The sequence below is a fragment of the Zingiber officinale genome, chromosome 5A, assembly GCF_018446385.1.
Source record: "Zingiber officinale cultivar Zhangliang chromosome 5A, Zo_v1.1, whole genome shotgun sequence".
NCBI classification, from domain to species: domain Eukaryota; kingdom Viridiplantae; phylum Streptophyta; class Magnoliopsida; order Zingiberales; family Zingiberaceae; genus Zingiber; species Zingiber officinale.
Window position 1 is genome coordinate 92904704 of NC_055994.1, and position 72089 is coordinate 92976792.

The window sequence follows — 72089 nt, forward strand, 5'->3', positions numbered from 1 at the left end:
TCCCCTCCAGTGACTTACCTTTCTTACCTGCTAGACGTCCGGTCAGCTCTTCGACCCGTCTGGACTTCGTGCCAACTATCTGGTCAACCCGTCGACCTAGCTGGGCTTTGTGCCGGCAATCCGGTCGGCCCGTCGACCTAGCTGAACTTCATGCCAGATATCTGGTCAGCTCGTCGACCTGTCTGGACTTCTTCTGCGCACTCGATCAAAGTGTTAGACAACAACAAAACTAACTTAACCTATTTTATCATTCATTAAAACCTGAGTTAGACCATTAGTGCTAACCGCACCAACAATCTCCTCCTTTTTGATGGAATGACAACCTGGTTAAGTTAGTGAAAAATATGCAAGTAAAAACAAGCATTATTTTTAAGTTAGTTTGTCATTATTTTTAAGTTAGTTTGTATTTTCAATTTGGTTTAGCTAACTTAACCACCTAACCCTCCCCCTTTGGCATTCATCAAATGCAAGTATGGATCAAGTAATACAAAAGAAATATTGAAAATGTACAAGCATGAGTCAGATTAACTTGGGGGAGTTTAAATATCAAAATATAGACAATTTATCTTTTAACTTTTGTGAAAACAGTGAAGTGAAACATACTTTTCAAAACTAATTTTTGTAAAATTTAACATTCAAAGTAGATTTGTCAAAAGTAAAACCAAATTTTTAGAATTATATTTTGAAAACTAAGTTAAGTCTAATTTTCAAACTCAAAAGTAAAACCAAATTTGTTTTTAATAAAGGGAAAACATATTTTTAATTAATTCCTTCCCCTTAACTTGACATAAAAAATAAACGATTGTCTAACCAATTTGCTACTTACTAATTATCAGAAGATAACAGCTTTCACTTAGTTAGTCAAGTTAAATTCAATTGTTTAGTGTTTGACTAAAATGAATAACTTAATCTGATCAATGTCTGTTTAGTATTTAACACCCAGACTTATTTTGATGTACTGAAATAAGCATCTTAAGTCCAGGCAATTGACCTATGCATCTCACCCCTTTCTATGTTTGTCAATCACAATCAAGGTAGGTCTAGGGTTTTGGCGAGATGCTCAATCACTAGTCCTATGGGTACATGCTTTCTAAGGTATTGAGCTAGGCTAAGGCTAAAGCTGTTTTTGAAATTCTAAAAATAGGAAGGTTTTGAAAAAATGAAAACTCTTTTAACCTAGAATTTAAAACACCCATTTTTTAAAGCAATTTTGAAAATCCTAGTCTATTAAGCACATCCCTAATTTTCTACGTAAATTACTAAATTCACTTTCAGGGAGAGGTTTAGTGAATATGTCAGCTAAATTTGACTTGGACTTAATGTACTTGAGTTCAATGTCACCTTTAGTAACATGATCCCTGATAAAGTGGTGCCTAATTTCAATGTGTTTGGTTCTGGAATGATGCACAGGATTTTTTGTTAAATTGATTGAACTAATATTGTCAATTAATACTTTTACGTTTGTAATGTTTAAGTTAAAATCTTTTAAGGTGTGCATCATCCATAATAATTGTGCAACACATTCTCCTATTGCTATGTATTCTGACTCAGCTGTAGATAGAACAACACAATATTGCTTTCTACTGAACCAACTTACAAGTGATGAACCTAGTAGTTGACATTAGGGATGACAATTTCACCCGAATCCGATGGAGAATCTGACATCTGACCCGAATGGAGGAGGGTATGGAGGGACTATCAATACCCGATACCCGACCCGAATACCCGATTAAATAATATATATACATATATTAAAGAATTTTTGTTTCTAAATTCAACTTACTAATTTTTGTTGATATTAGTAGGAGAGTATATAGATGTTTAATCTATTTTTTAAATTATATATATATATATATATATATATATATATATATATATATATATATATATATATATATATATATTAATAGGATGTTAATTTTAATATATTTTTGTTGAATGATAATAGTTCGATAGAAAAAAGAAAAATTACACGTATAGAATACATCCGATCTTTTAATGGGTATGGGTATACCCATCGGATATCCTATACCCGATGGGTATGGGTACGGAGGATATAGAATATGACCCGAACCCGACCCATTTCCATCCCTAGTTGACATCCACCACTTGTGCTTTTATGGTCTAATTTGTATCCAGCATAATCTGAGTCAGAATACCCTATTAATTCAAAGTTATTGGTTCTAGGATACCAAATTCCTACATTTGTTGTTCCTTTAAGGTATCTAAAGATTCTTTTGACTTGAGTCAAATGAGATTCTTTAGCACAGGTTTGGTATCTAGCACACATACTAACCGCAAATAAAATATCGGGTCGACTTACGGTTAAGTATAGTAGGCTACCTATGACACTCCTATATTATTTTAAATCTACTGGTTTACCATTAGGGTCATCATCTAGGATTATGTTTACTGCCATGGGTGTTATTATCTCTTTAGTATTTTCTATTCCGAATTTTCTAAGTAATTCTTTGGTGTATTTTTGTTGGTAAATATAGTTTCCTTCATTTGTTTGTTTAATTTGTAATCCTAAAAGGTAAGTCAATTTGCCTACTAAACTCATTTCAAACTCATGTTCCATTAAACTTGTAAATTCATCTAAGAATTCTGAATTTGTTGACCCAAAGATTGTATCATCTACATATATTTAAGCTAAAAAAATATCATCTTTTATTAACTTAACGAATAAGGTTGGGTCAATTTGACCTTGGTTGAACCCCTTAGAGATTAGGTAAGAAGTTAGTCTTTTATACCATGCCCTAGGTGCTTGCTTAAGTCCATATAAAGCTTTCTTTAATTTAAATACATGGTCAGGGTGTTCCATATTTTCAAACCCAGGTGGTTGTCCTACGTAGATTTCTTCTTTTATCAATCCATTTCAGAAGGCAGACTTAACATCCATTTGATACAATTTGAATCCTTTGTGGGCTGCATAACTATGTAACATCCTAATGGACTATAATCTGGCTACTGGGGCATAAGTTTCATCATAGTCAAGTCCTTCTACTTGACTAAATCCCTTGGCAACTAGCCTGGCTTTATTTCTAGTAATTTTCCCAGTTTCACTTAATTTGTTTCTAAATACCCATTTTGTTTCTATTATTTTCTTATTTTTAGGTGGTGGTACTAAGTCCCAAACTTCATTACGCTCAAATTGAGCTAGTACTTCTTGCATAACTATGACTCAGTCTGGGTCAAGTAGGGATTCAGCTACGGTTTTGGGTTCAAGTTTTGAGATTAAAGATATTTGACTTAGGTTTCTAAAAGATGACCTAATTTGAACTATTAGGTCTGGGTCACCAATTATTTGATCAGTTGGATGGTTGGGTTGACTCTTATAGTTCTAGAAGGTTGACTCTCTTGAGGTTGTTCTTCTTCTTCGTGACTTTGGGGTTGATTGGTTCCTTCAGAATTATTATTTTCTTGAACAAATTCAATTGGTTGAAGTTGAGTTTGTTCTAGGTTTTGTTTGGATTCTTCAAATTTCACATTAGTAGTTTCTTCAATTCTTAAGGTAACCTTATTATAAACTCTGTATCCTCTACTATTTAATGAGTACCCTATAAAAATTCCATTTTCTATTTTAGAGGTGAATTTTCCTAAGTATTCTCTTGTGTTTAAGATGAAGGCTGGACATCCAAATACTTTAAAATATTTTATATTGGGTTGTTTATTATAATAAAGTTCAAATAAGGTTTTATTATGTATTTTATTTAGTGTTGTTCTATTTTGCACATAACAAGCTGTACTGACAGCTTCTGCCCAAAAATACTTAGGTAAATTGTACTCATTTAGTATTGTTCTAGATGCTTCAAGTAGGGTTCTATTCTTTCTTTCTACAATTCCATTTTGTTGGGGCGTTTTAGGACACGAAAATTCGTGATGATAGCTATTTTCAAGACAAAATTTATTGAAGTTATGATTCTTAAATTCTCCTCCATTATCACTTCTATTTTTTTTTGATTTTGAGGTCTTTTTCATTTTCAGTTTGTTTACAAAAGTTTGTAAATGTTTCAAAGGTTTTATTTTTATTTTTTAAGAATTTTACCCAGGTGAACCTAGAATAGTCATCTATTATTACTAGACAATATAAACTACCATTTATTGATTTGACTCCATGGGAGTCAAATAGGTCTAAGTGTAGGAGTTCTAATATTGAGCTAGTTTGTGATTGATTATTTGGTTTGTGAGTGGATTTTGTTTGTTTACCTTGTTGACAAGCATTACATATGGTTGAGTCTAAGTTAGGTAATTTTGGTAGACCTCTAACTAATCCATTTAATTTACTTATATTTCTGAAATTTGTGTGGGACATTCTTCTATGCCATAATCAAGTTTCTTTTTGTGTTAAATAACACTTAATTGAAGAAGTGGTTAAGTTAATTGCATAGATGTTGTCTTTTCTAAAATCTTTTAGACTTATCGTAGGATTATCTAAGTGTCTGATTAAACATTCAATGGATAAAAATTTAACCTTATACCTAGTGTCACACAATTGACTTATACTTAGAAGATAATATTTGAACTTTTCTACAAGTAAAACATTTGTAATAACGAAATCAATTTTTAGTTCAATATTACCTATACCAATTACCTTGAGTTTTCCATTGTTTCCAAAGGCAACTATTCCTAGATTCTTGTAAGTGAGTTGGGTGAACTTGGTGTGATCTCCAGTCATATATTTGGAGCAACCACTGTCCAAAATCCACTTAGTTTCCTACAACATGTAAGAATTAAAGTTAGTCTTATTTTAGTCTTTTAAGATCATTTTGATTATTTTATGTAAGAATTTAAGTTAATTTTCAAGCAAACAAGATTTAGGTTAAGTTTAAAAATAACTTTGGGTTAATAACTTTTAAGTAAATTTCAAAATAATTTAATAATTTTATAATTTTAAGAAAAAAACTTTAGGTTGAAAATTTTAAGTTTAATTTTTAAAGTTTTTAAAATGATTTTTAAAAGAATTTTTGAAATAATTTTTAAAGTTTTTTTAAAATGATTTTTAAAAGAATTTTTTAAATAATTTTTAAAGTTTTAAAAATGATTTTTAAAAGAATTTTTGAAATAATTTTTAAAGTTTTTAAAATGATTTTAAAAATAATTTTTAAAGTTTTTAAAATGATTTTTAAAAGAATTTTTAAAATAATTTTTAAAGTCTTTAAAATGTTTTCTAAAAGTATTTTTAAAATAATTTTTAAAGTTTTTAAAATGATATTTAAAAGAATTTTTAAAATAAATTTTAAAGTTTTTAAAATGATTTTTAAAAGAATTTTTGAAATAATTTTTAACGTTTTTTTAAAATGATTTTTAAAGTAATTTTTAAAGTCTTTAAAATGATTTTTAAAATAATTTTTAAAATTTTTTAAAGTTTTTAAAATGATTTTTAAAAGAATTTTTTAAATAATTTTTCTAGTTTTTTAAAATGATTTTTAAAAGAATTTTTAAAATATTTTTTTAAAGTTTTTAAAAGAATTTTTAAAGTTTTTAAAATGATTTTTAAAAGAATTTAAAAAAAAAATTTTCAAGTTTTTAAAATGTTTTTTAAAAGAATTTTTAAAATAATTTTTAAAGTTTTTAAAATGATTTTAAAAAGAATTTTTTTAAATTTTTAAAATGATTTTTAAAATAATTTTTAAAGTTTTTTTAATTCAAAATTTAATTTTAATCTTAATTTTAAATTTAATTTTAATTTAACTCGAAATTTTAATTTAACCTTAATCATCTTACCCGATCTAAGTTATCAATCAGAGAATCCTATAATTTTGTGAGATGAATTAGATTCAATTTTAGGGTTTGGTTTAAATTTGTGTTAGATTCAAGTTTAGCTTTGGGTTCAACAAATAAGCATTCTCTAGATAAACTTCTGGGCTATGGTGAGTCACTTGGACATCATTAAAGTAACCATGCCTTCGAGGTTTTTCAAATAGTCCTCTATACTGAACTTAATACAAAACCTTGGTCTAACTAGTTAGGATTCGTAAGGGGTAGCTTCGGCTAGTTCCACTTAGTCAAATGCACCAGGTCGAAGTCATATCTTCCTAGACATGCATAGACTAAGCTTCCCTAATGTACTATCATCCAAAACTTCACCAATACCATAGGTCAAGTTAAACTTTTGTCCCTTTTAACTAGTCCTAATTACCCTGTCTGGTAGGTTGGTTAGGGTTACCCTGTCGGGTAGGTTGGTTAGGGTTATCCTGTCGGGTAGGTTAATTTTGGAGGTGTCAGCTATTCTGGAGTCTCCCCCTGAATTATTGGTCGTTAATTTAATTTTTAGTTCTAGGTTTATGTCTATTTCTTTTATAGTTATAATTTTCTTGGTGATAGTCTGAGTTTTGGTGAGTTTTAAAATATTTTGATTTTGAATTTTTTTTGTTTAGGTTTGTATTTTGGTTTTTGATTTGGTTTATTCGAATTTATATAATATATTTTTTCTTTAGGTATATAGTATTGGTTAAGTCCTACTTGCGTGATCAAACACGCTTTCGGAACCCAGACTTTACTCGTTGGTTTGTGTTGGGTTATTAATGATTTAAAAGTTTTATTTGAATTTGACTTATATCCAAGTCCGGTTTTGTTATAACATGCTTTTTGATTATTTAAAATTATATCTAAGTTTTTTGATCTTGCTGTAAATTTTTCTAACATTTCTTTTAAATTATTAATTTCTGATTTTAGTGATAGATTCTCCTCCTCAAGTGTTAGATCTTGAGTTGGATTATTATTTACAATTTGTTCCTTGAGGTTTTGATTCTCCTCAAGGAGTAACTTGTTTTCACTTTCTAATTTAACTAATTTACTATTAAAGAAAGAAATAATTTTAAAGAACTTTCGATTTAAAGTTAGGTATACCTCTTCGGAACCTTCGGAAACGAGTATGGACTCGTGGCTCGATTCGAGTTCGGACCCGTCTTCCGATTCATCCTCCGATTCTTCTTCGTGTGCCATTAGCGCGAGGTAGCTCTGGTTCTTCTGATCTTCGGCCTCTGATTCATCCGAGGAAGAGTCGTCCCAAGTCGCTTTGAGGGCTTTCTTTCCGGTCGTCTTCAGTTTGTCGTTCTTCAATCTCGGACACTCGTTCTTGTAGTGCCCCCCTTCTTGTTGCATCCGAAGCACGTCACGTTCCTTGGTTCAGTTGGAGAACTGATTTTTTGTAGATCCTTCTTGCTGAAGCTCCTCTTCCTCCTGGTGAACATCTTCCTTACCAGGTACACCAGGTGCTCTTCATCTTCAGAATCCTGGTCAGAATCTTCTTTAGGTTCAGGCTTGTTCTTCTTTTCTTTGGAGGAACTTGCAAACAAAGCAACACCTTTCTCGGTCCTGACGTTAGTTTGCTCGTGTAATTCCAATTTGCAAAACAGCTTGTCTAATTTTAATTTTGATAAATTTTTAGAAATTTTGTAGGCATCTACGATAGATGCCCGCAAAGAATTACGCGAAAAGGCGTTTAAGGCGTACCTATTAGATCCCTATTTTCCATCCGATGGCCTATCGCGTAGAGCCCGTTGAGGATGTCCTTGATCCTCGCATGAAGCTGACTGGCTGTCTCTCCTTCCTTCATTTTTATATTAAATATTTTATTTAATAGAAAATCTCATTTCGTCACCTTAGCATTGTTGGTTCCTTCGTGCAGTTCGATCAACTTGTCCCACAATTCTTTTACATTTTGGTACGGTCCTAGCCAGTTTAGTTCTTCCCTTGTCAGTCTGCATTGTAATGTGTTGATCGCTTTGTTCTCCGTCGACGTTTTCTTCTTCAAGTCCGAAGTCCACTGTTCCGGATCTAACAGAACTCCGGAGCTGTCAACGGGTGTTTTGTAGGCTTTCGTGACGCTAAGCCACTGGTTGAAATCCGTCTTCAAGTAAACCTCCATCCTTTTCTTCCAGTACGGAAAGTCGTCCCCGTTGAATAGGGGAGGACGCACCACACTGAAACCTTCGATCTGAGACATGATGACCCTGCACACAATAAAGCAACAACAAACATAATCCCAAGACTTTGTATTGGATTAGTAGTGCGGGAAGAATAAAGAAAAAAGAACCAAATTGGTGTTGCACCAATTTAGATTTAATTGCAACGAAAAAACTTTCCAAAAAGGTAATAATACCAATTTGGAATTATGCGAAAAAACTGAAAATCCAGAAGAGAAGAAAAGAATTGGAAAGAAATGTCACCCCCTTGTCTGAATGGTGGTTGCACCAAGTTAGAGCGGTACCTGCTCTGATACCACTTGTTGGATCAAATTGAAGCTAGAGGGGGGGGGGGTGAATAGCGTTTTAAAATTTTCGTAAGAGTACGTAGTGGAAATTAAAGCAAGGAAGACACAAAGAAGACAGAGACACCAAGATTTTTACTTGATTCGGAGCCTAGGTCGACTCCTACTCCAAGGCCCACGGTCGTTGACCGCTTTCGGTGGGCAATCACTATCAATCCGTAAAATGATTACAATTTGAGAGTACAAGTATTAAATTAAGAGCACATATACCGATAGTACAAAGGTAAGGAAATTAGACGTCAAATGTCGGAGTAACAGAGCGCAGTTGAAGACTTTGGAGCAGCGTACATGAGCACTGGATGTTCTTTTCGAATTGTTACTTAGGCTGCTCCCCGAAGGTCCCTTTTATAGGCTCTGTGATAGTGATCAAGATCCTCGAAGCTTGGGATCAGCTTTGACCCGAAGCGGATCGGTCGATCGATCCCCGTTCAATCGACCGATTAGATGACTTCCACCTCATCCGATTCGTTCACTCCGCTTCGATCTGGTCAACTTCTATCCAAGGTTTAGTAGACCGATAACCCTTTTCGGTTGACCAATCAATTACTCTGACCCGATCAACTCGGCGTGATCCAGTCGACGATTCTCCTTGGTTCGGTCGACCAATCCTAGGGTTCGGTTGACCGATCCTAGGGTTCGGTTGACCGATCCTTGGCCGAACATGATCTAGTTGCTCTGGAGTTCTGATCTTCTTCTGGTTGGAGGTTTGGTCGACTGATCCAGACGTTCGGTCGACCGATCCTGGTCAGTTCTAACCCTGCACAAAAATGTTAGTCACCTGCAAAACAAAGTTAGAACAGAAAACAGAATGAATATGAAATAGTAATTAGATTCCGTCTCACCGAGACCGAAATCTAGTTAAGACCTCGACTTAGAGTTCCAAAATATCTCTAAGTCGGATCGACACCTAAGTTCCCTTCCCGGGAATGTGTCCTCACAGTCACTCCCCTCCAATGACTTACCTTTCTTACCTGCCAGACGTCCGGTCAGCCCTTCGACCCGTCTGGACTTCGTGCCAGCTATCCGGTCAGCCCGTCAACCTAGCTGGGCTTCATGCCGGCTATCCAGTCGGCCCGTCGACCTAGCTGGGCTTCGTGACAGACATCTGGTCAGCCCGTCGACCTGTCTGGACTTCTCCTACACACTAGATCAAAGTGTTAGACAATAACAAAACTAACTTAACCTATTTTGTCATTCATCAAAACCTGAGTTAGACCGTTAGTGCTAACCGCACCAACAGTCATTAGATTGCATGGTGTTCCTTTGAGCATTATATTGATAGAGACCCAATGATCACATCCCAGTTCTGGCAGAGTCTGCAGCAGGCCTTAGGCACACAACTCCGTTGCAGTACAACATTCCATCTGCAGACAGATGGACAGTCAAAATGGACCATCCAAACTCTAGAGGACTTGCTGAAGTCTTGCGTTAAGGATTTCAGAGGTAGTTGGGAGGATCAGCAGCCATTGTGGTGTTCCTCTACAACAACAGCTATCAATTGGCCATCCGGATGACACTATTTGAAGCGTTGTATGTAGGCCTTATCGGACCCTCACCCTCTGGGAGGAAGTTGGGGAGGCCCAGCTACTAGGACCTCATAGAGCTCAGCAGGAGAGAGAATTGGTCCACACTATTAGACGAAGGATGCCAGAGGCGTAAAACTACCAGAAGAGTTATGCTGATCGAAGACGTAGACCCCTGGAGTTCTCCATTGACGACCATGTATTTTTGAGAGTCTCACCCACGAAAGGGATAAAAAGATTTGGCCTTCGTGGTAAGCTAGCTCCATGATACTTTGGACCTTTCCAGATCTTGGAGAGGATAGAAGCGGTAGCTTACCGTCTGGCGCTACCACCGTCTTTAGCAAGCGTTCATGAAGTATTTCATGTGTCCATGCTAGGGAGATACGTATCTTACCTTGCACATGTTCTGTTAGATACATCAGTTTTCGTTCAGCCTGACGCTATATAGAGGAAGTTTCAGTACAGATTCTGGACCACAAAGAGCGTCAGCTGCGGAACAAGACTATCCGGCTGGTTAAAGTTGGATGACAGTATCACTCTGACAAGGAGGCTACTTGGGAGCTCGAGGATATAATCCGAGCTCGATACCCCCATCTAATTACTTGAGGTTTGTGGTTAGGTTTCCATCCAGCATTTATATTAGTTGTTTATTGTCACTTTTGCATATGGTAAATAACGAAATTTGAGGACCAAATTTTTATTAGTGGGGGAGAATGTAAAATATCAAATAAAATAATAATTAAATAATAGGGTTATTTGAGGAATAGTCGTAATGGAATTTTTAGAAATTTCCTGAGGATTTTTCGAAATTCGAATGAGGTAGTTTCCGGGTATCAATTAATAGGCATAGGAAAAGCTTGTTTAGAAATACCCAAATATGGGAGTTGATTAAGAAAGTAATCTAATAAAGGAAAATCTAAGTCTTTAATTTATTTCCTTTTCTTATTTTTTTTCTTTTCCTATTTCTTTTCCCCGAGCCTGATTTCTTCTCCCCGCCGAACAACGACCTACTCTCCCTTCCCAACCCGACGTCGTTCTCTTCTCCTTCTTCCCACCTCACCGCCCTAGCGCCGCCATCTCCTCTCTTGTCTTCTTCCCTTTCCCTGCACCCCCTCTCTCCCGATCGATTGCTTATTTGCTTGTGCCCTAGCCACCTTTTGCCCTGGTTGGATTCGCCCTCCTCGAAATCGATCCTCCACCGTCGCCGAGTGCAACCGTCACTGAGAGGAAGGATCGGCACCAGCAACGCGTCTCTACCCTAGTGTCGGCAGCCGATCTTCCTTTCCTTCCCTAGCCTACACTCCCTTTCTCTTCTCCCGCGACATCTTTTCCACCCCTGTCATCGTCTCCTTGTCGCGGAGGTTCTCGCCGTGCCGATCACCACTAGAGCACCGCCGGCGACAATCCTTCTCTTCCTTGCGTCGCCCACAGCCGTCGCCGCCCCACGGAGTAGTGCTGACGACGGGGTCTTTCCTCTTTCCCCTGCCCTAGCGCCGGCTGCCGACCCTTTCCTTGTGCCCTAGAGCCGGCCTTCTGTTGTCCCTCTGCCCTACCGCCGGCAACCCTAGCTCGATCCATCGCGGCTTTCCTGTGAGCGAGCTTGGATTGGTGAAGCTACAACCACAGGTCAGGTAAGAGTTCCGGTTACCCCTCGATTTCACTGCACTATGATCTCCCTCTTTCGATTGTCGTTTGGACTAGATCGAAGCAGTGCCGCCTACTCACCGGCTAGGCATGGTCATCTTCACAAACCATCATCACTAGTCAGCAGCTACTTCTGATCGAGAGTTGGTAAGGTTGTTGAATTAAGCTTGATTGATCTAAAGTAACGGTCTAGGTACAATGCTGATTTGGGGAATCTGTTTGGGTGGCTAGCAGCATCATCCAACTCCGGTGGCTAGCAGCGTCATCCAACTACGGTCACCAATTTCCAGCATCAAACTTCTCCGATCGCGGGCCAACATTAGCACGATCGAAGTTGGGTGAGTTTGTTTGGATTGGTTTGATTCATTATGTAAAAGATCGATCATTTAGGGATGGATTTGTTATTGGGTAATTGATCGATGGATTAGGGTTTCTTGGTTTAATAGGACTTTGGATTTTGTTAATTGGTGTACTTCGAATTAGCTAAAATTATATGTATGTCGTTATAGGACGTTGATTTGAGACGGGTGTCTCGACGTAGGATTTCTGGTCACGATCTTTAATTGAGGTGGGTACTTCTGACCTATCTTCTTGATATAGTCATTTTATATATGCATAATAATTTATTTCTAGTAGTAATGATTATGTTTGCATCTGCTTTGGTATATCACTATTTGGTTCTTGTAGTTTACCTATATTCTTGTCTGTTGTGCACTCATGGTTATATGCTCTTGTTTGTTGCCATGTTTACTCTTGTTCATAGGAATAGTGGCGTACATTGTCCTACTGTGTAGTAGTCTAGTTATTTGATATATCTGATTTATGTACCTAGATTTAGGTTACCTGGATCATTATATGATTTATTTCTTGTATGGTGCATGTTATATGGAGGTGTATACTGTTTATATCTACATGTTTAGTGTCATGCACCATCTTGCACGATTGTATGCTGAGCGATTGTTGACTACATTGCCAGTTACATGATCTGCATATACAACCACTCATGGGTTAGTGGTATATCAGACAATGTGTGCGCAGTTTACTCTGTCAGTGCTCCGCTAGTCCACTCATGGGTAGCGTGTCGCAGCATGGTAGCACGTTAGGGAGGCTCTGGATTGTCTCAGGGAGATGAGAGCATTGCGCTCCCTCACTCTGTTTGGGGTAGGAGGATATGTGTACTCCGACAGTATCCTGCCCACTCGGTCACTCAAGAGCAGTGATGGCAGAGTGCACAGTTATCATAGCCCTACCCACTCGGTCTCACCATCGCGTGTGAAATGGTTGACTGGTGACAGGGGTGACACATGTCATTTTGCATGATTGCATTTATTGCTTGTGATTGCTGCATATTGTTTGCTGCATTTTGGTGGTTGCATATGCTTGACATGCATACAAGTGACATTTTGTATTTGGTCTGATGACCCTTATATTCCGGATAGGAGGTTTTGGTGAATATAGTTTCTTTAGTCCTTTTCAATCTTCATTCCTTACTTTTGCTCAGGAAACTGTACCGCATAGTTATTACTGTTAGTTATAACTTATTATGTCTGTCTATATGGTATCCACTGAGTTCTTGGACTCACCCCGTTGATATATATATATATATATATATTTTTCAGATACCAGGTAGATACTTGTGGAGTCGCTTGGAGTATCCTGTCTGTCGGTCCTACGTCACATCCGAAGATCGCTTCGAGTGTCGTTTACGTTTTTCGTGTATTTGCTATTTGATGTATTTAGCGTTGTTATTGTATTTGTGTTGTGGTTATTGTGTAAAGACTAGCCGACTAGCAAGTGTTGTTTTCAGTTTGTATGGTTTTCTTTATCGTTTTTCCGTTGTGTGGGTTTTTAGTACAGCCGAGTGGGCTGTTAAATATATATATATATATATAATTGCGTGATTGTGTTTACTTTGTTCCAGCCGAGTGGGCTGATGATATAAACTACATGGTTGTGTATATATTCCAGCCGTGTGTGTCTGATGTATATTTTGTATGTAGTAATGTTTCAGATTGTCACTCATATAGGAGAGATGCTACTAAAATTTCTTCTGGTAGGGACTACCTAGGGCGTGACACGAGTAACTGGAAAAAATATCTTTGCCGACAGCCTGCCGCCGTGAGCTGCCGTCGGAGCAAAGCCTGCAAGCGGTTGTCGTTCTGACAGTCTCGATCCGTTCTTTTGCCGTTATAACGTCGGAGAACACGCTTCAAAGCAAGCCATGTTATTTACCGGAACTTTGGAATGACATGAGGCGTTCTCGTGCTGGAACACCCGTTATAGTCATTCCACTTCCGTTCCGACGAACCATGGCGAGAGTACTTGACAACATGCTTCAGAGGACTTTCAGCTTCGAATGAAATGTATGCTGAGAGGTTGATACAGGCCGCCGAGAGGTTGAAAAGGAGCGAGAATTCATAAAAAAAATTAAGATTTGAAGTCTATAAAAATATCAACGATGAGGAGAAATTTTTTTATTTTATTTAAAGTTGTACTAAGTATTTTGGAGATCTCTTATTCGTTAAAATTTATATTCAAGAAATTCTAAAATAATCTATGAAAATCTATTGAAATTTTGTATACCAAAAGATTTTTATAGAATTTTAAAAAGTAAGTTTGAATACCATATGACTTTTTAAAACTCTATAAATATCTAATTTAGATACTACTAGATTTCTATAAAATTTATAAGAGCATCCACATCAGCTACCCTATCTAAAAATTTTATCCTAAATTTTAGATAAAGTAACTAAAAAATCTTTGCATCACCTACCCTATCTATTCTTTAAATTTAGATTTGATGAATAGTGATTCTCTAAATTTAGGTAATAAAATATCTACCATAAAAGTAAAATAATATTTCTTTTCAATCTTTCTCCTTCCACTCATTATTTTCAATCTCTCTCCTTCCATTCATTCTATAAATATAATAATAAAAAAATAGAAGAAAGAGAATAACTAATAAAAAATTGAAGATAATAAAAATTTTAAGGTAGTTGATATAGTGTGTAGTGAAAAGTGATTATCTAAATTTAATAAAGTCAGTTATTTATTTTAAATTTTAGATATTCAATTCAACATTTTGTTCATTCGGATTTGATTCTGTCATAGCTCTATAATTCGAATTAGGTTTATCGTTGGATGAACTGCATTGCTGATATTGATCCCAAAAAAGAAACAGTAGGTACAGCTAGTCCGTGAATAGCCAACCATCGATAGAAAAACTAATACGAATGCTCTAAAAATTTAGATGGAATACATCTAAACTTTTAAAATATATAAAATCCATTCAATTAAAAAGGATAGATCCGCTACCTTAGCTGCCTCCCTAATGTCGACCCCACGGATATAGAGGGAGGTACATGTAGGTATATAGGCCATAAGCACATGGTGGGGTAAACTTCAGATCGTCAGTTTTTGAAAATTGACCCCTGACTATTACACCAGAGTTGTCATGCGTCCATTATCTGTGCTACACCCCGGGGACTAAAGCTATTCAATTAAAAGTCCCACCATTGAATACATCATGGGCGGATGCAAGGGGTGGCTGGCCTGAGCTGTAACCTAAGCCTGATTTGGCCCATTATATATTAAATAGCATAGTAAAAAAAATAAATTATGCCCAGACATAATTCTTTAACTTACTTGCCATCCCTTGCATCCGTGATCCACCCATGCTGGCACGCGACGTCGGGCTTCACACAGGCGAAGTCAAGGATGAGGAGGTACACCGACTATACACAAGATCTCCTTTTTTCCCCCTTCAATCATCCTCTTTTCCCCCTTCGATCTCCTCTTTTCCTATACGCTACAACTCTTTCTCTGTTCTTCGCACGACACTGTATTTCTTTCTAACGCCGCAAGCCGCCGCTCGCACAAGATTTGCTGTGTTTACCAGCAATGAGACGAAGCCGCCATTCATCTTTTAGGTTTGTGTACGCCCTAATCCTCTAATGTTTCTCTCTCTTTGTCAAATAATTAGGATAAAAGTTCTATGATAGAATTCTAGGTTTTGGTTTTCCATATCTTATTTCTTTTTTGTTTTTTTGTCTAGTATTAAGAATGGTAATATGGTATGTATTTCAATATTTGAGTAGTATTATACAGAAAAATTATTTAAACATTAGAGGGCTATTAGGCAAACCTTTAGGAATTCTATCCAGACCTATAAATATCAAATTATCTACATTATATACTGAATAATGATCAAGAATAATTCCTTATAGCTATTGTATCTCATACAGATATTGGATAATTCCTTATAGCTGTTATACCAGATCTAATATGTTAGCTTGACAAATCCTTCCTCATGTCTATTGAAGATGTATTTTCAATACAGGTTTGTATCATGACTTAACTAATTATTCAAATTTACTTTTAATCCTTTATAAAACTATTAAGGTTGTGAGAGTAATTTAAGATGATATGATATATGCCCTTGTTTTCAATTAGTCATATTATGATGCTCTATCAAAATTCCTTACTGGTGAGTATTTGAGAAAAGATCTACCTCTTGATTATTATGATTTTTTCGTTAGATCATCTCACACATGCAGGCGAATACTGATTGATAACTCAGTTCTTGATTTTATGTTTAGAATTGTAGATAAACATCTACATTAATGTTCTTATATACATCATCACAGTTCAAGTTGGAATTCCTTTGTAAAACTATGGATTAAAACCTCGAGTCATTTCACCTGATATGGATAAAACATCTTGTTCCGGCATCGGCACAAGGTGCCATCGTGATGCGTCAGGAGGCATCACGCGGGGCATGCATGCCCATAGAACATGAATGAGAACTTATGATTTAATTAAATACTTAGATTAATAAATTTAATAAACTCCTATTAATGATCAAGATAATTTAAAGATGTTTAATTAAAACCTAATAAAATTATCCCATTATATATATTAAAAATTATTATTTATTATATATATATTTTTAAAAAATTACATTATTTTTTTAATTTTAATTAATATATTTTATATTTAGGGAGTAACATCTATTGCGCCTCACGTTTAAGATGATATAAATATATACTTATATGATCAATAAATGTTTTAATTAGACGATGTAAAATTATGATAAATACATATCAAACGAAGAAGAGGAAAATAAAAAAATAATAATAAAATAAGATAAAATTTATTTAAGTATGAATGATGATATAATAGGAGATAAAATCTAATAAAATAAAAAGAACCATAAAATCAATCCTACTTATTAGGATAAAATTTATTATTATAGTAATAATAATTAAAAATTTTAACTACTCCTCTGGTCAATTTCTGACTCTGCCATACACCGTGGGCAAAATTCAAAATTGAATTCCGGGCCCATCTAAATCCTCAACTCCTCTCATTCCCGATGCTTCTGGAACGAATGAAGTTGTAAATTTATATAACGGTGAAGGGCAAATTTGGAAATTCGCCTCTTAACACAGACCCGCTCCTCCTCTATATAAACTCCCCTACCGTCTCAGGTCTCCTCCTCCCGAACTTTCTAGGTTTTCGTTTGTCGGCTCTTTCGGTCTCCTGTTGATTAGCGATCATGCCTCGCCGTAGTTCCAGTGGTATGTTTTCAATATCTAATTCTTCTTTTATTATCTACTACCTCGTTAGTGATTGGATCGGTAAGTGCTTCGTGTTCCTACATTTTGTGTCTTGGTTTTCTTAAATTTTCCCCCAGAGTTTTTGAATGCTTTTGTTCCTTTGATGCTTCCTTTGGATAGATCTGATTATTGTTGTTCACTGTTGTTCTGAACAAGTTGAACCATAGAATGGAAATAAAACTTGGTAGGGGATACCGAGCGAAAGGTTTTCTAATCATTTGCTCTCATAGGGATGGGATTAGGGCAGATCTTTGGCTTTATTGAGTTATGACTATTTTCTTATTCAACTAGTTAAAAATAGATCTCATAGATTGATAGTAATTATTATGCTGGTTGTTGTCACATTGGGATGGGTTCACTGTCAGTTCTTGGGCTCTATTGAGTTAAGAATATTTTCTGCGCAGGTTTTTCCCTTCATTATTCAACTAGTTTAAAATAGATCTCAAGCATGACTATATATTGTTAGATATTGTTATGCCGGTTGTTACAATAATCGTGTAATGGGTGCCTGCACAGAGATTGGTGTTTGATGGAACTGATTAAATCGTGTAATGGGTGCCTGTACATAGATTGGTGTTTGATGGAAGTGACTGACCTTATTGTATGCTTCCCCTTGTGTAGACTGATCTTGAGAAACAATAGTTATTGAGGACTAGGGATCTTCTTTTTAACTTGATATCTACTTTTACAAATATATTGATATCTCTTCTGTGATTTAAATTCCAGAAACACATAATAAATAATTGTTTGAGAATATAAATTGAGTTAATGGTAATAGGCTCTTCAAATGTGTTTCACTGGCATATATTGTTTATTGAATTGCTAGATAAATGTGCGATGATAAGGGAATTTGTTTGGCCAGTTGGAAAGAATAGAAAATTTTTAGTCCGATTTCCCCCAAAAGTTTGGTTACCATTGTTTTGAAATTGGAACTGAAGATGGTGGTAATGTGGTGAATCAGTAATGAATATATTTCAGTGTTGCACGGATATGGATACGGGTATCGTATTGGATACGACACGGATACGGGGATACGAAAAATTTTAAAAATATAGGACACGATACGGCTAGGATACGGCGATTATTAAAAAATAAAAAATATTATATATATATATATATATCGTATTAAAAATTAAAAATCTATAATAGAAAACCATGTTCATATTAGATCAACCATAATATCCATTACAAACAAAAAGTAAACATAACAAAATGCAACACACCAAATATATCTTAAATAAACAAGTAAAACTGTAAAAAAAATCAAACATCCATATCGGTCTCATCGCCAACACCGCCTTCGTCAGTAAATAAGACCGACTCCAATTCAGGTTCATCAAGAGACAAATTGGCAATTTCAAGGATAGCAGCACCCTCCATGTCCATGGAATCAAACCCATCTGCTCCAACATCCCACATCTTACTTTCTCCTTCATTATAATGTGGACTCCTCCTAGATAAAAGACGAAGGTTATAGTGAACATATACCAAATCTTTCGCTCTTTGTGGTGTTATCTTGTTCCTCTTCAATGAGTGTATGAAATTATAGGTGCTCCAATTTCTCTCACAAGAAGAAGAAGAAGAAGATGGGTGCCCAAGTAGCTTTAAAGCTAAACTTTGAAGAGTTGGTGTAGAAGCACCATGGATAACCCACCACTTAGTTGGAGACATCAAACCTCGATCACGCATTGAATCATTATCAGAAAAATCATCAATGGCAGCTGAAAAAGATGCAAACTCCTCATTAACACTTCTTCGTTCGGATGAATTGGAGTAGTATCTTTCAATGCACTTTTTCCTTTCCCTTAAAACTTCAATATCCCTATGAGGAGGAAGACGATTGGGAGATTCTTGGAGCCACTCATGGCTATAATACCTACATAAAAAGATTGATAGTTTAACATCATTCATAAACTAATATTTCTAATTTGCTAAAACTTAGAAAGTTAAAATTTTTTAGAGATTTACCTTGGATTCAAAGAATGCGCCAAACAATGAAGAGGTGTATTGCTTTTATTCCATCGCTCCACTAGAATATTATGAACAACATCATAAAACTTTGAATCTCCACTGTGAGGCCCCTTTGAGATAGCAACTCTCATTTTTTCTATCATTTCATCCCACCACTCATAAACTAAATGAAGACGAGGCTGATCAGTGTCTGCTTTCCTTAGCATCTCATAAATTGGACTTGTGAAAGCAAGTATATAATCAATTTGTTCCCAAAATTGATCATCCAATATCTTGTACTTCACTACTCTGACCTTCACTACATCATCCTCCTTGTACAAATCCCATCTTTCATTAATCACCATGTTTTCAAGACATTTCTTGATTTGTCTGAACCTTTTAAGCATAATGATCGTAGAAGCAAATCGAGTATTCGCAAGTGATAGCATCTTCAAGTTTGAGTTATCGTTGAACATGGATAATCTCATATTGTGATTCATGATAAAATTCTTGATCATTGAAGCATCATTTGCTACTTCTGCTATCCACTTGCATTCATCAAAGGCTTCTTTGTTTTGTAGAGAGTCAGTCGGTGCACAAATATTCTTCAAAGCAAGATTCAATGTGTGCACAACGCAAGGAGTCCAAAATATGTGTGGGTACTTTGCCTCAACGAGTAGCCCAGCAGCTTTGCAAACAGGAGCATTATCGGTGACCACTTGGACAACATTCTGATGTCCCACTTCATTTATGGTATTAATGAGCAACTTAGAGATGAAAGCTTTATCCTTGTACTCACTTTCACAATTTATCGCCTTCAAAAACATATGACCACTTTCGCAGACAGCCATGATATTAATTAGCGGTCTTCTTTGCACATCCAACCACCCATCACTACAAATACTAACTCCCTTTTGTTTCCAAGCAGTTTTTGTTGGCTCTAAAAGCTTTCCAATATGAGCTTTTTCTTTTTGAAGAAGTGAAGTTCTCAATAAATTGTATCCAGGTGGAAGATAACCTGGAATTGTTCGTTGAGTAGCCAAACTGAAAGCACGAACATAATGAGGATTCCTAGCAATATTGAAAGATAATCCCCCAGTGTAAAACAACCTTGCAATTTCAGAGTGGAGCTCATCTCTGGCATTCAAGTTAAAAGATTTTTCAAGCGGGCCAAGTGGTCCTTTCCTCTTCTTTGTTGGATCATCATTTTGCAAAATACCACTAGTACAAGATGAGGATTTTGAAGCCATATTTGATGATGCAGACGACGAAGGCAGCGGAACTTCTTTTTGTTTAGAATTCTTCTTTTTCAATTCTGCATCATCAATAAGTTGTTGCATACGCTTCATTTGATCCATTGTAACAGCCGTACAACCTGCAATTCCAGCACCTTTTTGTTTTAACAGGTGTGCTTTCACCCTTGAATATGATCCTTTGCACACTTTATTACATATATTGCATGACCAAGTAACATTTCCTCCTCCAACTGCCTTTTCCACCTTGGTTACAAATTTCCACAAAGGAGAATAATCATCAACATCCTCATGTGCACTGCCACTCTCATTTTGAAAACTTTCCATGGCAAGTAAACTGAAAATAACAACTAACTGAACTAAGAAATAAGAAGCAACGCAGGGGACTGGGGAGCCTATTGTTAAACTTATCAGAAATCGTACCAAAAGCAAAAACAAATTTGTGAACTCAAAAGAAAAAACAAAAAACTAAACTTACCACTTTACCAGAAAGAGGGCACTGGGCAGAAAGAGGGCAGCAACGGGAGAGCTGTTGCGAGCAGCGGCGGGAGACGGTGACCAGCGCCGGGCTGCTGCTGGCTTCTGTGAGGGCTGCTGTTGAGCAGGCGACGACGCGACGCCTGGCTTTTGCAAGCAGCGGCGGCGACGCTGGCTTGAGCAGAGAGGCGACGCTGGCCGCTGGGCTTCTGCGAGCAGCAACGAACTGCTGCTGGGACAGTGGAGCTATGGCAGACTTCTTCGAGTAGCAACAGGCGACGCGGCGAAGAAGTTGTCGCGATGGAGAAAAGGAATCGGGGGCGTGGGGAGAGTAGTTTAGGGTTTTTTTGTCATTTTAATAAGTAGTCCTCATAATTTTATTATTTTTCACTTTTACCTTCGAAATTTTTAATTTTGTTACAATTGTGCCCAAACGTGTCCGAAAACGTGTCTCGTCCGTGTCCTAGCCGTGTCTTGCCGGTCAAACTTGGAAAAAGTCAACGACACGGTTTTTGTTGTGTCCGACACACGTATTTGCGTGTCGTGTCCGTGTCCGTGTCCGACACACCCAAAATTTTTTTTGGAGGGGTGTCCGTGCTACATAGATATATTTCCACTTTGTACGCATTGAATGTCATTAATTAAAAAAATGAGTTAAATGAAAAGTTTGGTAGTGTGTCTATCCGCTGCATCTGTCTCAATTTATAATATAGTTAACAAATATCCACCTTTTTTACAGACTTAACTTGATATAGTGGATGTGGTTTTTTATAAATTCTTAATTAGCTATTTGTTAACTATATACATATTTTCTCTAACAAGTTTAATTGTGGTTGAGAGTATATATTTATTGTAACTTGAGAAACCTAAGCACTAACTAACGAAGTGAAGAATTTTGTTAAATCAATCTCATATGAAGTGTCAAATTAAATGATTGAGTGTTGATTTATAACATTTACAATTACTAGCCTTTTCTGTTTGTGGAATACAGGAATGAAACTATTTTATTCATTTATTACTTCTAATCAGTTGGAAATTTACATATTTGATGTTTCAAATTAATGCAAATCTGTGTGTCTATGTTAAGTTTTCATTTATGTATATGTGGGTATTTATATAGGCTGCTGGGTAAGAAACTCCTTAGATTTGAGTTGTTGGCAAACAAAAAGCATGGTTTATTAGAATTTACAGACGCCGTTTCCAATTTGATGCTAAATCTGTGGCATCATTGTTTTAAAATGTTTTGCCTAAGTTATTTTAGCAAGGTTTTACTTCATCTAGTTGCTTTGCAACCCTATTAAAAAGTAGCCCAGTTGGATTGCCTAGGTGACTCGTGCAAGTTTAATGTAAACAGCTTGTTTTTTTAGAACTTCAAGTAATTAAGTTATTCGAAATTTAAATTAACCTGTGCCCTGAATGTATTGAATGGCTTAATCAGATGACACTGAAACATTGTCCTGAACATGCCAAAATTATTTACTATAAAAAACATATTTAAATTAACTCCATCTACCAAGAATCCCAAATGCTTGGAAGGATTGTAATACAATAGAAACTGAAAACATTGTCATGAAGATATGTTACCTAAACCTGTTCAAATATTCACCTTAGATGAAAAAATGAGCACCTGAGTTAAATTTGTAAAATAAGTAGGTTCCCATGTGATTTTAAGAAAACCCCTACACATTATGACCTGATTATAAGTTGTAATCAGGCATGTGAATCCGAGTTAAATGGGTTGGGTACTCATAAATACTTGATTGTCAGTGCCCATTGCCATCCATATACTGAAAAGCTTCAACTGTCAATTATTACAAACGTCATGGTAATCTTTTTTCTATCCTCATCAAAGGGTGGACTCTACGCTGCATTCTTGTATTTCTAATCCTTTAGTAGATCTGTTTGTGCCATGCTGATTAGTTACTTTGCACTATTTTATGTACTTTTTGATTCTTGGTTTTTCTGACCTTATGTTTTATGTGTTATATTTGCTGTACTCCATGTCACATGTGTCTAACCTGATTTAATAGGTCGTTCTGCCCCTCGTGCTGCTCCACGCCCTGCTCCCATGAGGAACCCTCCACAACCTGGTATTGCTTCACTCTTTTGGAACATTTATCAGTTGACAGGTTTTGAATACATAATCATCTGAGAACAATGAATCATTTAGTTAACCAAATACTAAAAATTCAATCAACTGTAATCACCACCTCAAAGCTACACTTGTTCATTGTCAGCTAGTTTTCTCCTCTCATTGCTTCTTTTATTAATTAGTTAATGAAATCTAAATTTTGTAAAAAATATTAAATGACCCATGTATTTACTCTGAATAATCAGAAAATAGTTGTACTTACAAAAAAAGTTACATTCTGATATTATTATAATATTTTAATCCATAATCAAAATGAATTCCTATTACCTCATAAATAGCTGAACAAAGCAGATAGTATCAAAATAAACAGAGTGACATAGAGTACTTTTGGAGGAATATTGTCTTATGTTTTTTTTTTTGCATTAACATCAATTTATATCTATCCTTGAAGAAAAAGAAAGAATTTTCCCTCTTCATCTTGAATTTATATTCTTAGCTTCTGAAATGTGCTTCATTGCATCTCCTTTGTTACATTGTATCTCATTTCTAATCTGTGACCAATTAATCAAATGGCATCATTGATGTCTCCGAAGCTATTTGGTCCAATATTCTGGATTGTGTTCCCTGCAATGTTCAAACACGTTTAGTTCTATCGCTTGACTTCTGCATTAGTTTGGTTTTGAATGTTCACCCTTTTTGTATTACTACGTGAGAAAACTTCTTCCAACCCCCGATTTGTGTGCTGCAGTTCACCAAGCGCCACCTCCAGCTCCTGTTCAGGCTGGTGGGTCAGTCCTTGGAGGAATCGGATCCACCATCGCTCAAGGTTCATCATCTCTTTGCCCACTTATAATTTTGCTGATCTAATAGCAAATCTCTGATCTTTTAGTTCCTCTTATCAGGGATGGCATTTGGCACAGGCAGTGCTATTGCTCACAGTGCAATAGATGCTGTTATGGGACCTCGCACCATCCAGCACGAGACCGTGGCATCTGAAGCTGCAGCAGCCGTCCCTGCCGCCACAATGGGCAATGCCGTGGGCACCGACGCATGCGGTGTTCACTCGAAAGCTTTTCAGGATGTATGTTACCACTCTCTTTCTATCTGACTTATTTTGGACGTTGAACCTTTATAAGTGTTGCTGACTTGACTTTTTCATATACTTGTGGATGCAGTGCGTTAACAATTTTGGGAGCGACATCAGCAAGTGCCAATTTTATTTGGATATGCTGAATGAGTGCCGCCGAGGTTCCGGTGCTTCTTTCAACGCTTGATCTATTTCGTCTTATGCTTTTGCATATGCTGACGCATTTAAGCATTAATACGTGTGCCTATGAATTCGGCATATTTATGATTCAATTAAGTTTGTTACTAGAAAGCAAACAGATAAAAACTGCACGCTATTATTTTGTTTTAAACCAAATAAACAACTTCGTCAATCTTAAAATTATAAATGATATATACTTTCGGTTCTTCTCAAATCACCATCGTTTATGTTCCATTTCGATTTTTAAAAATAAACCGCGTGGAGAAAATTAAATTATTATTATTATTTCTTTTTTAAAAAATTAGAATAATTTTTTTGCACTCCTTGAAATTCTTAAAATTAAATGTATTCATTTTGTATTTTCAACTTGACGTAAACCGAATCCCTTAAAAAAAATATTTATTTTTCATTATAATTTTATTTGTAAAAACTTAAAAGCCAAGTTGATTTTTTTGAAACTAAAGATATTTATTTTGTATTTATAACTTATAAATTCTATTTTAAAAATTAAAAGTTCTCAGAAAAAATTATTATTCAATGTTAAATTCGTTCACTTGATTTTTAAAACGAACATTTCTTTTAAAACGTGGTACGACCGCATAAATCAGTTTATAATCTGTAAAACAAGATCGAGAATTCAATTTCCTTACCATATGTTTTTTCCAAATATTATTTTGTTCTATAATTATATTTTATATTTTTCAAAAACTTCAAAGCAGAATGAAAACAAAAATCACAAGACATGTTTGTCTAATAAAATAAATTTTATTAGTTGTTGGCACGATAACGCGTTTGTTCGACAAGAAAAAATAAAGGAACAAAAGAATTTAAAACCAGAGCGGACGGAATGGCAATTGAGCAATTCATTCATTCTTATTTGAGTGTAGTCTAAACGACAGTTCAATTGATTGACTTTGGATATACTCAATTGAGTTGTATATGCCCAACTTCCACTTAGCCCACTCGATTTACCTGACGTATCTAACTTGGTAAACTATGCTCCATTTACCTCACTCTCTTATCTTGTTCGTCTTGGCCAATTCAATCAACCCATTATCCACTGACCTGCTCAATCATTTTGGCTCACTTAATCAGACAACCCGTATAACCCATGTAGCTTATAAACTTAATCAATCTATATGTTCAGTCAACCCACTTGATCAAGTCCGTCTCAATCAACCTATTCATCCTACCAAACATAGTATTAGACTGACACAATTAATATTCTCATAACCAGTGGTGAACCAGACAGTGATAGAGCCAGCCCGGGTGATCTACCCGGGCTGTGGGCCAGAGCGCCAATGTTGTTGTCCCGGGCTAGCCGCCGACAAATAAAAGAAATCAATTAGATGCCAAAACCGAAGAGTATATGTGCAGTTAATGGAGCTGCCTAAAGAAATTACCAGCCAGCATTGCAAAGGTCCAAGGTAAGGTATCATTTTCTTCCTTGGCATATATTCAATGGTTCTGCACGCACTGAATCACACAAAGCATATGAAGATACACTAATCAAACCAAGTGATAGCACAGAACAACGATTGAAAAGGATGATAACAATAACACAGGCACACTGAAATATGCTAACCTTGTTACTTCTATGAAGGCAATGCATATCATAGAGTCAATTAATCACCTCAGGTAAACACAAGAAACCTTATATATTATTATCATTTGCTTCTTTAAAATCAAATTGATTCTATTTGCTTAAGACATTCTTTGGAGGAGAAATTTATTTATCTAAGCTGGTTATTTGCATTGGCTTCATTCACAACTATCATTATGGGGCTACTTTATTTTTCTATTATATTCAGCATTAGAAGAGGAAAAAAAAAAGCAATAAACACGAAATGTAGATACTAACAATAGAATGATTATCTTACATGTCTATGTGTTTCTGGTTGTAGCATAAACAGAAATATTCCTCCGGCGACTGAAACATTAAGGGACTCGAAACCACCAGCCATGGGTATGCTCACTAGCTCGCAAGTCTGGACAGTTTGCTTAGAGAGACCCTTCCCTTCACTGCCTAATACCAAGCATAGGGGTTTACCTGCCAACAACTCCACGAGTTCATGAGATAGTGAGCGAGTTGCATTGGATCCGTTCACAGTACTCTCGGGGTGACCTGCCAATAGCTTCATATCATGTTTAGACTTTAGAGCTATTAGGTGAGACCAGGAACCAGAAACTAGAGGGAGTTGAAAGGAAGCTCCACGGGATGCTCGAAGGGCTTTTTCATTGAAGGGATCACAGCAGCTAGGAAGCAGAAAGGCACCATCCTGTGTTTGAGATAAGTCAATTTGTTGCAAGAAAGTTCTTACTTAACAGAATTCTTGAACTTAGATGATCATAAATATTTATGATGTTCTTTAGTTAAAATGGTATAGAATTCCCTTCGTGTTAAGTAGATGAGTGAATTTTTCATGCATTTGTATTGCAAAATTTCAAAAATACTACAGAAGGATAACATATTGAATATAAGGGATCATGATTAGCTGCCGTATCATGTAACCTACCCATTTGAAAGCCATGGCAGATCTTAGTAAAGTGCCTAGGTTACCAGGGTCCTGTCATAAAAAAAAAAACTTATGTTAGGTTGGGAATTAAGAGATTAAACATATTGAAAGAACTATTAGTTGGCTCAAAATCCATCTTAAGATATGACTATTTTATGTATTTAATTGATAGGGAATTAGTCATTATGTTTTTAAGATTGTAGTTGACATATATAGGAGTAGCCCCATTAATACAGTGAAGAGTTAACTTTAGAAGTAGGAAACGGTGAAGGATAACACTCGATCGTGTTTCCTAAAACTTCACTGTGCAACATATAAAATTATGGTCGCTAAATGTATTACAACTATATGTCACAATCTAGAAAATAAATAAAAATCTCAAGAAGAACAATCTCTTTAATATTATCTAAGTCATGTCAATTTATGATATTAAAATAGAATTGAGAAAATTATAGGATCAATGTTTGGTTTCATTTTTGCAGCATTAACAACATTCTTTGAGTTATATAAATCCAATTAAGTTCAAAAGCATCGGCATAAATAATCAAACTACTATGATCAGTAAAAAACTTCAACAAATCTGATAAAGCCCTCAAAGTCTATTGTCAAAGGAGTACTGTGTCACATTCGCCGATCATACTAAAAGAAAAATCAGTAGGGTACAAGTAGACCCTTGGAAGAAATGAAATTTAGTACCTGGATCCCGTCAAGGACCAACAGCCGGTGAAGCAAAGGAAAGCAATGCTGATTAATTTCATCATTCTCCTCGAGGTTTAAGAAACTTCTAGGGAGCTTCATAAGAGCAATGGCTTCGGTTGAATCAACCGACTGAATACCAGAAACCTTCCTCATTACGGAAGGGCTCACATTCACAACCGGAGAGGATGAAGGGAATCCTTCAGGGGCTTCTGCACCATCCACCAAAAGAAGGCAATCCACCAAAGAATAATCCTCATGCTTCAGTTTCAGAAACCGGCATATCTCCCTGAATATATTTGTTCCAATAAAAAGACCAATTTGTTCAGTTGTAAAGTTCAAGTCCATCAAGTTTAGAACAAAAAAAAAAACAAATCCAGATATCTGCGACAAAACTAAAAACCCAAAAATTGATAGGTGCAAACTGGTTGGCTACTTAAGATTTCCAATTACTCTAAAAGCACAAGAGCGGAGGCAAGTCTTACAGGATGGGGGCGAGGCCGACGACGAGGGCGGAACCGCAGGAGCGACGGTATGAGGAGCTGATCCGGAGCTTGACGCAGTGCTTAACAAATGGGTTGAACGCGCTCGTTATCCTCGCAGGCGGCCTCAGAAATGGAGGAGAGGAAGGTGCGAGTTGCTCCTCGCCCTCGCTATCTGACACTCTTCTTCCTCTTCCTTGACATCGAATGTTGGGAGAGGGAGAAGACAAGTTAGCCAACGAGCAGGAGACGGGACGAAGAGTTGGACTTGCAGCCATCGACATCTCTCTCCCCCTCTCGCTCTCTCCCTATCTTCCTTCTCGGCTGACGTCTTCTGTGGTTGCGACTTGCGAGGGATCACATCACAGGACCCAGGGTGGCTCAATTAAGGCCCAAAACTTGGTCTGCGATTCGTCTCTGCTCAGCCCAAATAAAGAAACAGAATCAAGCTTCAATAACCAACGAGCAATTTTGTCACGCGTGTACAGGTTGTAATGGACCGATAAATTATATGTTTTAGCTCCTAATTTCTGTGTTTTAAAATTTATAGACTAATGCAACTATTAAATCGATAGACATATCAGGCCAACGTATCGGTCGGATGGGCCAACCCATTTAACTTGGCCGAAGCGCAGAAGTAAATAAAACTGAGAATATGGATAGAGAAGTAAATTGTGAGTGGAGTGTAGTTGTGATTACATGGAACCAGGAATATACTCATTTCTTATTCTTTTAGTTGCATTTCCTTGAAAATGAGGTTTCTTGAACTTCTTCTTCGGAAGTTGAGTATCTTTCAACTTTGGAGTCTTCTTGCTCTTGTTCTTGATCCACTGAGTCACCCTCTTTGGATTCTTTTTGATCTGGCACAGTGGAGGGGATCTCATAAATCTTCGTCAATTTGCTCCAAAGTTCTTTGACGTCTTTATAGTCTCCAATTTGAGTCAAAATATTACTTGGCAATAAATTGACCAATAACTTGGTCACTTTGTAATTTGCCTTGCTCCTTTGAATTTGCTCTTGGCTCCACTTGCTCCTCTTTAGAATCTTGTCTTTTGAATTTCTTGGAGCTTCAAAGCCTTCCATTAGAGCAAACCATTTCTCTATCTCCATCATCAAGAAATTTTTGATTCTTGATTTCTAAGAATCGAAACTCGTCATAGTGAATGATGGAGGCACCCTCGTGTCAAATCCGAATCCATCTCCGAATTCCATTTGAAATTGAGCTCTTGATAAAATCTTTTGCTTGATGAAATTTGCTTCAACTTCTTTACCCTCTAGCCTTGTTGCCCCTTCCAGCGATGATTCCGATGAAGAGCGACCTCACTCTGATACCACTTATTAGGATCGAAATGTGCTAGAGGGAGGGGGGGTGAATAGCTCGTCGTGCTCGTCGTTGCTTGCTTCTTGGTGATGATAGGCAGCGGAAAATACAAGAAATAAAAATACAATGCTAATACGAAGGATTTACATGGTATCTACCTCAAAAAGATGTGACTAATCGAAGGATCCACACACGATACACACTCTCCATTATGAAAACACTCCTTTTACGGTAACTACCAAAGGCGGAAAAGCCTTGTACAAACTCACACAACAAATACAACTCACGTAAGAAGAAAATATAAAATATGCAAATAAAAACTCCTTCTTGCTTACTTGTTGCTTGTTGTTGCCTCTTGAACCTTGGAACTGTATCTACACTTGTCTCCAAGAGCCTTCAAGATCTGGCTGTGAGAGTGAAGAAAGTGTTGTGAAGATCGGAGAAGAATCGCAGCTGTAGCCGTGCAAGCCGTGCGAAGAAGAACGCTCGTCAACGGATATAATATGCGCCAACGGTCGGATCCCAATTGATTGAATTGCTCTCAATCGATTGGGGAGACTTTGGATCGATCGGTTGATCAATCCAGAGCGCCTCTGTGCTCTCTGGAACTCGCTTGAATCGATTACCCGATCGATTCACTAACCCTCACACGATTCCAGTCTCTCAATCAATCGCTCGATCGATTGATCGATTGGGAGTAGCTTCTGTCCGATCGCGACGCTCCCCCAATCGATCAGTGGATCAATTGGGAGACGCTTTTGTCGCGGCACCTCACCCAATTGATCAACCGATTGATTGGACATGAGTCAATCGATCGGTTGATTGATTTGGCCCATTAGTGACTTGCCAAATCAAATCCAAAGTCCCTAAAATCAACATCCGGTCAACCATGACCTATTGGGACATCATGCCTAACATCCGATCACCCTCGACCTGCTAGGATTTTCTCACCAAATGTCCGGTTAATCCCTTTGACCCACTTAGACTTTTCTCCTCGTGCCAAGTATCCGGTCAACCCTTTGACCTACTTGGACTTCTCAATACCAGGTGTCTGGTCAACTTTGATGCACCTGGATTTCCACGTGCCTGGCTTCACTCACCAAGACTTCCTTTCTGCCTAGCTTCACTCACTAGGACTTCCCATCTGCTTGGCTTCACTCACTAGGACTTTCACCTAGCTTCACTCACTAGGATTTTCCATCTGCCTGGCTTCACTCACCAGGACTTTCACCTAACTTCACTCACTAGGATTTTCATACTGTCTAGCTTCACTCACTAGGTCTTTCACCTGGCTTCACTCACCAGGATTTCCCAACTGTCTGGCTTCACTCACCAGGACTTCCCATCTACCTGACTTCACTCATCAGGACTTCTCCTCTGCCTAGCTTCACTCACTAGGTCTTTTACCTAACTTCACTCACAAGGATTTTTCAGTCAAGTATCCAGTCAATCTTGACCTACTTGACTCTTCTTCACATCTAACTGGTCAACATTGACCAGAGGAGAATTGTACCAACAATTTCCCCAAATGAACGATTGTACCTGCAATCTTCATGTATTGTCAGCCTCCATGTATTATCAAATATCGAAACTCAAACATCAAGACTCAAGCTTGAGCCATCTCAAGCTTAGTCAACCAGGTCAACCTTGACCTAAGGAATATTGCACCAACAAAATCTAAACTAAACTAAATTTAAACTAAACTAAACTAAATTTAAAACTAAAATTAAATTAAATTCAAACTAAATTAAAATTAAACTAAACTTAATTAAATTTAAAATAAAAATTAAATTAAAATTAATTAAAAATTTAAATTAAATATAAACTAAACTTAATTAAAATTAAACTAAAACTAAATTAAAATTAAACTAAACTTAATTAAATTAAAACTAATTAAACTAAAGTTAATTAAATTAAAACTAAACTTAAATTAAATTTAAATTAAATTAAATTTTTACTAAACTTAAATTAAAATTAAACTAAACTTAATTAAATTAAAACTAATTTAAAAATTAAAATAAACTTAAAATTAAATTTAGACTATATTAAAATTAAACTTAAATTTAAATTAAACTAAACTTAATTAAATTAAAACTAATTTAAAAATTAAACTAAACTTAATTTAAAATTAAACTCAACTTAACTAAATTTAAATTAAACTAAATTAAAAATTAAATTAAAATTAAATTAAATTTAAAACTAAATTAAATTTAAACTTAACTTAAAAAAATAAACTTAACTTAAAACTTAATCAATTTAAACTTAAATTAAAACTTAACTTATTAAAATTATTAATTAAAACTAAGCTTAACTTAAATTAAAAGTAAACTTACTTAAAATATTAGTACTTAAACTTAATTAAAATTTCAAAACTGAATTATTAAAAACTTAATTAAAAGCTCAAATTAAAGTATAACTTAAAACTTAATACTAATTACGTAATGAACACAATTACTTTCCACTATCTTAACCTTAAATAAATTTAAATTAATAATAATAATTAAAAAAAAGGTTCGATCGACCGAATGACTTGTTAGGTAGACCATACACTACGTTTACTCTGAACTACACTCTGAATCGATTAAGTGGAGCAATTATTTGTTCGGTCGATCGAAAAATTGGTCCAGTTAACCGAAAATATAAGTTAATCGCTGAAACCTATCTTCAATTATTCAGTCGACCAAACACCTAGTTTAGTCGACCGAATACTTTAATTCAATGTCATCTACTGCGCAAATATCTACCTATGATCAATTTATCATTCGAACAAAAACTCGGTTTGGTCGCCCAAAAACCAATTGGCTTCTTCCTACTGGTCGATAAATCGGTGATTTTAAGGGATTGGTCGACCAATCCACTGATTGGTCGACCGAACATACTCTATATATACGAAACTCGGGCAGAGAGCTTGTTTCATCCAAATCTCATCTTTCTGACTTCTGCTCTCTCATTCTGATTGTTGCTTGAAGCCAACCTCGGATTTGAATCATGCCTCGGTATGGTTTACAAGTATCTACTTTTCTTTTATGCTATTTATACTTTTTATTGAATTTATTGTAGCAAAAAACTTCATAAATTTGCCCAACAAAGAGGATAGCTCCTCTAACGCTAGCCAGGACCCTAGGTTTTCTACAGAAGACCTACATCAATCTTTTAATAACAAATTTTGTTTAGTAGTAGGAACTAGATGTCCCGATCTACCCTTCTACTAGACCTATTGTCCTGAAATAATTGATATGATTCAGCATTACTCCTTAGATAGTCTGATTTTTCGTAGACATGCATACAATCCCACACTTTATATTGAATTATATCATAATTTATGTGAAATTGATGCTTATCATTTTAAGACTAGAGTTGCATCGAGGGATATGTTGCTTGATTTTGACATATTTTCTCGTTTCTTACACATGCGTCCTTCACTTAACCAGATTTTTCCTTATCCTTCTTACCTTGATACTTTACCTGATCCATTTTCTCATCTAACTCTTGGTGTTATGCATGTCGACTTCTTCCAAGGTCCGCGACCAAGGAAGATGTCATCCATTTCGCTTAGCCCAAATGACAATGCTCTCTACAAAATGGTTGTTTCTTGCATTCATCCTCTTTCATCCAGAGATCAAGCGGTCCTACGTCCAATCCATCTTTTTCTAATGTATGTCCTTAAGCATAAATTTAGAGTTCATATGATTCATTGTCACATCCTGACTGCTTTCATAGCTTCTTTAGAGGTAAGAGTTGAACGTGGGGAATTGATAGAATTATCTGACTTTGACCTAGTTGGCCTCCGTCAGATGTCCTTGGTTGGGATTAAGGCTAGTTCTCAGGGCCTAATTTACAAGCGTACTCATCCATGTTACATTCCTTCTGCTGCGGAAGAGTATGATATTGAGGATGTTTCCATCAGTGTAGAGGAGTCTCTTGTTCTATTTTTGGCCTTAGAGTATCCCCAGACTCCATTTTTTTATGCAGCCCAAGTGATATCACCTTCCGCTCCACCACAGTTTAGAGATCCATTCAGTTAATTGCGTGACGACATCTTTGGCCGATTTGACTTGCTTTAGACTATGTTTCAGGGCAGCTAACTGAGTTTCATCAGGATATAACAAAACAAGTTGATACTTTGGAAGCATATCAAACTAAGATGTTTGATTATTTTCACTCTATGCATAATACTCCACCCCCTCCATCTGATGCTTGATCTGATGTATTTTCTATTTTGATATTATGACTATACGTGTATTTGGATTTAGTACTTTTTGATTATTGACACTTTTTAGTTATGCCTTTCATATTATATTTTAATTGATTTATGCATTTGTTTTATAGAATATGTTTCTTTATTTCTTAACATATTTTTAAAAATTATATTAATTTTAGTTTTTCAAAATTATGTTTTCAAAATTCCCCTTTCAAAATTTATTTTCAAAATAGATTTCAAAATATTTTATCTTTTTGGAATAGTCTAGGCCTTACCATAGAATTGCATGCTCTTATAATTTTAACAACCAACATTTCACAAGTATAGTAGGATACCTTTCTTGTGTATTTTGAAATATAAAACGGTGTGAGATGCTTAGGACTTAGCCTAAGATTTCAGATGCTTATGTCAGTGCATTGCTATAAATCTGGACTTTAAACAAAACACATTGATCAATTTGAGTAATCTGACTAGTGACAAACTAGTTATAATCAAGCACTCAAATTGACCAACCTGAATCAATAGCTGCTATCTTGTGGTAGTTATCTAAGTATGCAGGTTGGACATTTCATCATAAGGATATTTTTCTAATTTTTAAAATTATGCTTGGACTTTTAGGTACTTATCAATTTTAGGGGAGCTTCAATACCATTTTTTTGAAAAATTTTCAAGACTAAGAAAATTCAAACTTAATTTTTCAAAATTTATCCTTAACCAATTTTTAAAATTTTAACAAATTTTCAATATTACTTTCAAAATTTTTAGAATTATTTTCAAAATCTATCTTTTTCAAATTATCAAATATTTTTAAAATTTATTTTTTAAAATTTATTTCTTAAAATTTATTTTTCTAAATATTTATTTTTCAGAATGTATCATTACAATATTTTTCTATCACTTTAAAATATTTAGATACGTTTTCTAAAGTCATTTTTTTTATTCTTAAACTTTTTAACGAATCCCTTTTTCAAAACCATCCTTTTAAATCTTACATCTTCAATGGTTTGAACTTACTTTCAACATTTTAAAATCCACTAAGTCTTTTGGATTTTTCTTCTCAAGAATTTCAAATATTTTTTCTAAACTTCAAACTTGTTATTTGTGTTTTCCCTATTTTTGATATGTGTCAAAGGGAGAGAGATAATGAATTCAGAGGGAGTTGTTAAACTCAGGGTGAGAGTTAAGTAACAAATATTTGTTTACTTATTTTTACATATGTTATTAACTTAACCGCGAACTTGGTTGCTAAACATCAAAAAGGAGGAGATTGTTGGTGCAGGATTCACCAGAATCGAATCTGAGTTTTGATGTTATCAAAGGTTCAAGTTAAGTGTTATTGTGATCTAACAAGTTGACTAAGTGTGTAGACTATTTACTCAACCAGTGAAAGCCCTAGTTGTAGCTAGACAGGAAAAGTCTTAGCAAATCGTGAAGCCAGTCAGGAACCCCAAGTGGGTCGAGAGGACCCGACACTTGGCAGGGAAGCTCGATAGGTCTTGAGCACTGAAGATCGAGGGATTGTCCTAATGAGTCGATCCAATGCTAAGCGACAAATTCCAAATAGGTCTGGAGAACCAATGTTTGGTAGGTAGGTTGAGGTAAGCAACTGGAGAGAAGCGATAGTGAGGTCGTGTTCTGAAAAGGAATAAACTCTAGGCCGCTAATCTAACTGAAGAAATCGAGAAGGTTTTTGTTGGTGCAATTGACCTCTAGAGTTTTGATATTTGACAATGCACCAAAGTCTGGTCAGTTTGACCAAGGGTTAATCCAAACATGACTTAATATTTGGAAGAGAGTAGTTTAGTCAGGACTAGATGACTAGCAAGGAGAAGTCCTAACTGAAGGTTAGGCAAAGTGGAAATCCTGGTGAGTGAAGCCGGACCCTAGTGAGTGAAGATGGGTGGTGGAAGTCCTGGTGAGTGAAGTCGGACCCTAGTGAGTGAAGTTAGGTAGTGGAAGTCCTGGTGAGTGAAGCTGGACCTTAGTGAGTGAAGCTAGGAGGTGGAAGTCCTGGTGAGTGAAGTCGAGCCCTAGTGAGTGAAGCTAGGTGGTGGAAGTCCTGGTGAGTGAAGCCGGGCCCTAGCGAGTGAATGTAGGTGGAGAAAGTCTTGGTGAGTGAAGCCAGGCAATGGAAGTCCTAGTGAGTGAAACTAGACAACCCTAGGGGGAGATAACCCTAGGTTATATGTGACCGACTGCGGTCGATCGGACCAGCGAATCTTGAATTCTATTAACACTATTTTACTATACTGTTTTATCTATTGTGCTAACTCAGTGTTGCAGGGAAGTCCAGTTAGGTTAACGGGCTGACCGAATGTCTGGCCAAAGGTAAGTAAAGGTAAATCATTGGAGAAGAGTGACTGTGAGGACGTGTTCCCCGTTTGAGGGAACTATAGACGTCGATCTAACTTAGATCTATTTTTAAAATCTAAGTTGAGATCATGACTAGATTCTGGTCTCGAGGAGACGAAACATAATCTAATTGCTACTCTGTTTGAATATAATTGTGCTAACGCTTTGTTTTGCAGGGTAGTATAAATTATATTTTGCCTCGGACTAACATTTTCTTGCAGGAAAAGGATTTGCTGGAAAATGGTGGTCTGGGCGCCCAGAATGCAAAATTCTATCTCGACGTAAACGTGGAGCACGCTGGTTGGCTAGGCCTACGTCACAGTCCAGGCGCCCAGAAGGGATTCGAGCGCCCGGAGTTTCCTATATAAGGAGGCCACCACCTGGAGTAAAAAACAACAATTTCCTTCTACGATTGCTTTATTGCACACTACTCCTGCGACCCTACGAAGCTCTTCCGGTAACCTGCGGCTCAAGTTCTTATTGTTGTTAGTATTTCTTTTTAATATAATTCTTGTACTCAATCGTGTAACATTTTACGAATTATTAGTGATTGCCCAACGAAAGCACTCTCACGTGCGGGCCTTGGAGTAGGAGTCGACAAAGGCTCCGAACCAAGTAAAATTAGTTTTGTTAGTGTTGTGCTTTTCTATTTCCGCTACTTACTCGATAACGATTTTTGAAGATCGTTATTCCCCCCCCCCCCCCCCCCCCCCCCTTGTGAACTCTACGATCCAACAGTTTCCAAATTGATATTAAGATAGTTCTACTATCAAATACTATTCATACATCTTACTACTCATATATTATACTGTGCTAACCTTTATTTTGTAGGAACATATTTTGTTTAACTCTGGTCGACCAAACGATCACCTTATTAATGATGAATTAAGTGTGAATCTCGATGAACTGGGAAAGTTCACTATTCGGTTGACTGAACAAGGTAATCGGTCAATCGAACCATTAAAGTTCATAAATGCACAAGGATCGAATTTCAACAAAGAATGAAAGCATAGGATTCAGTCGACCGATAGGAGGTTCGATCAACCGAACGGATCAATCAACCGATGGATTTATCAGTCGATCGAACCATGCTTACAAAAGGGGAGCTCGAGGTCTGAGGCAATAATTAAGTTTTTTGTTCATCTCTCTGCAAAGTCTTTATTCGTGCTTTAGCTCTATATCACATCCTCAAGCAAGCTACTACTCCTATAAAATGCCGATGATTTTCAACGCTTCATATTTATTTAGTATAATTTTAATTTAGCTTGTATTGTACTTGAATTCAAATAAGATAGTAGGGTGTTACTATCTTATACTTTTCATCTATACAAATTACTTCTTTCCAAAGGTTTCGAAAAGAAGAATTTTAGTGGATTGTCCAACGGTGAGATCAAGAAATCGTGGGTCTTAGAGTAGGAACCAACTTAGGCTCTGAATTAGGTAACTGAAATGAGTTCTTTATTTTCCACTACACTACTCTTATTTCAACACTCAAAAGAAAATTTTTTTAACATGCGATATTTACCCCTCCCCCTCTAACGCATCTTTCGATCCTTCAATGTTGATCTCTAAGGCAGTAAGGAGTCCAACAGTATCATCCATTGTATATTTTGATTTCTCTGAAGGTGTTAAAATATTATCAGAAAAATTAGTTAAACCCTAACCCCCTTTGAGCATGATATGAATGAGTTTATACTTTAGTTAAGTTTTCCAATAAAATTTTAACACCTCCAGAGAAGTAGAAATATGCAATGGACAATACCATTGATTTTCTTACAGCCTCAGAAATTCATAGGACCTGAAATAGTTACAATATGAGATCTCTAGATTGATTAGTGAGTTTTGACCAAAATCCATTGATGAACCTATATAGGTCTGATTGGACTTATTTTAGGTCCAATGAATTTTTGAGGCGGCAAGCAGTCCAACAATGTCGTCTATTGTATATTTTGACTTATCTAAATGTGTTAAAATGTTATCAAAAGAATCAACTAAACTATAACCCCCGTGAGCCTGATATGAATGAGTTTATGCTTTAGTTGATTTTTTCGATAAAATTTTAACACCTCTGAAGAAGCCAAAATATGCAATAGATGACATCACTAAAATCCTTGCAGTCTCAAAAATCCACACGACTTGAAATAATTGCAATCTAAGGTCTCTAGGTCGATTAATAAGTTTTGACCAAATTAAACCCACTAATGGACCTAGATAGGTCCAATTCAACTCATTTCAGGCCATATAGATTTCTGAACTTGTAAGGAACCTACAATGTCATCCATTACATATTTTATCTTCTCTAGAGGTGTTAAAATATTATCGAAATAATTAACTAAACTCTAATTCTCGTGAGCATGTTATGAATTATATCTATATCTAGCCCAACGTGGATCTGATATATATATATGAATAAGTTTATATTTTAACTATTTTTTTTATAAAATTTTAATATTTTTGGAGAAGCCAAAAATATGCATTGGACGATACCTTTGGACTTTTTGTAATCTGAGAAATCTACATGATCTAAAATGATTATAATCTTAATTTTATAGGTCAATCAGTGAATTTTGATTAAAACTATTGATGGATCTAAATAAATCTGATTTGTTCTATTTTAGATCTTATAAATTTTTGAAATTGTAAGGAGTCTAACGATATTTTTTTATTATTTATTTTAATCAATTAAAACTTTTAATTAAATCCTATGGAATTCTATAGAGAGGAAAGGAATAGAAAGATGGCACAGAAGAGGAGATAAGGTAAGAGAAGAGAGAAAGAAGAAATATTGAAGGTAGAGAAAAAATAATAAAAAGTTGAGTGCGCCTTCGATGAATTGCTGAATAATCAACGTTTTCGCTTCTCGATAACAGCCAATGGGCGTCCTCCTTTGTTTCCGTAGACTTTTCCATGTTTGATCACCAAACACAACTCCGCCCGACTGTTTCTCCCTCCGCTACCAGATCGCGATCGCGATGCCGGAGGCCGGCGATGCGGTCCACCTTGCATTCCACGTCGCCCGCGGCCGGTGGTTCACCCTCTTCGCCTCCTTCCTCATCATGGCATCTTCCGGCGCCACCTACATCTTCTCCGCCTACTCCGAAGCCATCAAGTCCGCCCTCGCCTACGACCAGCGCACCCTCAACACCCTCTCCTTCTTCAAAGACCTCGGCGCCAATGTCGGTATCCTTCCTGGTCTCATCAACGAGTTCGCCCCTCCCTCCGCCGTGCTCGCCACCGGCGCCGTCATGAATCTCTCAGGCTATCTCATGATCTACCTCGCCGTCGCCGGCCGGATCCGCCCCCGGGTCTGGCAGATGTGCCTCTCCATCTGCGTCGGCGCCAACTCGCAGGCTTTCGCCAACACCGGCGCCCTCGTCGCCTGCGTCCGCAACTTCCCAAACAGCCGCGGTGCCGTCCTCGGCCTCCTCAAGGGCTTCGTTGGCCTCAGCGGCGCCCTCTTCACCCAGATTTACCTCGCTCTCTACGGCCGGCACGGGGATTCCAAATCGCTCATCCTCCTCGTTGCCTGCCTCCCCTCCGCTGTCTCGCTCCTCTTCCTCCGCACTATTCGCTACCTGAACCCTAAATCCGAGCCGTCTCACCCCCAATCTCACGATTTCAAGGTCTTGTGCTCCCTCCTCTACACCACAATCGCCCTCGCCGGCTATCTTATGTTCGTCATCGTCCTCCAAAGCCGGGCGGAGTTCTCCCAACGAGCCTACGAAGCTAGCTCGGCCGTCCTCCTCTTCCTCACTGTCGTACTCCCTCTCGCCGTTGTATTCAGAGAAGAAGCCTCAGATCTACGGCGCCTCAAGCCATCCATCGAAAACCCTAATTTGGAATCGCCCAAATCGATCCCAAATCCAAAAGTCTCGTACCTTTCTTCTCCATCTTCCAAACCGACGCCTAATGCAAAAAGCTCGCACCTTTCTTCTCCGCTTTCTTCATCCCGGCCGCCGAAGAGAGGTGAGGACTTCTCCATACTCGAAGCGGTGACGAGCGTCGACATGATGCTGATCATCTTCACCACCATCTGCGGCGTCGGCGGCACCCTGACCGCCATCGACAACATGGGCCAGATCGGGAAGTCCCTCGGCTACGACGCGCAGAGCGTTGCCACGCTCGTATCCCTCATCAGCATCTGGAACTACGCTGGCCGCGTTGCCGCCGGGTTCGCCTCCGAGATCCTGCTCGTCAACCGCCGGCTGCCGCGCCCGCTGCTGCTCGCCCTCGTCTTCCTCCTCTCCTGCGCCGGGCACCTCCTCATCGCCTATGGCCGCGCGCTCCACCTCGCGTCGGTGATCACGGGCTTCTGCTTCGGCGCACAGGTGCCGCTCTACTTCGCCATCATATCGGAGCTGTTCGGGCTGAAGCATTACTCCACGCTGCACAACTTCGGCGGCGCCGCCAGCCCCGTGGGCTCCTACATCCTCAACATCAAGGTGGCGGGGCAACTCTACGACAGAGAGGCAGCGCGGCAGAGCACGCCGAGCTCTTCTGGCTCGCCCACGTGCGCCGGCGCGGAGTGCTTCAAGCTCGCGTTCCTGATCATCACGGCGGTGACGGTGGTGGGCGGCGCGGCGGTGCTGGTGCTCGTCTGGAGGACATGGGAATTCTACACGAAGGAGATCCATGCAAGGCACAGAGGAGGCGGAGAGGCGAAGAAAGGAGCCGACTTGGAGGAAGAAATGGTGCCAATCCTCGATTGACAGTGGGGAACAAAATTCTGAAATTCAAAGAACGATTCAATTCCTTTTACAGGATACGCGGAATGAAAATATAGAAAAGGATTTTAGCTCAATAACATTATTATCATTTACAAATTCAGATTATGATTTTTAAAAGCATTACTTATTTCTTAACTAGAGATCAAAATGAATGCACATAATTTTTAAAAAATAAAAGGAAAAATAAATTCGCATGCGCGATTTCCGGTCCCACAAAATGATACAGGTGTCCATCAAAAGGTGTAATGACTTATTCCAACGTCACTCTCATTAGGTGAAAGGGCAAGTATCTATCACGCATTCTCCACTAATAGAGATTAGGGATCATTTTTTTTTTTTTTTTGGATGGATAAATCCAGAGGTAACATTGCAAATTATTAAAGGATAATTTTAAAATGTATCAAGGGAAATTTAAAAATTACTATATTTAGGGATGAATTCAAAATTAGAAATAAAGAGACTGAGAAAGTCATACTTAACTGAAGAGAGATCGAAATTAGAAAGAAAAATCCAAAATCTTGTTCCTCATTATGTAATTATTTTGTCTAAAACCACTAATATAATCCTTTTTTTTAATCTAATATATATTTCATTCTCAGGACTATGATATCGTAATAGGACATTTATATTATCATCCAGACATCCGTGATTTGATTTCAATTATGACGTATTTATAAAAAAAAATTCTCCAAATAAAAATCGCAACCAAAATATGCTAAATTTCTGGACTGATCGCTCGATTTATTGTCGATGAAAAACTTCCATGAAACTAGACCAATCACCCCAAAGATAATTAATAAGACTAACTGAGTATTTAATATATATTTCCTAAATTATTATAAATTTCTTTTACCAAAACTCCTTCATAGTAATTTTAAATTCAAAATGTATTATTGTGAAAAGATGTTTAAGAGTCATATTAAGTTGAAAAGACTCCTTCGAAACCTAAACTAATTTAGTCAAGATAAAGAACAAATAATAAATTAGTTTTGACAAAACGTCTGAAACCTCTCTATCAGTAATTGAAATGATAAAATTTCAACAAACGTTAATTTCACAAAACAAGAATCTTTTAAATGTGTTTAAAAAAACAAATCCTTGGTTGGAAATTTACAAATTAAGTAAAGCTTATGTGCATCTATAAAAATGATAATATACATATAAGGTTATTATTTTCCCTCTACTTTTTAGGAATAAATAATCACCATCCATATTTTTTTAGGAATAAATAATCACCATGTTGTTTCATCTCTTTGATCGGCAAATGGAAATCATTTTATCATTTACCAATCTTGGTGGCGTCATTTACCAATCAAGCGTTAATGGTTGGAAGTGAAAAATGAGCATATTGCGTGGGCTGATGGGCATTTTGGCATCTTAAAACAGGGGGTCATTTTCATAAAACACGTAAAGCTTGAGGAGTAAACTGAAATATCTTAGAAATAAATTGCTCTAACTGCAAAAATAATCAAAGGAGACAAAACTACCTTATCATTCTTCTTCACGGGCACAAAGCCACGCCCTGCACACTTCTCCGTTGACTGCTCTCGCTCTCGGTTCTCCTCCCTCGCACTGCAAGAAAGCGACTCCACCACCATAGTCGGCAATGGAGGACCTCATCTAATTCTTCCAGTCTCTATAAATCACACAATAGTTGCAAAGGTTTGCTGCAAAGTCGCCGTCTTAGAGCTTTGGGTTCAGAGATGACTGGCCGGGAAGTGCTCGCTGTCGCCGCCCACATCGTGGGCGGGCGGTGGTTCATGGCCTTCGCTTCGCTCCTGATAATGTCAGCCGCCGGCGCCACCTACATCTTTGCCGTCTACTCCAAGGACATCAAGACGTCCCTGGGCTACGACCAGCAGACGCTCAACACCATCTCCTTCTTCAAGGACCTCGGCGCCAACGTCGGCATCATCTCCGGCCTCCTCGCCGAGGTCGCGCCGCCGTGGGCCATCCTCGCCATGGGCGCCGCCATGAACTTCTTTGGCTACCTGATGGTCTACCTCGCCATCACCGGCCGCACCGCCCGCCCCGCTGTCTGGCAGATGTGCCTCTACATCTGCGTCGGCGCCAACTCCGGCACCTTCGCCAACACCGGCGCCCTCGTCACCTGCGTCAAGAACTTCCCGGAGAGCCGTGGCATCGTGCTTGGACTCCTCAAGGGCTTCGTCGGCCTCAGCGGCGCAATCTTCACCCAGCTCTACCTTGCCTTCTACGGCGCCGGCGATTCCAAGTCGCTGGTGCTGCTCATCGCATGGCTCCCTGCAGCCATCTCCTTCCTCTTCGTCCGCACCATACGGATCATGAAGGTCGTCCGCCAGCCCAACGAATTTAGGGTTTTCTGCTCCATCCTCTACGTCTCACTCCTCCTCGCCAGCTACCTCATGGTCATCATCATCATACAGAAGCAGTTCGCCTTCTCCCACGCTGGCTACAGCGTCAGCGCCGCCGTCGTCCTCCTCCTCCTCGCCCTCCCGCTCTTTGTCGCCGTTAAGGAGGAGATCAAAATCTACACCCAAATCAAACAAGCCTCAACTCTCCAGATTCCTAATCCAAAACCAGATTCGGATCGACCCCTCTCTGTGGCCATCGATCGAGCGCCTTCCATGCCAAACGACCTCCCCAGCCCACCGAAAACCCTGGCGGGAAGGATCGTGGCCGCCGTGAAGCCGCCCAAAAGAGGGGAAGACTACTCAATCCTCCAAGCGCTCCTCAGCCTCGACATGCTCATCATCTTCTTCGCCACGATCTGCGGCGTCGGAGGTACCCTTACGGCCGTCGACAACATGGGCCAGATCGGCGAGTCGCTCGGCTACCCTCTCCACAGCACCAGAACCTTCGTATCGCTCATCAGCATCTGGAACTATGCCGGCCGCGTCGCCGCCGGATTCTTGTCGGAGATCTTCCTCGACCGGTACAAGTTGCCCCGCCCGCTCCTCTTCGCGGTGGTCATGGCCGTCTCCTGCGCCGGTCACCTGCTGATCGCCTTCGGCGTGCCCAGGTCGCTCTACTTCGCCTCCGTGTTGATCGGCTTCTGCTTCGGGGCGCAGATGCCGCTGCTCTTCGCCATCATCTCGGAGGTCTTCGGGCTCAAGTACTTCGCGACGCTGTACAACGTCGGCGGGCTCGCGAGCCCGGTAGCGTCCTACGTGCTCAACGTGAGGTTGGTGGGTTACCTGTACGACCGGGAGGCGCGGAAGCAGAACGGCGTCGAGGCCTCGTCGTCGCCAGGGCATCAGTCACTGACGTGCATGGGGGTGACGTGTTTCCGGCTGTCGTTTCTCATCATCACGGCGGTGACGGCGGCCGGAACTCTGGCGATGCTGGTGTTGGTGTGGAGAACCAGGCACTTTTACAAAGGAGACATTTACGCAAAGTTTAAAGAAGGTAAAGGGTCGAAGTTGGAAGAAGATTCCTGCCACGTGGAGGAGTTGAAGAAACAAAAGATGGAGAAGGAAGCTGAAGAGCTGAGTGAGATTGCTATCAAAGAAAATGGCAAAAGTGTGAATTGAGACAGTGCACTATGATTTGTTACATTTTCTCAACAAATAAATGCTTGAATGTGCTTATAAAACAATCCGATATTTCAGTACGGGAAGAAAACCTGAAAATTATGCAATATAATCACAATATTTAAATGAATGCCAGATCATATTATCCCTCAATTCCAATATATCTAATACATCTTATAGATATCATTATAAAAATCAGCTAGTTGGATATTAATTAGTAAAATACAGTAGTAACAAAAAATTGAGTTCTGGTGTTGCTCATTGCACCGATGCCAAAAGAAACACCGCCATTGGATCCCTGAAGCCATAGCCATTCGATAATGTCAGTTTGTGACCTTCCCACCGCGTTTCAACATGAAAGTGATAACTCTGATTGATGGATTGGATACTCATGGATGCGATGAACTTGCAGGCACAGATCATCTACTACAGGGTAAATGTTGTTTTTGTTTCAACGAAGATCTAGCTACCTTAGCAATTTCTGATTCCTGTGTTTCTTCTAGATCTCAGCATTTCATAAGACCAGCTCTTATCTCCTATAGTAGCTCATCACATCAAGTCCATCACATTGTTGAGAATTCATCAGCTTCTGATACTTGAATTTGTTCTAGGTCTCGGCATTTCCTAAGGCCAGCTCTTATTGCCTTCAGTAGCTCGTTGACACCGATTTGCTTGCTGTAACAATAGGTTGTGGCACCAATACCAACATTTTAGCTAAAATAGACAGATAACAGCAATAACAAAGAGAATGTGATGAGAAACAATCATGGTAGCGCTCAGAAAAAAGAGAACATGCCTTTGTATAGAGTTGACCAGATCATTTAGAGAATGAAATACTCAAATGCTCATTACGTTTCTGTATGTCTCAAATGTAACAGGAATAACAGGAGATAATGATTGACTAGGATGTTTGAGAAAAATATCCCTTTTTCAAGATCATAGCAGTTGTATCATCTAATGATAACAGAAGCATATGCTGATAAAAATGAGAACTTATAGCTTTTAGGTGAAACATGGCAAAATATTTTAAGATGCACTTACAGAACACTAGCACCGACAACCGCCAGAGGCTGTGGATAGTCCGCAATCTCCTTTTCTTTCGTCTCTTCATTTTTCTCTCCTGAGGAAAGCGAGTGCAAATCTGGAGTATTTGCAGTCAACTTTTTGCTTATTTCTGAGTCAGTTGCATCCTTGCAGCCAATCGCAGAGATTTCTTGCACTAACTGTTGTAGCCTATCTTGTGCCTGGTGAAGAAATTATAAGGATATGAAGCTGATGAAATGTGTAAGACAAATGAAGAAATGTAGAAAGTTCCATAAAAAAGATCTAAAAGTGTGTATTTTAGCTGAAGAAATCAGAATTAATAATTATTTTATAAAATAATAAATGCACCTCAAGAAGGTCAATCTTGTTTAAAAGCACTATATATGGCCGCTGAAGATACTCTGGGTTGTACATTCGAAGTTCCTGCAGGAGAGCATATTAGCTGTGGATCCTACAGCTCATGAAAACAACATTAATTATTTGAAGAAAAAAGTTCTGAAATTTGTAAATATGTGAAATTCAACATTTTATGATTTCCTCATCAATATCTTGCTTCTTCCACTAATACAAATCTAAGCTAAAACCTCAAACACGAACCATAATACTACAGAAATCAATCTAGCATTAGAAACCTTTATTAAGGAGCTGAATACACCCCCAATAAAGTCCAACATGGGGAATTGAGCTAAAAAAAGCTTAAAACTAGATGAGTAAATTACTATTAACTTAAATATTTTAGGCAAATGGTTGAATCTTATTGTGAGAATTGAAAAAAAGCATAAATCTAATTCTAAGAATGACCATATATACTGTATATGACAATATTATACTGATCTGAAATGTCTCAAAAAGGATAAGTCCTTGAATAAAGCAAGCAATATTAGACACAAGCTTAATCGGCCGGAGATAAAAGTGAAAGTGACTTGAAACAATCCAAATATATAAATGAGTTGACACTAATCAACGCATTTACAAAAATAATTTATTTCTAAAATATTAATAATTTTTACATCATATAATTTATTTTTTTAAGAAATTCAACTAATCTTACACCATATAAAATTATTTTAGAAATATATATAGTTATTATTTTTATGTTATATAGATTTTTATTTACACAAAGTGATATGACTTGTTTATGACATGATTTACACGAAGTGACAAGAATTTCGACCCATCCTTGAATGCCTAAAATCAACCAATTTATCAATGTGGTGGATCAAATGAATTGTTTAAACACAACAGATGTCTACTACACATTAGTGTTAAGGTTGGGTCCTTTCAAGTTTCAACCACGTTGAGCCCTAAGGTCTCTATTGTTTTTCCTATGGCTTCTAATCTAGTTGAAGCAAACATCTCAAACAATTGTTTAGGTGAATGAAGGCAAAAGTATAGGAATAAACATAATTTCACCTCCTTAACAGTCATATAATCTTTCACAGGATTCTCAGTGGCAGCATCAACCACATGAAGCAGCATTTGTGTTCTCCTTAAGTGTCTCAAGAAATTTCTCCCAAGGCCCTGCAAAAAAGTAAGTCCCTTGCTAAAGTTGTTGTTTTTGCAAATGCTTCAACATGCATGAAACAAATACCTTTCCCAAGTGAGCACCTTCGATAAGACCTGGAAGATCTGCTAGTGTTGCTTCAGAGGAATATTTCAGTGCTCCTAACATGGGATCCCCATCAAGACGACCAAGATTGGGCATTAATGTTGTGAAAGGATAGTCAGCAATATCAGGTTTTGCAAGTGTGATGGCTGCTAGAAGCGTTGATTTACCAGCATTTGGAAGTCCCTTGAGAAGAAAGATAAATTTGAGCAAGACATGACCAACATAGATTGGCTATATTAGTTCATACAAATACTAAGCTGATATGGCAACCGAGTTATTTTGCAAGCACTTGCCAAAAGTGAAGTTTGTTTTTTGTAATGTCTACAGATTATGATATACACTAAGAAACATCGGCTGTTTAATGAGATCAAAAGTTGAAAAACTTGCTTTATGTATTTGAACTTCTGTGACTGATAAATAGGCTTCGAATTGATCATATTATCCTCACAATTAGACAGCGATCACTACGTTCTCTCCAGTACTTTGATGCTATATGCATCTCAACCATCCACAATTGATGCCTTCTTAGTAGAGTTATCTGCTAGGTAATCTATATTTGATTCAGTGTTGCAACATCATAAAAACTCATTAACTACTATTTCTTAGTCCTAAACTTAAGCTATTTTCATGCCTTTGACTACAACTTGAAATGATCTGAAGTTTGGTCTTTAAATCAAGTGCTAAACTAGTGGTGTTTAGATCAAGTTTGGTCTTTTAGACTGTGCAATTAGTTCAACCATAATATTAGCATGCATTGTCTTAAACACTTTAACTAGTGGTCTGATAGAAAATGAATATTTGGAGAAGCCTAGCAAATACCACAAGACCAACATCAGCAACCACCCTTAAAACCAGTTCCAAGCTAACTTCTTCACCAGGTTGCCCAAGAACTAAAATCTGTAAAAACAAAAAATGGATAATGAAATTTTTAAAGAAAAACCAGCAAATAATGCAATGTACACAGTGTGGTATCACCCTAAGCTAAATTCACGCAGCTTAACCGATTATTAAGTTCTTACCTTGTCACTTTCATCTCTCATCACATTAGTAGACAATGCCATCAACCTTTTCCTTTTGTATTCTGGCATCTCTAACAAGCTAATCTGTCAGAGAAAAGATGAATATCTTGAAGAATTGCCTCTTTTGTAGTATTATTCATTGTTAATCACAATGAAATACACATTTAATTAGAATTTTATAACCATTCATCCACAGAATCTAAATTCAAAAATTTTCCAAACTGTTTATCATAGGATCATTATGCCAAGTCAAGACTAAAGTGACTGTCAAATTCATTTAAAAAAAAAAAACTAGTAAATTTTTGTCATTGTCTCTAAGAATGTGGAAATGCAATACTCACTCCTCCTTGTCCACCCCTTGCAACAAGAATTTCATCACCTGGCCGTGCCAAATCAGCAAGCATCTTTCCTCTTTTATGTTTTACAACTGTTCCTGCCATATATCTGAGATGTAAGGCTTCCATACAACTTTCAAACTTTCATTTCAGTTAAGGGATTTAAGTTAGTGTAGAAGACTGCCAACAGAAAGCTATCAACTAATATTCAACAGTCCAATTAAAAGGAGAGAATATTTTCTTTTTCAACTAGGTTTGGCTAGTTGAGGCTTAGGTACAATTGTGGGTACATTTTCTTTGGTATATAAACCACCATGAATTTGCATCACTACCTATCAGTGATTTGGGAGAACGTGAAATAAGAAATGTTAGTCTATTATAGTTGTTTTTGAATGCATAGAAAGAACTAAAGCTTTGTGTAGTTAGATGTTTAAATAATATGCAAGATGTTCATAGTGGATGGTCTTTGTTGTAGAGCAAATGTCGAACATGTCTGATTGCATACAAGCATGTACAATAGCATTAGCATTCTTTCTTCAAGGCGAGAAATGTGGGTTGGAACTCCAAAGCCAAATGAGTGGAACATCTTATGACAGAACATATCCTAGTACTATCTCAATACCATGCACTATGAAAATGTGAACCAAAGAAGAAGATTAATATCTATGTAACATGCACTATGAACATGTTGACAAATGCCTTTTTATGCATGTGCATGAGCACATACCTATTGGAACTGGAATTCTTAAAGTTGGTGCTGCAAATCCATTATGGAGTTGTTTAGTCAAGGTGCCCATGGCATCCACATTTCCCCCTCTCTTTGCGCAATACCGTCTCTTTTGGTGAAACTCCAGAAGGGTCTCTTCACCCTCATCTGCATATATTACCACATCACCACCATGTCCACCCATTGGTAAAATAAGTGAGCCATCTGAATCCCTTTTATATGAACTCTTTTTGCTTGTTTTGTTTTGACAATATTTTCCTTGAGGTTTTGGATTTGCCTTCTGGTTCGGCATGTTGAGAACTGCACCATGCCCTCCATCTCTAGCACGTGAACTCTTTTTGTTTGTTTTGTCCTGGCTATATTTTCCTTGCGGCTTTGGATTTTCCTTCTGGTTCGGCATGTCAAGAACTGCACCATGCCCTCCATCTCCAGCACGTACAGTAATTATGACTTGATCAAAATATTTATGAGGTTCCTTAATCAATGAATGGGAATCAGTTGAAGGAGATTCTCTCACTCTAGTTGATCTACTGTTAACTGCCATATAACCAATAATTTTCCTACCATTGCTGGATTGGTTAGACCTGCAAAAGGAAAGTATACTACAAATTCAAATAAAGAAATACCAAACAGTCATAAAGAGGCAGTAGCACTACAGGATTTCAGTGGGTCATGCCACTTGGGGCTGATGCGAGTAATATTAACTGTCAGGTCAGCCCTCATTGGAGGGTCTTCACGTGTACATCCTATAGAGAATAACCGTATGTGAATTAATCCAAAGGATCAAAGCAGTGTCAACCATCATTAGCCATGTGAACATTTTCAAACACTCATCTCAATGCTACAACAATAGAGGCATCTTTTTCATGCCTAACATAAAACTTTAAGACTTTTGACAGAATCCCTACAATTTTAGTACCTTCCATAGAGAAAGATTCAAAAAGGAGCCATGCACCCTCGGTCTCAATTTGCACTAAAGCTAAGATAAACACTTCGCTCACCTCTCAGTTACTTAGTTGTGTCACGTCAAACAACCACTGACCGTTTGCGTGAGCTAAATATCTAAAAAGAGAGAGAGAGAAAAAAAAAGAAGAAGTAACCATCCATTTTAGCTAATAAGCCACATCCACCTCGAGCAAACTTACCCAACTCCAATTTAGCTCGAGCAAACTATGTCCAGCTTGGACGAACTTGATTAACAATCCATCATGACTGAAATATCCTGCCTTTAGTGAACCAAAACAAACTTCAATTGACCCAGATCAAACTCAATACTACAAGCACTCACCTAACTATGAATCCTGAATTTGAGGTCCAAGGCAACTTAGTATAATTCATAGACTTCTACAATTTGTTATAAGAAACACCATAACAAGGGGGAAAAAAATATCTTGCGATTACGACAAAGAAGAGAAGGGTAGTTACAGCTGAAAGGATACTTTTAAGCAGTTAAATATTCTAACATTTATCAAGAACAATTTAAAGGTATCAAACAACCTAACGCCAAATAGAATGTAAGGAATCTGCTAAACAACCGTGATTTTATTCCACTCGTTGTTGTTCCCAAGCCAACAAACCACATAAAACGAACACTATTATAAATGTTACACAAAGGTTGAAAGATATCTAAAGTTATCCTCGTTCAAACACGAACACAATAAAAACATCACTTCATTTCCACCGTGATCAAAACATACCTTCACGAAGAATAGGTGAGAAAAAATCAAACAGATAACCAGAACTCGACAAAGGACAAACCTGCGAGGGAAGGAAAGAGGGATGGGAATTAGCGAGAGAGCAGAGGCGTTCCCAAGTAGCTTAGCTGGATATACAGATCTCGGAGGAGGAAGAAGAAGAGCCATTTGAGCGAAGGGATGAAGTAGGAGGCGACGCCGGCGACGAAGGAAAACTGAGAAGAGGAATAATATCTTCAGCCGACGATGAAGCGAGTCGTAACATTATCCGGCCTTCGACGGCCGGTCTACGATCCAAGCCGGATAAAATCGGTTCCAGGTGGGCCGAGCCCAGCGACCGTCTAATGAGAACCCAATTCTAGGTACATCTAATCTTCTACTCTTCTCACGGACATAATTTTGGAGACAGATAATCACAAAAGATGAGGATTTGAAATTTGATCTAAACTTATTCATTTTCCTATATCTAGCTTACGTTTTATGAGATTTAAGATAAGGGACGGGTTGACTTGGTTAAGTTTTCTTTCATTGAGTCGAACACTAGTTGATTGTATCCTACCAGGCGTTCGGATTATTTGTCCTTAAATTTTTCTGTTCCTATATTTTTTGTCGATCGGACGGATCAAATTACATCTCAAGGATGTCTTGTACATCACGAGGATACTATACACATTTTAAGGATGTCATGCTGTCTTAAAATATAATCTGGTCCGTCCAATCGATAAGGGACATAAGAATAAAAAAATTTAAGGACAGAGGATCCAAACTCATCGTACTAGGTCTGCTGCTGAGTGGCTTCTGGCAAATCGGGTTCGAGTGGGTCGGTTTCTGACAGGTCAATTTCTAGTGGGTCGGTTTTCTAAAGGGTAACCTTCTAGCTATTTGAACTCTCTCAGAGCGTAGCTCATGAAGACCTCCAGCATTGACCGCGGGAAGGATGAGAAAGATGACAGAAGAGAGGATAACGTGTACTGTAGCTCGGCTCCTTCAACGTTCGAGTTAAAGTTGGAGAAAAAGAACTCGAGTAAAAGAGTAAAAATAGTGAGATCTGCAGAATCGTATACCTTTTCTATAATGATACCGTTATCTTATATAGGGAAAGAGGGCACGAGCAAGGTTCCTAACGAACACAGCTCCATAATCGGTGTGTCGCCATCTTGACTTGGCATCATTATGCCTTCGCAAACGGCGTTCCCTTTTCTTTAATTGTCGTCATTATGGATTGCGGCTCCAGTTTTCTATCGCTGCTTCTTTGGTAACTGACGCCTATTTCTAGAAGTGAAATAAACTTCATTCGGCGACGGACCCGGAAGGATCAATATGACTTAATCTGAGTTCGCCCCGAGTTAAATCAACTTGAATCACATGACTCAGTTTGACCAGGATTTACGTTGACCAAGTCCTGCACATAGCGTAGTTCCCTCCACATCAATAACCAAAATTTATTTTTATTTTAAAGCCCACTAAAATATTAAAATTGTTTGAGAAGGTAACCATCTAAAATTAACTAGGTTATTGGAATTTAGACGTTATTGAATTCTTAATTTGAGCTTATTATTATTATTTTTATCATTTTATATTTTTAAGTCTATAGTTAATTAGTGATTAAATAATCAGTCCTAAATCTGGATAAATGAGTAAGGTTCTATTAGGTTGCCAGCCAATATTAAACTCTAACAAATGAATGGATTTATTAAACTATTGTGTTAAAACTAGGTTGTTCATTGAAAGAAATGCATTGCAAAATCCAACTGTAATGACTCGATAAGAACTGCTACATCTTCCTAACTCGAGTGCAGTGCTAAATATGCAAGAGTTCGCGTTGCAGGGTCCGACTATAATATATCGACAAGGATCACTACATCTTTATGAAAACTTGGATGTAGTGTTAAATAGACAAGAGTTCTAAGATCACATATTATAGGACAACTAATAGTCTAAGATTTGGAACATGAAACATAGGAACTCTTACTGGTAAATCAATAGAGGTAATAGATGTGATGATTAGGAGATATTATCAAAAGTAATAGATAGATAATTACCGAAGTAGACGTACTTGAAGTAAAAGAGTCAATTTATTACTTCAACACACGATTATCGGAATCTATCACAAGTCCAAAACTAGTTCAAAATTGGACCGTTTTCGAAGTAAAAAGACTCTATTACTTCATCGAAATTAGTAAAAGTGTTGAAGTGGTTAATGGTATATTACTTCATAGGTTATATTGATTGAGGAAGTAAAATATGTATATGACTTCACAATTTTTGTAATCTAGTGCAGTAAATATTTAATTTTACTTCTGCATAATTTGGCTTGATTGAAGTTTTTTTTTATTGTATTACTTCATAGTTGTATAGAAATAATAGATCATGTTTTACTAAAAAAAATCAATTTAGTGAAATAAGATATATAAATGACTTCATAAATTTGATCAGTGACGAAGTAAATAGTTTCTTTAACTATGCCACTATTTAAATTTATCGAAGATCTAAATCTTTTCTATTGTATTACTCAATTATTTATTCATAGTATCAAAGTAATTGATCATATTTTACTGTAATATAATTTTAATTGACAATAGCGTAAATCATAATATTTTACTATAACATAACATTTTTCATTATTGGGGTTACAAGGTTGCAAACATAGTCCCATATTGAAAATATATGGAAAAGATCATGGGTTTATAAGAGAAAAATATATCTCAATTGGAATGAGGTATTTTGGGGAGAGCCCAAGAATAAATCCATGAGGGCTTAGGCCCAAAGTGGACAATATCATACCATTGTGGAAATATCTAAATTCTTTTCGATCCAACAATTGGTATCAGAGCTCGGACGACCAGAAGGTTTAATCACCAACTATGCATAAGAGTTATGGTCTGATTGAGCCATGTGAATACAATATTGACATCGAACAAAGAAAATCCTAGTAGGTCGGGTGGATCGAGGGACAGGAAGACCTAGTGGGTCAAGGATTGAACATGAGAAACCTGTGGTCCTTTGTTTGAGGGGGGGATTGTTGGGGTTGCAAGATTGCAAATGTAGTCCCACATTGAAAACACATGGAAAAAATCATGGGTTTATATCCATTGGAATGAGGCCTTTTGAGGAGAGCCCAAGAGCAAAGTCATGAGGGCCTAGGCCGGCCCAAGTGGACAATATCATGTCATTGTGGAGATATCTAAATTCTTTTCGATCCAACATTCATCACCAAAATTAAATAAATATATCACAAATATCTATCAAATACAACCCAAAAGTATATCCATAAATCTTTAAATATAATTCAAAGTTTATATAATAACCTACACTTAAACACCCATATAGAAGTAGACGAATTTGCTTCATTCACTTGTAACTTCATCATACTGAGATTGATTATAATACTGTTCATTTTTTGATGCTACAAACTGAATCATTAATAGAGGTTTGAGGGGCAATTCAAAATAACTCAATATTTCATAAAGAAGATATTTTTAAAAAAATATTGACCTTCCTCTCTAATTGTGAATCTTCATTCAAGACTATCTCTTTCATGTACCGCATTACACAATATCCACATTCAACACCACCATTTTATTTAGATTACTCTAATGAAATTAAAAATATAATGCAATAAGTTACAATTTAAATAATAAGAATTATTAATTAATGTCTAAATACATAGTCACAATACATACAGTTAATTGTTTAAAACCTGATCCTTTTAAAATATCCCTTGATGCATTGTATATCTTGACCCCAATACATTGTAAAAAAAATATAAAGTTATTTTTTCAACCTCTAATGAATTGAATGCATTCACAATCAGCATAATCTACTACCTACTTAGTCATAATAGTTTGTCAAGCATGGTCTCAGTTCCTGTTACTCAAAGAATCTAATAAGTATATCATATTCTTATCTTCATTAATTATAGTCAGGATTCAATGGTACTTGTACAAATAAAAATATAACATTGACTAGTATGTAGTAGGAATTGATAAATAATTAAAATTTTACCCAGTATTGTATGGGATGAAGCAGATGCTATTTTTGTTCGATGCTCCCAACTGAGCAGTAGTAAGTTGTGACAATTTACTTTCTTCTTCGCCCACACCTTATGTAGGTATGTGACCAGGATCCATAAATGAGACATGCTCATCTCTATTTTCTATCTTTAAGTATTTGTAAAGGTAGCAAGGTAATTACAAGGTAATGGTAAAATCTAAATATATCCTATGTAAACCAAAGCAAAAGCATGTGAACAAATATTGTGAACAAAGTAAAACATGTGAATAAATATTGTATTTAAGACATAACATACTCCATGTGAATCAAAATTTGTCTAACACCTCTAACCCATCTATAGTGTTCCCGATTTCCTAAGGTAGTGGTTAATATATCATTCATCCCAGAAGATTTGAACTCTCCTTTGACCTTCTTTTCCAACAAGTCATCCTGCAATTAGGCATGTAACAAATCAATCTAAAAACTCCAATATTATTTAGCTAGGCAATATGAAAAGTAGATAAAACTAAATATTTACAGATAGGAGGCTCACCTCATGTTCAATTTGACATCGAGAAGAAAAATATATGCACCCCCTCATGTTCAATTCAACATAAAAAAAAAAGAAAGAAAAATGTGTGATCCTGTAGAGAGAAGGCTTGCCTTGATTATGAACCGCTTGCAAGGGCTTCTTTGTTTTCAATTTGATGCTAGAGAATGAAAACAAGTGTGTTTCTGTGAAGCCTTGTTTGGAATAGTTAAAGCTTGTTTGGATTGGTATTTTCATTTTTCATTTTTCAAAAAATATAATATGAAAATTGAAGAGAAAACAAAATATTATTAACTTTTTTTATTACCTTGTGATTTTATTAGTGGTGAATGCAATGCAGTTTTCTCTTAAAACAAGATGAAATTCTTCCCTTCGTACGTATTACATTCAACCCAATAATTTTTTTATGTCGTAACACAATTAAACAATTTATGTCATAACTCAAACTTAAGTATTAAAACATGTATTGACTATGAGGTCAAATGTTCACTAAACGATAAATAAATAATTCACGGTCAAGAGTAACAAGTATATGAGAATGAATCCGATCGAGGTGTTTTCTATATCCCTTCCCCAAATTCTGAAAAAATCCCTTCCCCTAATTCTGAAAAATTCCTTCCCCTAAAGAGCACATCTACTTATCCCTTATGCCATGAAATGCATGTCTTTCATGTTTATAGCCTTACCACATAAGAATTTTAAGATGAACTTATTTCACTCAACAAAGCTTGAATGAGTGAAATAAAATTGAGGTATTTGAGATTGGGAAAATTGAGTAAATGTTTTAGCAAGCATCAATTTACTAGCTTGTATGAGTTAAAATTGAGGTACTTGAGATCTTTCGACCACAACATGGTAGATTGACACTAACTACAGTGCCAGGTGATGAGGCAATGAGCATCGACCGATAAGGCAGCGCCCGCCTTGCGTGCAGCAACTTGCAAGCTAACCGCATGTAAGGTAATCACTTGTTGCCTCGCGAGGCAGCGGTCACCCCTCTTGCCTTAGCAGTCGGCGCTTGTTGTCTCCTCACCAATAGCGGATGTATTTACAGAACAAGAAAAAAATTAGAATTACCTGACAAGCAAAGATCTTGTGTCACGCCCCCAGGGATATAGTTCTCGGTACCCCACTCGGTGATAATAATATAAGAACCCCTAAGAACCATCTAAATAGAATAATCAGGAAATTTATCAATTTATATATATATCATAGTTTTCATAGACCACAAAACTATACGGATAGACGACATCTGAAATAAAATTACAAAATGTGAATACAACGAAACAAAAGTAAAACAAACCAGGAATTAAATAAAACTGGAGGCCAAGGAATGTAGAAAGTTAACCAAATGGCTAAGTGGATACTCAAAAAAAAATGTGCATGACTTTAATATTGTTTAAGAAATCAAAAAAGCAGAGTAAATCACAATCTTTCGTTACAACTTTAGGTTATTCTTAAAGTTCTCCATTTATACATATATATGTATAATCATGTTCGGTTATCGTTATCTATAATCAGGTAATATTTTTATATTAGAGTTTAGGATCTTCACCTTATCATCATCAATTAAAATCAATTCTCCAATCTTATTATTTAATCAATTAGGATACAAGTAATCATGGTAACATCAACATGTATATCAATGGTCTAAATATGATAAATCAACTAAAAATTGAATCAATGGAGCCAATATCATCAGAATGTAATATCACATAGATAGGTTAAAAGCCTCCTCAGAGTATAAGATCGTCGCATACGTCATCTGACGTAGGGGCTATCAGCCATCACCGGTGGAAGACATAATAAACACTGATCGAGGGCTACATCACGCCACCATGCCTCGGGTGTACTGTAACGACCCAATTTTCCTCATTAGGAGTTCTAAAAGTTCTTAAAAATATTTAGAAATATTTTAGAAATATTCTAGAGATTTTTAGAAATTTTTAGAGTATTTTTATATAATTTTTGGAGGTCGTTTGGTATTTTTACTAAACGAAGGAAGTTTCGACAAAAAAATATCCAAGCCGAGAATTGAACCCACGACCTTTGACTCGGTCAAAACCCGACTGACCAGGTGGGCAAACGGATTTTTCTGTTTAGATAAGGTAGCAAATTTATTTAAGATAGTTAACAGAATATTGGATTATAAAAGGGATAAGTTGATGTTGGATTTATCTGTTTAGAAAAGGTAGCGAATTTATTTAAGATAGTTAACAGAATATTATAAAAGGGATAAGATGATGTTGGATTTGTCTGTTTAGAAAAGGTAGCGAATTTATTTAAGATAGTTAACATAATATTATAAAAGGGATAAGTTGATGTTGGATTTGTCTGTTTAGAAAAGGTAGCGAATTTATTTAAGGAGTTAACAGAAATATTAAGTTATAAAAAGGGATAAGTTGATGCTCTGTTTTCCGGTGACTTAAACCATTCTCTCCTTCTCTTCTGCGTACGATGGCGGAGCTCGGGCAGAAAATGAAAGGGAGTTAGGGCATCATCTCCGGCGGCCGGCCAAGGTCCTAGAAGTCCTTTTTGTTCGGTTGTGAGTCCAAGAAGCAAGGTAAGTGCTTCTCACCTGCAGTAAGAGTATTTTCGGACCTTTGTTCTTCTTGAATTCGAAGCATAAGAAGCGTTTATAGTGCAGATTTTTAATTAAGCCTATAGTGTAGATTTTAATTAAGTTTATAACGCAGATTTTTATGTAGAGCTTATATTGCAGATTTTTAATTAAGCTTATAGTGCAGACTTTTATATAGGCTTGTAGTGCAGATTTTTAATTAAGCCTATAATGCAGATTTTTAATTAAGCTTATAGTGTAGATTTTAATATAGGCTTATAGTGCAGATTTTAATTAAGCTTGTAGTGCAGATTTTTAATTAAGCCTATAGTGCAGATTTTAATTAAACTTATAGTGCATATTTTTATGTAGGCTTATAGTGCAGATTTTATTTAAGCTTATAGTGCAGATTTTTATGTAGGCTTATAGTGCAGATTTTAATTAAGCATGTAGTGCAGATTTTTAATGAAGCCTATAGTGCAGATTTTAATTAAGCTTATAGGGCAGATTTTTAATTAAGCTTATAGTGTAGATTTTAATTAAGCCTATAGTGCAGATTTTAATTAAGCTTATAGTGCAGATTTTTATTTAAGCTTATAGTACAGATTTTAATTAAGCCTATAGTGCAGATTTCAATTAAGCTTATAGTGCAGATTTTTATGTAAGCTTATAGTGCAGATTTTAATTAAGCTTGTAGTGCAGATTTATTAGAGCTTAAAATGCATATTTCTTTAGAGCAGATTTCTTTAGAGCTTGTAGTGCAGATTTCTTAAGAGCTTATGGTTCAGATTTCTTTAAAGTTTATAGTACAGATTTTTGGTGGAACTTGTAGTGCAGATTTTTGGTGGAATTTATAGTGCAAATTTTTTGTGGAACTTGTAGTGCAGATTTTTTGTGGAACTTATAGTGCAGTTTTTAAAGAAAAAGATTATAGTGCAGTTTGGTTAAGTATTATAGTGCAGAATTTATGTTTGCATAGTATGCAGAAATAGTGTAGCATAGAATGCAGATTCTTGATTAGTATAGTATGTAGAATTTTGATTAGCATAGTATGCAGATTTTTGTTTATGCATTTCAAAGTTAGAATTTGTTTAAATATTTCAGTTTTTAAAGAAACATTCTTGTATTAGAAGTATTAACAAGTGTAAGAAAGATAAAGAAAAGAAAGAGAAAGGCCAAGGCCTTAAGTAAATCCCAAAGTCAAGACTTTAGGGATTTTGGCACACAAGGTGCTTAAAGAAAATGTCGAGACATTATATATTAGAAGTAATAAAAGATAACAAGTATTTTACTTTATTTAAGAGGCTAGTACCCGACTTTCGAGGTTGTCATTAAACAAATTCAGGTGTCCATTTCCGAGGTCTTGGCCCTGGTAGACCGAGGTCTGCTCTTTTAGGATTGGTGGCTCGCTACCCCAACCTATTAGGGAACGCGCATAAGATGGTACTACGCCTGGGCCCAAGAAGAAAGTTGATTATTATTTTGAAATATTAAAGTATAAGTTTTCAAACAAAAGAAATAAGCTTCATATAAGTTTAAAATTCAGCAAGATTATGCTAGCATGATTGTATAGATTTGTTTTACATGTTTAGCATTTCAGTATGTTTCTTTTGCTTGTAGATGAGCATGAGTAGTTTTCCTTTTGAGCATTCAGCTTTTAGATTTCAGTATATTCACATGCATATTCGAGTTTTGTGAGTTAGATAGCGCTTACTAAGCAATTTTGCTTATAGTTGCATTTCCTCTTACTGCAGATAAAGGAAAGGAAAAGTTATAGCAAAGGAAGGCGACAAGGAGGTGCGGATGGATGTGTGATGCCTGGACTATAGAAGCCTTGGGACCTAGCATAAGAATTTATTAAGATTGTCATTTATTAAGAATGTATTAGATGAGTCATTTATGTTAGGACCTTCGGATGCGGCTAGAGGGGGGGGGGTGTGAATAGCCGACCCCAAATTCTCGTTTCTTCCTACAATTTGAGTTAGCGCAGCGGAAATAAAAAGTAGAAACGAAAATGGAGAATATCAAACCTTAAACGCGACGATATAATGAGGTTCGGAGATGATACTCCTACTTCTCGGCGTGTCCGTAAGGTGGACGAATCCTATCAATCCGTCGGTGGATGAGACCCCGGAAACCCGGCTAATAAAAACTCCTTCTGGGTGGAGAAATCTCGCCACAATCTCTCTTGCAACAGCAAGATCAGAGTACAAGAAATACAGCAAGAAGCCAAGAACAATATGAATGTAAAAACACTGGTTTGCTTGCCTTCTCGTCGACTGTTGATGAAGCAGCAACTTCACGGATGCCAACCACAGCAGCAACTGATCAGTTGGAAACCCAGCCGAGGGAAGCTCACACGAAGCTTTAGTAATGGAGAGCTCAGCAAAGCTCAGATCGCAAGGAGGAAGAAGAAGAAGTTCCCTGTAGAGGCCCTCCACCTCGTTATATAACTTGAACCTGCGAAGAAGACAGAAATCTAGCCGTTGTGTCTCAACGGCTAGGCCTGGACCGATCGATCGGTCCAGGATGGGTCTGATCGGTCATGGGACCGATCATGGCCTAGGCCGGATCCCAACTCTCAGAGAGTTGTTGCGATCCTTGATCGGTGCGGACCGATCCATTGGTGGATCGGTCCGCACCGATCCCTCTATTCCTTCTCTAATCTGTTTGGTTACTGATCGATCACCGGACCGACGATCGACCTGTGAATCGATATCCATAGGCTGATCGGCCGCAGACCGATCAGATACCATACAGTAGCATACTGATCGGTTACCGATCGTCCACTTAAACCTAAAGCCTTCCCGATCTAGAGAACGAGCCACCGAGCCCTCTCCGACCTAGTCAGGAGAACAAGCTACCGAGCCCCTTCGACTCCACGTCGTCCGAGAACGAGCTACCGGTCCTCTCGACCTAGTCCAGAACGAGCTACGAGCCCTCTCCGTGTCCGGCCTAGAGAACGAGCTCACCGAGCCCTCTCGACCTAGTCCGGAGAACGAGCACGAGCCTCTCCGACTTCATCCACCCAGAGCGAACTACCGAGCCCTCTCTCGACCTAGTCCGAGAACGAGCCACCGAGCCCTCTCCGACTCCATCCGATCCAAAGAACGAGCTCTCGAGCCCTCTCTGGAGAGCGAGCTACCGAGCCCTCTCCGACCTAGTCCGGAGAACGAGCTACCGAGCCCTCTCTGACCTCCCATGCCAAGCTTCCATACTTGGACTTTTCCCGTGCCAAGCTCCCTGCTTGGACTTTTCCGTGCCAAGTCTCCATACTTGGACTTTTCCCGTGCCAAGCTCCCTGCTTGGACCTTTCCGTGACAAGTCTCCATACTTGGACTTTTCCCATGCCAAGCTCCCTGCTTGGACCTTTCCGTGCCAAGTCTCCATACTTGGACTTTTCCCGAATCAGGTCAACTCAAGTCGGGTCAACCAGGTCAACCTTGACCAAAGGTTGCACCCACAATCCCCCAAGTTCCTATTCTTGTCAAACATCAAAATATAACTTCTCCATTCTTGTCAAACATCAAAATATACCTCGAGTCAGGTCAACTCGAGTCGGGTCATCCAGGTCAACCTTGACCTAAGGTTGCACCAACAATCTCCCCCTTTTTGATGTTTGACAAAAACCATAATCAAGTTAGGTTAACCTGATAACCTAACTTAAGTTTTCCAATAGTTCTCCAATGTTCTTCCTTGAACATTCTCTGAACATTCTCCCCAAACTCCAATGTTCTTCCTTGAACATCCTTGAACATTCTCTGGACATTCTCCCCCTTTTTGACACACATCAAAAAGGAGTGAATCAAGGTCAAGAGTTTCTTTCTAATGAAAGTCGCATACCTTTCATTGAAACCCTTAATTTCCCCCTTGATACTAAAATCAACAATCAACTCAGTGATAATCCCATATCACTCATCCTCAGAAATCTTGACGAGTAAAAACTCCCCTAAAAGTCAACTCCCCCTTGACCAATAGGTAAAACTCCCCCTAAAGGTCAACTCCTCCTTGACCATTGCACCAACAATGTCTTGGAGAGTTTCAACCCTTTAGAAAACTAAAACACCAACTTCCATAGCTGAAATTTCAGACAACAGTAAAAAATTAGCATTTTGGCACGCTCTGACCGGTCACCAGACCGATCAGGACTCCACTGGATCGGTCACCAGACCGATCCACACTGCCCTGGATCGATCCAGTGACCGATCCAGACTTCCCTGCACCGATCAGGATCTTCTCTGATCGGTCCACAACTCTCTGATAAGGATTTCTGATTTTTCTCCCGAAATTCAGAAACCCCTAAAAAATTACAGAAAATTCCAAAAATTGTAAAATTTTGAGGATACATTCCTCATCACATATATTATCATGGAAAAATAGTTTTCTATGAAAATAACTCCCATTTTTAATCTTGATACAAAGTTCGAAAGACTTTGAAATAGCTCAAGGTTAATCCATCTTTGTATCAACTTGCTCAATGATGAATGCTATCACTAGAAAAGCTTCATCAAGGTTTTTCAAATCAATTTTGAAATGATCTTAAACCATTCAATTTAGGACCACAATCTTAGGGCTAAATGTACATGACTTGTACACAAGTTTTCCCTATGATCCTCAAATTCGAATTAGGCTTATCTAGGTACAAGAACTATGCACCTTGTTCCTAACTCATAATCCTAATATCTCACACATATCTAAGGTGTATCAAACACATCCAAGTCAATTTTGATGTGAGATATGAGTTTAGGTCATCTTAAGCTAAGTTCTCATGCATTTTCTAAACAACAATTAGATCTCCATATCAAATTGTGTTTTTATCCTTAAATCAATTTAATTGATCATAAATGCAAGAGATGATGACATGACATAAAATAATATCATAAGTGGAAACATGTGCCAATGTCATGATGTCATGTCATCAAGTATGAAACTTAAATAAGGCATGACATATAACTAACCTAAGTATTATCATGACATTTCAAATGATAATAAAATAAATATGATGTCATGACATGACATATGACAAACAATGTATGGCAAATAACATATAAAGGTATAGAAAATACCAAATTCTAGCCTTAGTTGCCATTTTTGATAATTTTGATCATTTTACCATAAATTCTATATTCCTAAGTGTAATAGACCTAAAATCATATACTAAAGATTTTTAGATCACTATGTGCCAATTAGATTGATCCTAGGAAACTCCTCAAATGTGGTTGGCACATCCTAATCACCTTAGGAATATTTTTTAATTTCATTTTCAAGGCTTGATTACACCTTGAAAATTCCTAAAATGCCACCTTTTGCCATGAGTAGGTTAACTACCTATCCAATTAAGGTTGGCACACCCTAAACCATCTAGCGTGAAGGGATCACGCTCCTAGGAACCCAATACCTATTTGAGCTCATTGGGTTCACTAAGTATTCACTAGGGATGACTTCCCTAGCAACCCTCCTAATGACCCTCCTAGGCTTTAAAGCCTTGGTCATTTGGGACTCATCAAGATCAACTCTAGGGGTGACTCCCCTTATGACCTTGGTGATGGTGTTCTTAGCCCTAGGTCTTGTTCCATAATCGAATGGAACATTATGATAAGCGGGCTTGACCACTTGAGACTTAGGTTTGTGACCCAAACCTCTCATGTCCTTGGGCTTTGATTTTTGACCCTTAGACCCTAGAGTTGACTTCTCCAAATTCTTAAGAGCCTTTTCTAAAGTGTCAAGTCTTGACCTCAAGACTTGATTTTCCTTCTTTAATACCTCAAGCTTTAATTTTTCATTTTTCTTTGAGGTATTCCTAGGCATATGTCTAGTTGTTTTGGGATTCCTATCTAGGTTTTCCTTAACTTTAGATGAGTTAACTTTAGGGTTGACATTTCTAGCATTGTCCTTATCTAGGCTAACATGTTTGGCACCTAAGGACATGTATCGATTTCTATGGTTATCATGCTTATCACTATTGACAATTGCAATAAAACTACTAGCATGTGCCTTATTAGAATTGCAAGAATGTGCCTTAAAGGATACCTTAGGGTTTGCCTTAGCTCCCCCTATAGATGTGTTTTGTCTCTTATCCTTGTGAGGTTGCCTCCCCCTTGGACATTGACTCCTATAATGTCCCCTTTGCTTGCATTGGAAGCACACCATGTGCTCCTTGCCCTTGCGTATCGGGACTCCGGCTTCCTTGACTTTTGGTGCCGGTGGAGTCTTCCTAATCCTCTTTGGACATTTACTTTTGTAATGCCCATATTCCCTACACTCAAAGCACATTATATGTAATTTACTTGAAATTAAGTTGCTTGAGTTACCTAGGGTTGAGGATGGATATAAGCTCTCTCCTTCATCCCTTCCGGAGGTAGAGGCTTCTTCTTCTTGCTCCAGTCTTGAAGAAGAACTCTCCTCCTCTTCTTCCTTATATGTTGAATAGCCCTCAACTTCTAATTCCATACCTCCATGATGTGAGCTACTTGGCTCACTTGACTCCTCTTCATGACTTGAATTGGAGCTCTCCTCATGGAACTTAGCCAAGTTGTTCCACAACTCCTTGGCATTGTTGTATCTATCTATCTTACACAAGATATCATTAGGTAATGAAAATTCAAAGATTTTCGTTACCTCGTCGTTGATTATGGATTGGTGGATTTGTTCCTTCATCCACTTCTTCTTCTCGAGAGGTTCTCCTTCTTTATCCACCGGAGGAATAAAACCTACTTGTACACAATTTCAATTTACTAGGTTAGTCATAAGAAAATACTTCATTCTTACCTTCCAATATGCAAAGTCGTCGCGACCGTAGAAGGGTGGAATCATGACGTCTTCTCCAAGTTGATCCATTCTCTAGCTCGTGCTCCCCCGGGTGTTAATCCGACGAAGAGCAATCTTGCTCTGATACCACTTGTTAGGACCTTCGGATGCGGCTAGAGAGGGGGGTGTGAATAGCCGACCTCAAATTCTCGTTTCTTCCTATAATTTGAGTTAGCGTAGCGGAAATAAAAAGTAGAAACGAAAATGGAGAATATCAAACCTCAAACGCGACGATATAACGAGGTTCGGAGATGATACTCCTACTTCTCGGCGTGTCCGTAAGGTGGACGAATCCTATCAATCCGTCGGTGGATGAGACCCCGGAAACCCGGCTAATAAAAACTCTTATGGGTGGAGAAACCTCGCCATAATCTCTCTTGCAACAGCAAGATCAGAGTACAAGAAATACAGCAAGAAGCCAAGAACAATATGAATGTAAAAACATTGGTTTGCTTGCCTTCTCGTCGACTGTTGATGAAGCAGCAACTTCACGGATGCCAACCACAGCAGCAACTGATCAGTTGGAAACCCAGCCGAGGGAAGCTCACACGAAGCTTCAGTAATGGAGAGCTCAGCAAAGCTCAGATTGCAAGGAGGAAGAAGAAGAAGCTCCCTGTAGAGGCCCTCCACCTCGTTATGTAACTTGAACCTGCGAAGAAGACAGAAATCTAGCCGTTGTGTCTCAACGGCTAGGCCTGGACCGATCAGGCTCCACCCTGATCGGTCCAGGATGGGTCTGATCGGTCATGGGACCGATCATGGCCTAGGCTGATCGGTCCCCAGACCGATCCCAACTCTCACAGAGAGTTGTTGCCGATCCCTGATCGGTTTGTGGACCAATCAGGCCATTGGTGGATCGGTCCACAGACCGATCCCTCCTATTCCTTCTCCCAATCTGTTTGTTTACTGATCGATCACCAGACCGATCAGATGACCCACAGTGAGAAGGAAATAGCCATTGGATCGGTCCGTGAACCGATCCATATGAACAGTCTCCGGATCGGTCGTGAGACCGATCAATTTCCCACCAAACCTAAAGCCTTCGATCTGAGACACGATGACCCCGCTCTCGACCTAGTCCGGAGAACGAGCTACCGAGCCCTCTTCGACTTCCACGTCTGGTCCAGAGAACGAGCTACCGAGTCCTCTCTGACCTAGTCCAGAGAACGAGCTACCGAGTCCTCTCTGACCTAGTCCAGAGAACGAGCTACCGAGCCCTCTCCGACTTCGTCCGGTCTAGAGAACGAGCTACCGAGCCCTCTCTGACCTAGTCCGGAGAACGAGCTACCGAGCCCTCCCTCTCTGACTTCATCCAGTCCAGAGAACGAGCTACCGAGCCCTCTCTGACCTAGTTCGGAGAATGAGCTACCGAGCCCTCTCCGACTCCATCCAGTCTAGAGAACGAGCTACCGAGCCCTCTCTGACATAGTCCGGAGAACGAGCTACCGAGCCCTCTCCGACTCCATCCAGTCCAGAGAACGAGCTACCGAGCCCTCTCTGACCTCCCATGCCAAGCTTCCATACTTGGACTTTTCCCGTGCCAAGTTCCCTGCTTGGACTTTTCCATGCCAAGTCTCCATACTTGGACTTTTCCCGTGCCAAGCTCCCTGCTTGGACCTTTCCGTGCCAAGTCTCCATACTTGGACTTTTCCCGTGCCAAGCTCCCTGCTTGGACCTTTCCGTGCCAAGTCTCCATACTTGGACTTTTCCCGAATCAGGTCAACTCAAGTCGGGTCAACCAGGTCAACCTTGACCAAAGGTTGCACCCACAATCCCCCAAGTTCCTATTCTTGTCAAACATCAAAATATAACTTCTCCATTCTTGTCAAACATCAAAATATACCTCGAGTCAGGTCAACTCGAATCGGGTCATCCAGGTCAACCTTGACCTAAGGTGGCACCAACAATTTAGTCTTCCGCTGCTAGTTAATTGTATGTTTTGAGTTCTCCGAGAGTTTTAGGAATTACTATCAACATGTGAACAAGGATAGTTAAGTAACGTTAGTAGTCCAGTAGCGCTCTGCCCTCACATACCAGTAGTGAGGAGGGTGGGGTGTTACAAGTTGGTATCAGAGCAGTTCCTATTCTCCAACATCACACATCAGCACCAACCTTGCCGTCTTCAAGTAAGAAAGTATTTAATTTTTAGTATGCTTTTCTTTATTCTTTACAGTAAAGAGAAATCCTTAGAAGTATTAGATTATATGTACAGAATAGGGAGATGTTTAGAAGTGCTTATAAAGTTAAGAATTCTGCTTAGTTTCTTTTACATAACAAGATGTGTTATGGGATGGTGGTATGATCCGGGGACCTAAGCCCGGTGAGCGCGCCAGAATCAAACAAGATGTGTTCTGGGATGGTGGTATGATCCGGGGACCTAAACCCGGTGAGCGCGTCAGAATCCAACAAGATATGTTCTGGGATGGTGGTATGATCCGGGGACCTAAGCCCGATGAGCACGTTAGAATAAAGGGGAACTCCGGTCCTAAGTTCGGACCCCTACCAACCTAGCGCTAGGGTAGTTGTCTGATCAACAACTTATGTTACGGTACTACTAAGTGCAACTAGGCCACCACAATAGTATGTTTATAAGTATGCATGCAAGTATGTTCAAGTCATGTTATATTTATATTTACGTTTATGTTTAGGTCCACGTTATGTTCATGTTATGTTCTTGCCTATGCATATGGACATGCTTGTGATCGAGTCTATCATTATGTTTAGTTCATCTACCATGCTTACGTTTATGTTGTCATGCTTATGTCACTGCTTATGCTTATGTTCATTGAAAGTAGGTTAGGAGGTCCTAAGATACCTTTGATGTGGTTTTCCTTAGTACATTAGATTATGGACGCTAACTAATGCATGTACAAGGTAGAGAACATGCTATAGAATTATTCTAAGTTCGAGGACGAACTTTTTATAAGGTATGGGGGATTGTAACGACCCAATTTTCCTCATTAGGAGTTCTAAAACTTCTTAAAAATATTTATAAATATTTTAGAAATATTCTAGAGATTTTTATAAATTTTTAGAGTATTTTATGTAATTTTTGGAGGTCGTTTGGTATTTTTACTAAACGAAGGAAGTTTCGACAAAAAAATGTCCAAGAGAATGAACACGACTATTGGATTAAAAAACCGATAAGTTGAACGGATTTTTCTATTTAGATAAGGTAGCGAATTTATTTAAGATAGTTAACAGAATATTGGATTATAAAAGGGATAAGTTGATGTTGGATTTATCTGTTTAGAAAAAGTAGCGAATTTATTTAAGATAGTTAACAGAATATTATAAAAGGGATAAGATGATGTTGAATTTGTCTGTTTAGAAAAGGTAGCGAATTTATTTAAGATAGTTAACAGAATATTATAAAAGGGATAAGATGATGTTGGATTTGTCTGTTTAGAAAAGGTAGCGAATTTATTTAAGGAGTTAACAGAAATATTAAGTTATAAAAAGGGATAAGTTGATGCTCTGTTTTCCGGTGACTTAAACCATTCTCTCCTTCTCTTCTGCGTACGATGGCGGAGCTCGGGCAGAAAACGAAAGGGAGTTAGGGCATCATCTCCGGCGGCCGGCCAAGGTCCTAGAAGCCCTTTTTGTTCGGTTGTGAGTCCAAAAAGCAAGGTAAGTGCTTCTCACCTGCAGTAAGAGTAGTTTCGGACCTTTGTTCTTCTTGAATTCGAAGCATAAGAAGCGTTTATAGTGCAGATTTTTAATTAAGCCTATAGTGTAGATTTTAATTAAGTTTATAACGCAGATTTTTATGTAGAGCTTATATTGCAGATTTTTAATTAAGCTTATAGTGCAGACTTTTATATAGGCTTATAGTGCAGATTTTTAATTAAGCCTATAGTACAGATTTTTAATTAAGCTTATAGTGTAGATTTTAATATAGACTTATAGTGCAGATTTTAATTAAGCTTGTAGTGCAGATTTTTAATTAAGCCTATAGTGCAGATTTTAATTAAGCTTATAGTGCATATTTTTATGTAGGCTTATAGTGCAGATTTTATTTAAGCTTATAGTGCAGATTTTTTATGTAGGCTTATAGTACAGATTTTAATTAAGCTTGTAGTGCAGATTTTTAATGAAGCCTATAGTGCAGATTTTAATTAAGCGTATAGTACAGATTTTTAATTAAGCTTATAGTGTAGATTTTAATTAAGCCTATAGTGCAGATTTTAATTAAGCTTATAGTGCAGATTTTTATTTAAGCTTATAGTGCAGATTTTTATTTAAGTTTATAGTGCAGATTTTAATTAAGCATATAGTGCAGATTTCAATTAAGCTTATAGTGCAGATTTTTATGTAAGCTTATAGTGCATATTTTAATTAAGCTTGTAGTGCAGATTTATTAGATCTTAAAATGCATATTTCTTTAGAGCAGATTTCTTAAGAGCTTATGGTATAAATTTCTTTAAAGTTTATAGTGTAGATTTTTGGTGGAACTTGTAGTGCAGATTTTTGGTGGAATTTATAGTGCAGATTTTTGGTGGAACTTATAGTGCAGATTTTTGGTGGAACTTATAGTGCAGTTTTTAAAGAAAAAGATTATAGTGCAGTTTGGTTAAGTATTATAGTGCAGAATTTATGTTTGCATAGTATACAGAAATAGTGTAGCATAGAATGCAGATTCTTGATTAGTATAGTATGTAGAATTTTGATTAGCATAGTATGCAGATTTTTGTTTATGCATTTCAAAGTTAGAATTTGTTTAAACATTTTAGTTTTTAAAGAATCATTCTTTTATTAGAAGTATTAACAAGTGTAAGAAAGATAAAGAAAAGAAAGAGAAAGGCCAAGACCTTAAGTAGATCCCAAAGTCAAGACTTTAGGGATTTTGGCACACAAGGTGCTTAAAGAAAATGCCGAGGCATTATATATTAGAAGTAATAAAAGATAACAAGTATTTTACTTTATTTAAGAGGCTAGTACCCGACTTCCGAGGATGTCGTTAAACAAATCCAGGTGTCCAATTCCGAGGTCTTGGCCATGGTAGACCGAGGTCTACTCTTTTAGGATTGGTGGCTCACTACCCCAACCTATTAGGGAACGCGCATAAGATGGTACTACGCCTGGGCCCAAGAAGAAAGTTGATTATTATTTTGAAGTATTAAAGTATAAGTTTTTAAACAAGTGAAATAAGATTCAGAAAGTGTTTAAAATTCAGCAAGATTATGCTAGCATGATTGTATAGATTTGTTTTACATGTTTAGCATTTCAGTATGTTTCTTTTGCTTGTAGATGAGCATGAGTAGTTTTCCTTTTGAGCATTCAGCTTTTAGATTTCAGTATATTCACATGCATATTCGAGTTTTGTGAGTTAGATAGCGCTTACTAAGCAATTTTGCTTATAGTTGCATTTCCTCTTACTACAGATAAAGGAAAGGAAAAGTTATAGCAAAGGAAGGCGACAAGGAGGTGCGGATGGATGTGTGATGCCTGGACTATAGAAGCCTTGGGACCTAGCATAAGAATTTATTAAGATTGTCATTTATTAAGAATGTATTAGATGAGTCATTTAGTCTTCCGCTGCTAGTTAATTGTATGTTTTGAGTTCTCCGAGAGTTTTAGGAATTACTATCAACATGTGAACAAGGATAGTTAAGTAAAGTTAGTAGTCCAGTAGCGCTCTGCCCTCACATACCAGTAGTGAGGAGGGTAGGGTGTTACATGTACGGTCAGACACTCTAGAGTGCGGCCGCCGCGCTACCACAATAACATGTGGCAGTCCAGTACTCCAATATAAAGGCTCTGGTATAAAGCTAGACTCATGGTCTTCACTTTTTAATATTCTTCATTTACCATCTTTCTTATTTCACTTTAAGGATTCTATTTTATCCATTTATCATAATTATTCTCTTTTCATATCAAATGGTCAATCAAGTTAACATCTTCGTATCAAGTCTTTTAATTTATCATCCTAGGGTTTATATATAAAAAGCTATAAGTATCAACAGATAAAATATCAAAAGCATGAAGTATATATAGAAGGTCAAGCAAGTCCAAAAAGACAGGTATCAATAGAAGAGTAATTCAGAATATTTATTTAATTTTTAAAATAACTATTCCTATATTAATCCCAGTATGACCTCACATGTGAATAAGAAATAATATCAATTATTTACCCTCCACGATTTTATTATTTTAACTCATTTCGCTACTTATAATATCATTTTAATTTCCTTTTGAAAATAATTATACAAATATATATAATTTCATCATTTCTTTATTCATGAACAAGGAAAATTATATGAGTCAAAAGAGATGTACCCACTTTATATACAGTAAAATCTTCAAGTGTTGGCAAGTCACCGTGCTCCACTCGAGCTCGGGTCTACAAACATAATACTAAACATAACTCAAATAATCAAAACACTATCTAATAGGAATAATGACCTGAAATCTAAATGCTGTCTATGATTCGAAATCAGTGAATTATTTTGATCTTTCTAGCTCGTACCACTTCGCATTCCTAAATGAAACCTTTGTTCTAATCTAGATAGCCCTCCTAACTACACATCAATTAATAAAAAGCATAAAATATACCTTCTATAGGTTACTGTGGTTGCTGGAAAAAGAGTACAGCAACTAGGGTTGTTTTCCCTTCGTCGCTAGTCGTCTTAGCTAGCTCTAGCGAACTCCGACGTTGTTGCCAAGAAAAGGACAACAGCTAGGGCTGCTGTTAGAGAAACAAAAGGCAGTAAAATACTACTGTTGGTGGGGGAAAAGGAGAGAGCAACTAGGGTTGCTACTCTTGGTTGTTGGAGGAGAAGAAAGGCAACAATGTTAGTTGGGGAAGGATGAAAATAGAGAGGATGGTTGCTGGAATACTAAGGGGAGAGGAAACCTTTTTCCTTTTCACTGGTTGTCTCGACAAGCTCCGACGAAGGCCAAAGCTAGCTTCAACTACTTCTGTACTTGGTTAAAAAATAGGGCAGCAACTAGGGCTTCATTTTTCCTTCTTAGCTAGTGGTCCGATGAGCTCCGGCAAACTCAAACGAGCTTCAATAGTGCTGCCGAGAAGCAGGACAGCAAGGAAGGGGAAGCTTGTTGTCGTTGGAGAAGAGAAAAGAAGAAGAAGAGAAAGGGGTTACAAGCTTTAGTGGGGAAGAGAAGAAAAGAGGAAGAAAAAGGAGGAGGTAGGGGGGGTGCACGTGGGTAGGTATGGGTTGTATTTTTTTTTTCAATACTTAACATCCTCCCCAACTAAAAGAAATTTGGTCCCCAAATTTAAATAATTGAGAAGCATTGATACTTGAGGACAATAAATGAGGATATCGAGTGTGCATATGTAACGCCCGAAAATTCTCAAAACTATTTTAGGAATATTCTATGATTTTTCTGGAATTATTAGATATTTTTCTGGAATTTTTCGAGTAGCGGAAGTAGCAAAAATTATTAGAAAAGTAAAATGGCTTAAGCGGGAATCGAACCCAGGACCTCTCGGGTCCGCTAAACCTTTGGTTAGCCTTAGTAACCGGTGAACCCAGCAGGGCCATGCTGAAAGGACAGGGGGATCAATTATATTTATAATTGGTTTAGCCGAATTAATTACTTAGTATAAATAGGAAATTTAAGTTGGGGTTTGGTTTATTTTTAGAACTTGGTTCGACAACCCCTCTCCAAAACCTCACGCCGACGCCAACCCCTCTCCCCTCTCCTTCTCTCGGCGCCACAACAAGGGAAGAACTAGGGTTCCATCCCTAGGGTCCCAAGGTCACTTTCCGGCGACGATTTCAGCACAAGGAAGGACGCGAGCGAATCGTCGAGAAGTCGTCTCCACCGGAATTTCTAGTGATTAGATTTGTAAGAAATCTAGCACACAAGGTAAGAAAC

The 72089-nt window shown here is 37.6% G+C and overlaps 5 protein-coding genes across 5 annotated transcripts; 3 read left to right on the forward strand and 2 right to left on the reverse strand.

Annotated features, from left to right (window-relative positions):
- The first annotated feature begins 16933 nt into the window (after positions 1–16933).
- Positions 16934–24291, forward strand: LOC121980998 (coiled-coil-helix-coiled-coil-helix domain-containing protein 2-like). Its single transcript, XM_042533299.1, has 5 exons — positions 16934–17021; positions 22771–22830; positions 23581–23658; positions 23735–23913; positions 24008–24291. Exons 1-5 carry the CDS (start codon positions 17000–17002, stop codon positions 24104–24106), a joined length of 438 nt encoding a protein of 145 aa, XP_042389233.1. The 5' UTR covers positions 16934–16999; the 3' UTR covers positions 24107–24291.
- A 649-nt stretch (positions 24292–24940) lies between these two features.
- Positions 24941–28159, reverse strand: LOC121980999 (23S rRNA (guanosine-2'-O-)-methyltransferase RlmB-like). Its single transcript, XM_042533300.1, has 6 exons — positions 27797–28159; positions 27312–27600; positions 26616–26666; positions 25980–26378; positions 25503–25575; positions 24941–25416 (listed from the first exon to the last, which is right to left on the reverse strand). Exons 1-5 carry the CDS (start codon positions 28075–28077, stop codon positions 25558–25560), a joined length of 1038 nt encoding a protein of 345 aa, XP_042389234.1. The 5' UTR covers positions 28078–28159; the 3' UTR covers positions 24941–25416; positions 25503–25557.
- Positions 28160–38457: 10298 nt separating this feature from the next.
- Positions 38458–40466, forward strand: LOC121981000. The gene has a single exon (XM_042533301.1). It carries the CDS (start codon positions 38640–38642, stop codon positions 40374–40376), a length of 1737 nt encoding a protein of 578 aa, XP_042389235.1. The 5' UTR covers positions 38458–38639; the 3' UTR covers positions 40377–40466.
- A 1404-nt stretch (positions 40467–41870) lies between these two features.
- LOC121981001 lies at positions 41871–43971 on the forward strand. The gene has a single exon (XM_042533303.1). It carries the CDS (start codon positions 42098–42100, stop codon positions 43904–43906), a length of 1809 nt encoding a protein of 602 aa, XP_042389237.1. The 5' UTR covers positions 41871–42097; the 3' UTR covers positions 43907–43971.
- A 55-nt stretch (positions 43972–44026) lies between these two features.
- LOC121981002 (probable GTP-binding protein OBGC2) lies at positions 44027–50632 on the reverse strand. The gene is made up of 10 exons (XM_042533304.1): positions 50399–50632; positions 48641–49224; positions 47920–48011; positions 47579–47662; positions 47379–47456; positions 46542–46742; positions 46364–46471; positions 45299–45373; positions 44948–45150; positions 44027–44581 (listed from the first exon to the last, which is right to left on the reverse strand). The coding sequence occupies exons 1-10, from the start codon at positions 50500–50502 to the stop codon at positions 44470–44472; spliced, it is 1641 nt and encodes a 546-aa protein (XP_042389238.1). The 5' UTR covers positions 50503–50632; the 3' UTR covers positions 44027–44469.
- Between the last annotated feature and the right edge of the window lie 21457 nt (positions 50633–72089).

Coding starts and splice junctions, on each gene's coding strand:
- LOC121980998 (XM_042533299.1), top strand. CDS start 17,000: ATGCCTCGCCGTAGTTCCAGTG. Junction 23,659..23,734: donor CGGATCCACCATCGCTCAAG/GTTCATCATCTC, acceptor TCCTCTTATCAG/GGATGGCATTTGGCACAGGC. Junction 23,914..24,007: donor ACTCGAAAGCTTTTCAGGAT/GTATGTTACCAC, acceptor TTGTGGATGCAG/TGCGTTAACAATTTTGGGAG.
- LOC121980999 (XM_042533300.1), bottom strand. CDS start 28,077: ATGTCGATGGCTGCAAGTCCAACTCTTCGTCCCGTCTCCTGCTCGTTG. Junction 26,667..27,311: donor TGGTCCTTGACGGGATCCAG/GTACTAAATTTC, acceptor TTTTTATGACAG/GACCCTGGTAACCTAGGCAC. Junction 26,379..26,615: donor CTGCCATGGCTTTCAAATGG/GTAGGTTACATG, acceptor TCTCAAACACAG/GATGGTGCCTTTCTGCTTCC.
- LOC121981000 (XM_042533301.1), top strand. CDS start 38,640: ATGCCGGAGGCCGGCGATGCGGTCCACCTTGCATTCCACGTCGCCCGC.
- LOC121981001 (XM_042533303.1), top strand. CDS start 42,098: ATGACTGGCCGGGAAGTGCTCGCTGTCGCCGCCCACATCGTGGGCGGG.
- LOC121981002 (XM_042533304.1), bottom strand. CDS start 50,502: ATGGCTCTTCTTCTTCCTCCTCCGAGATCTGTATATCCAGCTAAGCTA. Junction 47,457..47,578: donor TGAGAGATGAAAGTGACAAG/GTAAGAACTTAA, acceptor TTGTTTTTACAG/ATTTTAGTTCTTGGGCAACC. Junction 46,472..46,541: donor AAGGTGCTCACTTGGGAAAG/GTATTTGTTTCA, acceptor ACTTTTTTGCAG/GGCCTTGGGAGAAATTTCTT.